Raw genomic sequence first — 54,512 nt, forward strand, 5'->3', positions numbered from 1 at the left:
ATTGATCCACAATAATATAATTCAAAGCAGATTTCAAGATTTGGCCAATTTCCCATTAACACAAAATGGAGAGTATCTCGATACAAAATAACACAATAAAAAATAAATCATGCGGCTCATTGACTTTTTTAATCTAGAGGCCAAAACAGAAGTTTGTGAAAAATATTTAAATATTTTTTATTGTATTCCCCCCATATTAAATTGTCTTCACTCTGTAGGGGGCGCGAACGTGCCAATTTTTGTATTTCCACATTGAGCTGGTTTAGGGCCGGGAGTTTAACAACTGAGTCACATTTGACGCAAAGCTGACTTTGTATATGCAAATACGATCATTTAAAATAAATAAATAAATAAATTAGGCTAAGATTCACGGCTCCGCCCTGCAAATGCCGTAAAAGTTATCAAAAATCCATGGATAATTTTTGATGTTCAACTTCTGTAGATGTTCAATAGCAACTTTGAGCTGTGTCGGTGAAACGCCCTAGGAGAAGTGCGTTAAAATAGGACATTTATTCCATATTGAATTAACTTCACTCTGTAGGGGGTGCCAACGTGCCAATGACTGTTTTTCCACATTGAGCTGGTTTAGGGCCGGGAGTTTAACAACTGATTCACATTTGTATGTATCGGAATTTGTATTGTGCAAATGGGAGCATTTTCCAAAAAATCATTCATTTTTGGCTCCGCCCTGCAAACACGGTATAATTTATCCATAATCCATCAATAACTTTCAGTGGCCCACCTAGATGATCTCCAGCCATTTTGAACCCCGTCAGTGAAACGCCCTTGGAGTTTCACTGAAACTCCTTGTTAAAATACAACGTAAGCGAAAATAGCAATTTTGCAATTTTATATTCAGGATTGAAGATTCTAAACTTCCTGTGTTTTTTTGCGTGGTCATAATATTTTTTTCTTGTCTTGTCATGGTCTACTTCTGTCAATTTTCATGATTCTACGATTAATTAATTTTTTTTTTGGCAATTCCTATCTCGTAATGCATTTTTGGTGCACTTGGGGGCGCTGTCGCGTTAAATTTTTGCATTTTTAATATCGAAAATAGATAGAAATTTGAAAAGCGCGCAATTGGATTTTGTTTGAATTTTTGTGACTCAACATAACGGTTCAGTGGGTGAAAAGTAGGTGAGGTTGTTCTGACACCGGGAAAGAAAGAATAATATTCCAGCACAATTACAATGTTTCCCCCTTTTTGAGTACTATGAACTATATACTGTACTTTCGGAAAGCGCGGGGGCATGCCTATGACATGACAAGAGTCCCTGGTCATTGACGAGCACTTGACTTTTGCATAGGCTCCGCCCCTTCCCTCATAGTGTGGCCACTATGAGAGCAAGAGGTCTCTCACCAGCTCGTGGCGTTCAGGCCAAACAAGTTAGAATCAAAGCAGCAGAAAAGTATCTATCTATCTAAAATTTGTGTGGAAAAGTTTGTCACATGGAGTGAGCGAAACCATCTACAGCTCAATGTGACAAAGACTAAGGAGCTGATTGTGGACCTGAGGAGAACCAAGAGGCCAGTCAGCCCTGTCTCAATCCAGGGGGTCAGTGTGGACATTGTGGAGGAGTACAAATACCTGGGAGTGGTGGTTGATAATAAACTGGACTGGGGGAAGAAATCTGACTCCCTCTACAGGAAGGGCCAAAGCCGCCTCTATTTTCTGAGGTCCTTCAACATCTGCAGGAAAATGCTGAGGATGTTTTACGAGTCAGTGGTGGTGAGTGTGATCCTCTACACTGTTGTTTGCTGGGGGAGCAGACTGAGGGTCGCAGACGCCAATAGACTCAGACTCATCCGCAGGGCCAATGACGTTGTGGGGATTAAACTGGAATCTCTGACAGTGGTGACAGAGAGGAGGAGCCTGTCCAAGGTGAAATTCATCTTGGTCAATGAGCCAATATGAAGAATTGTAATGTTCTGGAAAAGATTATGTAGTGATTGTGTGTAGAAATAAATATGATATTTTCACTCTCATTTAGCCAACAATTTTGAAAATATTTCCTTAACAATAAAATAAGACAATACATTTGTTCTTATATTTAATCATTATTAATGTTTAATTCCTTTGAGACATCGTGGCTACATTAAACTGAACTGATTGTATAATTTGAACCATCAAGGTTTTTTTTTCTTGAAATCATTTTTAAGTTTAGCATGATTATTTTTTTTAATTTTGTGCAAAACTTTCAAATAAACAGACTTTAAAACTTTAAAATCAGTTTTATTTGCATTGTTTGTTTCTACAATAGCATCACAGATTCTGTGATTTTTTTAATTGAGCCCTAGTAAATGTCTACTTACATGGGAAAAAAAAAAAAAAAAGATGTTTAATGTAAAAATAGTCAAGAGTCCCACAACTGACAAGAAGTGGTTAATGTGAAGAAGAGCTGGTCTTCGTCAGCAGACCTTAAACACTGACCTCTAGACAGACAATAATAATGACATTCACTGTTATGTATTCAGAAAAAAAAATACTATGAGTTCAGATACAAAAATATTAGGCATATTTTGAATAGACAAGTGACACTACTTTCTGTATGTACTTTAGAAAAAGTTTGTGTCTCAGCAGTGAGATATCTGTGTGATTGAACGAGCACTTGAACAGTTTTGAGGTTGATTTAAATTAATAACTCCAACTGTTGCTTTTGTCCATGCCTGTATTTGATTTTGGTAAAACAAAACAAAGACAACAAAAATTACCCTATGGGTAACCAGATACAGAACATTATCCACCTTTACATTTGCACTAAAATTAAATAACATCTGATTCTTAGAGTAACACATGATGCATTTTTACACATAAGATATCACACAAATAAATACAATAATTCTGGTACTATTGTCTGCACAGAATACATGCGTGACCAAGAAATTAAAACTAAATATAAGTTATTTACCCACATACTGTATATATTGCACATATTACACAGAAATTATTTTAAATATACATAATTTTCAATATCATTCAGCAGATGCTTTTATCCAAAGTAACATACAACATGAGCAGTTAGAGTTCAGGGACTTACTCAACATCCCACAGGGATGGCACAGGTTGGATTAGAACTGCTAATCCTCTGATTACAAGCCTGCTTCCTTTACCTTCACTGTTACGCCACCACCGCCTCACTTTGTCAAACCCAATGTTTTTTTAAAGAGTCGTACAATGTTCAGCCTCAGTTCTTGAACTTTCAATCCATAAATAATTGGGTCTAAAATAGGAGGAAAAATAAGTATACACAGTCCCAAAATTTGTCTGAGGGAAGCAGGTGCGTTCTGAAAGCGATGAGCAAGAAATGAAATATATATGAAGACTTGGAATGATAAAAAAGTAACTAAATGTGTGCCACAAGTTTGAATGGCTTTATGCCAGGCGTCCGCCTGATTGGTCTTGATACATGTGAACAATATCTGTGCATATGTGTAAATCACTACTAGACTTGAACCTCCCAGAGACAAAATTAATGTAAACAATCCATAGTAGTTGTTGACTGCAGTGTTGTCGCAGATTAATTTCATTATAGATGGATTATTACAGTATAAATCCACAATATTGTTCCTGCAAATCTTGAAACGTGCCAACAGCATAAAAACAGAAAACGTCACGGTAGAGCAATAAAACCAAATCCAAAAGATGAAATGTATTACTTTTTGTGGAGTCATGATGGCATTGTACCTCAGTGGAGCACATATAGCAATATATCGGTCGTATGCCATAGCTGACAGTGTAAAGATGTTAGCTCCAGCATAAAAGTGAATGAAAAAAGCTTGAGACATGCATGCGTTGTAGGGTATCAAGCGGTTCTGCGTCACAATGCTGATGAGAAACTGTGGAAAAAAAGCTATTAATGCTATTATGTCACCAATGGGCAGGTTGACCAGCAGGAGAAACATTGGTTTCTGTAAGTCTTTGCTAAAAGCAATAACTGCAATGATAAGCACATTACAAAAGATAGTGATGAGAAAGGTAAATAACCCAAAGATAAAGGCAGGAAAAACAAACATAGGTGGCAAATCCAATGCTGCAAGAGATACAAAATCAAGTGACGATTCATTTGCTTTCATTATTTTGCTGCTGTTCTTATGAAAATTATGCAAAAAGTACAAAGAAATCTTGTCAGCTGTTAAAACCAATGCAGGATCTTCACCTCAGAGAGAATTTCTCACAGAGCTTTCTGATTCAAATGTTCCTGTTGTCTCTCTCTCTCAGTTCCTCTGCTGTCCTTTCCTCAGCCACCCAGCAATGTGACGACCAGCTTTGGGCGTGAGCCTTTTTAAAAACAAAAAATGACCCATGAGACCCAGGGTGGGACAACTGACGAGGACAAATGACTTTCAAGTGTAGAAGTTTTCTTCAGAAAACTATCATTTGAGATATTTTTGTTGGTTTAATTCCGATAAATGTCAATTTATTGTAACATTTCAATCAATGTTTAAAATTAAATTACTGTACATTACACACACACACACGCGCGCTTAAGGGGGAGTCTGAGATATTATTCAGAATTTTCTCTCACATACACATTTGAAATGCTCCTGTAAAACGCTCTCACACAACTATTACATTATTTTTTATGCATATCGTGCTAATTACAAGTCATCTCACAAAATATAACATTGTTTGGAAAAAACCCAACAAAATTCCACATCACCAAGCTTCCCCGACAGAGGGGAGAAAAAAAACTGACATTTACTTGGAAGAAATCTCCAGCAGAACCAAGCTCAGAGGTGGCAGCCATCTGCGTCGACTGGTTTGGGTTATTAGATAGAAAGAGGAGAACAGAACAGAATAGATTTAACTCTCTGCCTTCTACTTGAAATTTCCCTTAGACCGGCCAACTGAGAGCAGAGTGTTCTGCCCGGAAGATAGGGCACTAACGTGTCACGGTCCGGTGTGGGTGTGGACCCAAATGCAAGGAGAGATGGAGGCAGGATAGAGGAGTAGCGTTCTTGGAAACAGTCCATGTTTATTCTTTAAAAGCAAATTCCAAAATCCAAACTAAAATCAAAAACAGGGGAGCAGGAAAAGGGCGCAAGACCAGACACAACTGTACATGAAGAGGGAGACAACGAACCTGACAACATCACACAACGAACCAGCAACCACACTGTGACCAAGCACTCAGTTAAATAGTGGAGGAGGCCTGATTAGGAATGGGCCACACCTGGGTGAAAACATGAGGGAGCTAATCAATCACCAACCAAGCACACAGACATCACTGGGGGGGGTGGAGCCACAAGCAGGAACACCTGAAACATAGACAAGAGTTAAACACAAGACTAGACTCAAAATAAACAGCCGGGACGGGCGGCAGGCGGCGGCCGGGTGCGGGGAGCCGGGACGGGCGGCAGGGCAGGCGGCGGCCGGGTGCGGGGAGCCGGGACGGGCGGCAGGGCAGGCGGCGGCCGGGTGCGGGGAGCCGGGACTGGCGGCGGCCGTGTGCGGGGAGCCGGGACTGGCGGCAGGGCAGGCGGCGGCCGGGTGCGGGGAGCCGGGACTGGCGGCTGGGCAGGCGGCGGCCAGGTGCGGGGAGCCTCTGGAGAGCTAGCCTGGGAGCTAGGAGACACAGGAACGCTAGCCTGGGAGCTAGGAGACACAGGAACGCTAGCCTGGGAGCTAGGGGACACAGGAACGCTAGCTTGGGAGCTAGGGGACACAGGAACGCTAGCTTGGGAGCTAGGGGACACAGGAACGCTAGCCTGGGAGCTAGGAGACACAGGAACGCTAGCCTGGGAGCTAGGAGACACAGGAACGCTAGCCTGGGAGCTAGGAGACACAGGAACGCTAGCCTGGGAGCTAGGAGACACAGGAACGCTAGCCTGGGAGCTAGGAGACACAGGAACGCTAGCCTGGGAGCTAGGAGACACAGGGACGCTTGCCTGGGAGCTAGGAGACACAGGGACGCTAGCCTGGGATCTAGGAGACAGGGACGCTAGCCTTAGAGCTAGGAGACACAGGGACGCTAGCCTGGAAGCTAGGGGACTGGCGGGGTTGGCGCTTTTTTCTCGACCGACCTCTACACCGTTGCAGGCTCCGGGGTCCTCCGGCAGCCAGTCGAGTCCCCGCGTACACCTCTCTGACAGGATCCTCCTCCAAAGAAATCCTGCCCGTCCAGGCCTCACGGCCTCCATATCGCTTCAGGCTCCGGGGTCCTCCGGCAGCCAGTCGAGTCCCCGAGCACACCTCTCCAACAGACTCCTCCTCCAAAGAAATCCTGCCCGCCCAGGCCTCACGTAAGAGGTTCTGGAAATAAAGCAGTCTTTCCACAAACTCTCTCTCCGCTGGGTCCACTGGTGGCTGGTTCGTTCTGTCACGGTCCGGTGTGGGTGTGGACCCAAATGCAAGGAGAGATGGAAGCAGGATAGAGGAGTAGCGTTCTTGGAACCAGTCCATGTTTATTCTTTAAAAGCAAATTCCAAAATCCAAACTAAAATCAAAAACAGGGGAGCAGGAACAGGGCGCAAGACCAGACACAACTGTACACGAAGAGGGAGACAACGAACCTGACAACATCACACAACGAACCAGCAACCACACTGTGACCAAGCACTTAGTTAAATAGTGGAGGAGGCCTGATTAGGAATGGACCACACCTGGGTGAAAACATGAGGGAGCTAATCAATCACCAACCAAGCACACAGACATCACTGGGGGGGTGGAGCCACAAGCAGGAACACCTGAAACATAGACAAGAGTTAAACACAAGACTAGACTCAAAATAAACAAAGACACAGAATAACTAAACTAACCAACAGAACATGACACTAACGTGTCATTAAGATATACAGGAGCTTTATCATGAAGAGCTTTGTATGCTAACAGGAGTGTTTTAAATTCTATTCTAGATTTACAGGAAGCCAATGAAGTGAAGCCAATATTGAAGAAATATGCTCTCTTGCTTGTACCTACTCTCTCGGATGAACTGAAGACTGAATGAGTTACTGTGACATCCTGAGAGTAAAGAGTTCCAGTAATCTAGTCTGGATGTAACAAATGCATGGTTTAGTTTTTTAGTGCCATCTTGGGCCAAGCTATTCCTGATTTTAGAGATATTACGGAGGTAGACAAAGGCTGTCCTTGAGATTTGCTTAATATGAGAGTTAAAGGATAAGTCGGTATCAAAGATAACGTCTACGTTTTTCACTGTGGTGCTGGGTGACAGAGTAATGCTGCCCGGAGGTACTGTTTGCTCTGATAATTTGTTTCTGAGGTGTTTTAGACCAATAAAATAACTTCTGTTTGGTCCTGGTGAAGAAGAAGAAAGTTACAGCTCATCTAGGACTTGATGTCTTTAAGACAGACCTGGAGTTTTAACAAGTGATGAGTTTCATCTGATTTCATTGCGAAGAAATACTGCGCATCATCCGCATCCACAAGGTCAGCATACCATGTCTTCTTCCTCTTTGATGCCATGGTCCAATGGGATGTCAGCTCGACTAATAATAACTAGAACTGCAAGCAGTTATGAAAGGGGGCCAAGCCTTCCCGCTCGACTCAACCCCCAGGTTTTGCAGAGCCCATGGAAGGATGACGGTCTTGTGGAGATCAGGAGAGTCTGGAGATTTGTATCTGCAAAGTTTGGTGCTGATAGAACTTAAACACTAGGAGGAGTTTGAAAAGGTAGGTTTTTGATGTGTAGTGACTTACAAAAAGAAATATGCCTTGGGAGTGGGCGTAGCCTATGTCAAAAGATGTGACTTCATTTAGGGAATACATGGATATAAAGTTTATGAAGATGTGATTTAAAATGTGAAAGTTACAGGCCAAAATGTGCCAAATTACATGCAAATCTGTTCAACTTTTGTTGCTTGACGTTTCTCTGTTTATAGCGCCCCCATTGGCCAATTTGCGCCAAATTTGGCACAGAGCCTCTGGTCGACCTCTGACACAACTGAATTGAGTTTGATGTTGATAGCTTCTATTTTGACAAAAATTTGCAACAGTATGTGTTTTTAAGCTGGCGAGAAAACTTTACTCATTAATAATTTGCGCATATTTTGACCAAAAAAATCTTTTTTCTGAACTTTTTATCAGGCAAGTCTGGAGATTATATGTGCAAAGTCTGCTGCAGATAGAGCGTAAACACTAGGAGGAGTTTGAAAAAGGGAAACATACCTTGGGAGTGGGCATGGCATCTGTCAGAAGATGCGACTCTATTTAGGGAACACGTAGATATAAAGTTTATGAAGATGATTTAAAATGTAAAAGTTACAGCCCAAAACGTGTTTGCACCCATTATAGCGCCACCTAGTGGCGCACTTTTTTGTATGGGTAGTCTGTGTGTTCTGCTATATCCACCCTGTAAATTTCACAGCCCTCAATATAAAATTCAGCTGAAATAATTGTTTATTTATGAGTTATGATGTAATAAGCCATGCCCACTTTAACCAATCGCAAAAAACTTTGAGATATGACCTCAGGAGGGACCCAAGATCATACCCACCAAATTTGGTAAAAATTGGTTTTGCCATTTAAGAGATATAAATATTCCATAATGCAGCGCCCCCAGTGACCAACATTATTCAAATTTGCCGCACACCCCCACAGTCACATGCCAACCACAGATCTCAGATTTGGTGGTGTTAGCATTTATTTTGACCGAGATATGTACCAGTTCCCGTTTTTATAGCTAGCTAAAAAGTTTTACTTGTTAATATTTTGCATGTTTTACAAAATTATTTTATCAACTTCAGATCAGGTCCAACTGAACACTCTGTGTGCCAAGTTTCATGCTGATTGGACAAACCCCCAAGTCGTTGCTGTTATTTCGGACATTTAAAGTGGCCATATTACACCATAGAACAATCTAGACTGGTAGCACTAGACTTTATATTTGATTTAATTTCTTCTCCTGGTCCAGGAAGGCAACTCTTCCAACCTCCTTCAAAGTACTATTTCTGTTAATGATGCAAGCTTGAGTATACTTTAGACCAGGAGTGCACAATACGTCGATCTTGATCGACGTATTGATCGATCACAATCTACCGATCAATCGCAATCTACTTGTCGATCGTGGAGGCATTTTGTGTCGATCATGCACATGGGCTGCAAGACCTCATAAATGAATGGGAATGGTACAATCACGTTTACCAGAAATGAAACCTAGGTCTGCTGGCTAGGTGTGCTGGGCCCCATGGACGCCGTGCCGGTGGTGTCCCGGGGGGTGGTCTTTGGGTTGGGCGTATATAGCAATAACTAAGGCCCATCGTGCGGGTGGCATTGATAAATAGTGATTTGAGAGGCTCGGCCAGTGCACCTGGGGGCTGGCTGGGGACGACTTGCAGCATCCCCTTGGTACCCTAGGCAGCTGGGGATGTGGTCATTGTCCTTGGGCGGGCTGCTGTCAGTGCTGCTTCTATTCCGGGTCCTTCTGGCTTGGGGTCCGGTCCCTGCTGGCCCTGGGCCCGCCAGCTTCTTGTTCGGAGTGGCTCTGGTCATTTGCTGGAGTCTCTAATGGGGGCTCTCTGGGCCCTCCCCTTGGGGGGTTGGGTACGGCGAGGAGGATGTTTGCGGGGGGCCTTGGGGTTGGGGTTTGGGATTTTTGGCAGGGTGCGCTGGGTCCTCTGGTCTTTGGTGCGTTCTCAGGTGTGTATTTGGGGGGGAGGTGGCTGCCTCTCAGTTTGGGATCTTGGGGGCGTTTGGGGGGCGAGCACTTGACTTTCGCATAGGCTCCGCCCCTTCCCTCATAGTGTGGCCACTATGAGAGCAAGAGGCCCTTCGCCAGCTCGTGGCGTTCAGGCCAAACAAGTTAGAATCAAAGCAGCAGAAAAGTATCTATCTATCTATCTATCTAAAATTTGTGTGGAAAAGTTTGTCACATGGAGTGAAACCTACAGCTCAATGTGACAAAGACTAAGGAGCTGATTGTAGACCTGAGGAGAACCAAGAGGCCAGTCAGCCCTGTCTCAATCCAGGGGGTCAGTGTGGACATTGTGGAGGAGTACAAATACCTGGGAGTGGTGGTTGATAATAAACTGGACTGGGGAAGAACTCTGACTCCCTCTACAGGAAGGGCCAAAGCCGCCTCTATTTTCGGAGGTCCTTCAACATCTGCAGGAAAATGCTGAGGATGTTTTACGAGTCAGTGGTGGCGAGTGCGATCCTCTACACTGTTGTTTGCTGGGGGAGCAGACTGAGGGTCGCAGACGCCAATAGACTCAGACTCATCCGCAGGGCCAATGACGTTGTGGGGATTAAACTGGACTCTCTGACAGTGGTGACAGAGAGGAGGAGCCTGTCCAAGGTGAAATTCATCTTGGTCAATGAGTCCCACCCACTCCATGATGTGCTGGTCAGTCACAGAAGCACCTTCAGCACCAGGCTGATCCAACCACGGTGCTGCACAGAATGCCACAGGAAACCACTCCTGCCTGTGGCAATCAAACTGTATAATTTATCTCTGTAACCTCACAACTCAATTTTGTACATATCTAAATCATATTTGTATATTTGTGTTTTTGTAAAAATCGGAATCATATTGGTATATATTTGTTTATTATTATTATTTTTTTATTATTACTAGTATCTATCCTACTTCATTTTCTACTACTGTAATGTGTGTTTCTGATCCTTATTTTTAACAGTCTTTTACTTAATTGCACACTTGTTGTTTATTCTTTTTTTGTCATTAATGTTTTTATTCTTTTATTTGAGATGTGTTCTGTGGCTGTAACAAAAGCAATTTCCCCCTGGGATTAATAAAAGAATTCTGATTCTGATTTTATCTGTCACTTAAAAATCTGAAATATCTCCCACTAGTGAGTGATGGTCAGCAGATATGAATAATTGTAAAGTCCTGGAAAAGATTATGTACACGTAGAAATAAATACGATATTTTCACTCTCATTTAGCCAACAATTTTAAAAATATATCCTTATAAATAATATAAGATGATGCATTTATGTTCTAATATCTAACTAATATTATTGTTTAATTTCATTGGGACATCGTGGCTACATTAAACTGTACATTGTTTAGGAACTGGTTGTGTAATCTGAACCATCCAGGTTTTCTGTTTTCTTGAAATCATTTTTAAGTTTAGCATGGTTTTTTTTTATTTTTATGCAAATGTGTTTCATAATTTTGAAAAATATGAAATTAAAATAAATATTGGTAATAGTAAATAAATAAATAAAAAAAAGCTTATACTAGTCTAAGTAAATATGTGGACCATCATTTTACAACGAGCAAGATCATAACTTATCTGTTAAATTTTCAACGGTCAGTAAATAATGTGATTGTCATTGAGGCAACAATTAACAATACATTTAGATCTTAATCCTTTATTTATGTTATCAAAAACTAAAAAGGTAATTGAATATTAGTTTTACATAACATGTTATCGTAAAACTGGAAAAAGTGGTAAATATTTTGTAATGCACATCAAATAAAGACAGACTTTAAAACTTTAAAATCAGTTTTATTTGCATTGTTTGTTTCTACAATAGCGTCACAGATTCTGTGATTTGTTTTTTATTGAGTCCGAGTAAATGTCTACTTAAAAAGATGTTTAATGTAAAAATAGTCAAGACAAGAAGTGGTTAATGTGAAGAAGAGGTGGTCTTTGTCAGCAGACCTTAAACACGGACCTCTAGACAGACAATAATGACATTCACTGTTATGTATTGAGAAAAAAAAAATACTGTGAGTTCAGATACATAAATATTAGGCATATTTTGATTAGAAAAGTGACACTACTTTCTGTATGTATTATAGAAAAAGTTTGTGTCTCAGCAGTGACATATCTGTGTGATTGAACGAGCACTTGAACAGTTTTGAGGTTGATTTAAATGAATAACTCCAACTGTTGCTTTTGTCCATGCCTGTATTTGATTTTGGTAAAAACAAAACAAAAACAACAAAAATTACCCTATGGGTAACCAGATACAGAACATTATCCACCTTTACATTTGCACTAAAATTAAATAACATCTGATCCTTAGAGTAACACATGATGTATTTTTACACATAAGATATCACACAAAGAAATACAACAATTCTGGTACTATTGTCTGCACAGAATACATGCGTGACCAATGATTGTCAGAAATTAAAACAAAATGTTAGTTATTTACCCACATACTGTATATATTGCACATATTACACAGAAATTATTTTAAATATAGATCATTTTCAATTTCATTCAGCAGATGCTTTTATCCAAAGTAACATACAACATGAGCAGTTAGAGTTAAGGGACTTACTCAACATCCCACAGGGATGGCACAGGTTGGATTAGAACTGCTAATCCTCTGATTACAAGCCTGCTTCCTTTACCTTCACTGTTACGCCACCACTGCCCCACTTTGTCAAACCCAATGTTTTTTTAAAGAGTCGTACAATGTTCAGCCTCAGTTCTTGAACTTTCAATCCATAAATAATTGGGTCTAAAATAGGAGGAAAAATAATTATACACAGTCCCAAAATTTGTCTGAGGGAAACAGGTGCGTTCTGAAAGCGATGAGCAAGAAGTGAAATAAATATGAAGACTTGGAATGATAAAAAAGTAACTAAATGTGTGCCACAAGTTTGAATGGCTTTATGCCAGGCGTCCGCCTGATTGGTCTTGATACATGTGAACAATATCTGTGCATATGAGTAAATCACTACTAGACTTGAACCTCCCAGAGACAACATTAATGTACACAATCCAAAGTAGTTGTTGACTGTAGTGTTGTCGCAGATTAATGTAATTATAGATGGATTATTACAGTATAAATCCACAATATTGTTCCTGCAAATCTTGAAACGTGCCAACAGCATAAAAACAGCAAACGTCACGGCAGAGCAATAAAACCAAATCCAAAAGATGAAATGTATTACTTTTTGTGGAGTCATGATGGCATTGTACCTCAGTGGAGCACATATAGCAATATATCGGTCGTATGCCATAGCTGACAGTGTATAGATGTTAGCTCCAGCATAATAGTGAAGGAAAAAAGCTTGAGTTAGGCATGCGTTATAGGTGATCAAGCGGTTCTGCGTCACAATGCTGATGAGAAACTGTGGAAAAAAAGCTATTAATGCTATTATGTCACCAATGGGCAGGTTGACCAGCAGGAGAAACATTGGTTTCTGTAAGTCTTTGCTAAAAGCAATAACTGCAATGATAAGCATATTACAAAAGATAGTGATGAGAAAGGTAAATAACCCAAAGATAAAGGCAGGATAAATGAGCATAGGTGGCAAATTCAATGCTGCAAGAGATACAAAATCAAGTGACGATTCATTTGCTTTCATTATTTTGCTGCTGTTCTTATGAAAATTAGGCAAAAAGTACAAAGAAATCTTGTCAGCTGTTGAAACCAATGCAGGATCTTCACCTCAGAGAGAATTTCTCACAGAGCTTTCTGATTCAAATGTTCCTGTTGTCTCTCTCTCTCAGTTCCTCTGCTGTCCTTTCCTCAGCCACCCAGCAATGTGACGACCAGCTTTGGGCGTGAGCCTTTTTAAAAACAAAAAATGACCCATGAGACCCAGGATGGGACTGACTGACGAGGACAAATGACTTTCAAGTGTAGAAGTTTTCTTCAGAAAACTATCATTTGAGATATTTTTGTTGGTTTAATTCCGATAAATGTCAATTTATTGTAACATTTCAATCAATGTTTAAAATTAAATTACTGTACATTACACACACGCACACGTGCGCTTAAGGGGGAGTCTGAGATATTATTCAGAATTTTCTCTCACATACACATTTGAAATGCTCCTGTAAAACGCTCTCACACAACTATTACATTATTTTTTATGCATATCGTGCTAATTACAAGTCATCTCACAAAATATAACATTGTTTGGAAAAAACCCAACAAAATTCCACATCACCAAGCTTCCCCGACAGAGGGGAGAAAAAAAACTGACATTTACTTGGAAGAAATCTCCAGCAGAACCAAGCTCAGAGGTGGCAGCCATCTGCGTCGACTGGTTTGGGTTATTTGATAGAAAGAGGAGAACAGAACAGGATAGATTTAACTCTCTGCCTTCTATTTTTCTTCTAGACATGCTTGGAATTTCCCATAGACCGGCCAACACAGAGCAGAGTGTTCTGCCCGGAAGATAGGGCACTAACGTGTCATTAAGATATACAGGAGCTTTATCATGAAGAGCTTTGTATGCTAACAGGAGTGTTTTAAATTCTATTCTAGATTTACAGGAAGCTAATGAAGGGAAGCCAATATTGGAGAAATATGCTCTCTTGCTTGTACCTACTCTCTCGGATGAACTGAAGACTGAATGAGTTACTGTGACATCCTGAGAGTAAAGAGTTCCAGTAATCTAGTCTGGCTGTAACAAATGCATGGTTTAGTTTTTTAGTGCCATCTTGGGCCAAGCTATTCCTGATTTTAGAGATATTACGGAGGTAGACAAAGGCTGTCCTTGAGATTTGCTTAATATGAGAGTTAAAGGATAAGTCGGTATCAAAGATAACGTCTACGTTTTTCACTGTGGTGCTGGGTGACAGAGTAATGCTGCCCGGAGGTACTGTTTGCTCTGATAATTTGTTTCTGAGGTGTTTTAGACCAATAAAATAACTTCTGTTTGGTCCTGGTGAAGAAGAAGAAAGTTACAGCTCATCTAGGACTTGATGTCTTTAAGACAGACCTGGAGTTTTAACAAGTGATGAGTTTCATCTGATTTCATTGCGAAGAAATACTGTGCATCATCCGCATCCACAAGGTCAGCATACCATGTCTTCTTCCTCTTTGATGCCATGGTCCAATGGGATGTCAGCTCGACTAATAATAACTAGAACTGCAAGCAGTTATGAAAGGGGGCCAAGCCTTCCCGCTCGACTCAACCCCCAGGTTTTGCAGAGCCCATGGAAGGATGACGGTCTTGTGGAGATCAGGAGAGTCTGGAGATTTGTATCTGCAAAGTTTGGTGCTGATAGAACTTAAACACTAGGAGGAGTTTGAAAAGGTAGGTTTTTGATGTGTAGTGACTTACAAAAAGAAATATGCCTTGGGAGTGGGCGTAGCCTATGTCAAAAGATGTGACTTCATTTAGGGAATACATGGATATAAAGTTTATGAAGATGTGATTTAAAATGTGAAAGTTACAGGCCAAAATGTGCCAAATTACATGCAAATCTGTTCAACTTTTGTTGCTTGACGTTTCTCTGTTTATAGCGCCCCCATTGGCCAATTTGTGCCAAATTTGGCACATAGCCTCTGGTCGACCTCTGACACAACTGAATTGAGTTTGATGTTGATAGCTTTTATTTTGACAAAAATTTGCAACAGTATGTGTTTTTAAGCTAGCAAGAAAACTTTACTCATTAATAATTTGTGCATATTTTGACCAAACAAATCTTTTTTCTGAACTTTTTATCAGGCAAGTCTGGAGATTATATGTGCAAAGTCTGCTGCAGATAGAGCGTAAACACTAGGAGGAGTTTGAAAAAGGGAAACATACCTTGGGAGTGGGCATGGCCTCTGTCAGAAGATGCGACTCTATTTAGGGAACACATAGATATAAAGTTTATGAAGATGATTTAAAATGTAAAAGTTACAGCCCAAAACGTGTTTGCCCCCATTGTAGCGCCACCAAGTGGCACACTTTTTGGTATGAGTGGTCTGTGTGCTCTTCTACAGTATATATACCCTGTAAATTTCACAGCCCTCCACATAAAACTTCAGCTGAAATAAATGTTTGTTTATTTATATGTTATGATGGAATAAGCCACGCCCACTTTGACCAATCACAAATAACTTTGGAGATGTGGCCTCATGAGTGACCCAAGGTCATACCCACCAAATTTGGTAAAAATCAGTCTTGCCATTTAAGAGATATACATTTCCCATATTTGCAGAGCCCCGAGTGGCGTAAATTATCAAAATTTTGCTCATACCCTTACAGTAACATGCCAACCAAGAATCTCAGATTTGGTGTTGTTAGCAATTATTATGACCGAGATATGCAACAGTTTGCGTTTTTATAGCTATCTAGAAAACTTTACTCGTTAATATTTTGCCCGAACAAAATTTTCTGCTGACCATTAGATTAGATCCAACTGAAAGCTCTACGTGACAAGTTTCACGCTGATTGAACAAAACCCAAAAGAGGAATTCAAAAAAGTAGGTTTTTGATGTGTAGTGACTTACAAAAAGCAATGTGCTGTGGGATTGGGCGTGGCCTATGTCAGAAGATGTGACTCCATGTTGGGAACACGAGGATATGAAGTTTATAAAGATGTGAATTAAAATGTGAAAGTTAGAGGCCAAAATGTGTTTGCAAATATAGCGCCACCTAGTGGCGTAATTTTTTTATGGGTTGTCTGTGTGTTCTGCTATATCTACCCTGTAAATTTCACAACCCTCAATATAAAATTCAGCTGAAATAATTGTTTATTTATGAGTTATGATGTAATAAGCCATGCCCACTTTAACCAATCGCAAAAAACTTTGAGATATGACCTCAGGAGGGACCCAAGATCATACCCACCAAATTTGGTAAAAATTGGTTTTGCCATTTAAGAGATATAAATATTCCATATTTGCAGCGCCCCCAGTGACCAACATTATTCAAATTTGCCGCACACCCCCACAGTCACATTCCAACCACAGATCTCAGATTTGGTGGTGTTAGCATTTATTTTGACCGAGATATGTACCAGTTCCCATTGTTATAGCTAGCTAAAAAGTTTTACTTGTTAATATTTTGCATGGTTTCCAAAATTATTTTATCAACTTTAGATCAGGTCCAACTGAACACTCTGTGTGCCAAGTTTCATGCTGATTGGACAAACCCCCAAGTTCCAATTTTTGGGATTCAGCTCTGACAAAGGTCCAGGCAGAAATGGGTGTGGCCTAGCCCAGGAGATTCAGTGCTATTCAGGGAGTGTGTGGATATGAAGTTTTTAAATGTGCGACAAACGGTGGAGGAGTTATGGGCCAAAACTTGTTGACCTTTTTTATAGCTCCACCTGCGGGACTGATCCCTGAGGAACACCGAGGTCAGAGAGGTAAGATCTAAAACACTTCAGGGCACTGCCTAACAGACCGACAGTATTGTGGAGGAGGTTGAGGACGATAGCATGGTCTATGGTGTCGAAGGCTGCTGACAGGTCGAGGAGAATCAAAAGTGATGGTAATCCTACATCAGCTGCCATCAGCAAGTCATTTGTTACTTTATTCCAGAGTTTATTCCATAGATGAGATGATCTATATAGGAAAGACTTTTGTAGTAAATTGGTTTTAGGCCAAGAAATGACCAAATCATGACTAGAAGCATGCCTTGTATAATGTGAGTGTGTTGGTTTACATATCTAACATTTTCAAACAATGAAGCTGGTTTACTGGTCAGGATTATTTCCTCTAAAAATACTAGTTGCTTTTATTGTATTTTGTCTTGGAGCATAGGACAAGACAAGATACAATGCATTTCTTTAACACGAGTAAAGTAAGGACACTTTAATACTAGGCAGGCAGCCTTGTTTTAGATGACTTAGTCTTGCTATATATGTTCGATTTGCAACAGACCATATAGGTGAACAATATTTGAGATGAGATTACACAAGGGATTGAACTACCAATTTTATAAATACTGGAGTAACAAAGTCTGGATCGTAGCACCACTGATTCTTACCAGCTTGTCACTTGAATGTCTGAGTTCCAGGATTAGCCTGAACTTGATAGTCCAAGTCACACAGATATAGCTGTTGGCCTTGGCATCCAGTTTTGTAGCTGTCGTTGCTGTTATTTCGGACATTTTAAGTGGCCATATTACACCATAGAACAATGTAGACTGGTAGCACTAGACTTTATATTTGATTTAATTTCTTCTCCTGGTCCAGGAAGGCAACTCTTCCAACCTCCTGCAAAGTACTATTTCTGTTAATGATGCAAGCTTGAGTATACTTTAGACCAGGGGTGCACAATACGTCGATCGTGATCTACCGATTGATCACAATCTACCGATCAATCGCAATCTACTTGTCGTGGAGGCATTTTGTGTCGATCATGCACATGGGCTGCAAGACCTCATAAATGAATGGGAATGGTACAATCACGTTTACCAGAAATGAAACCTAGGTCTGCTGGCTAGGTGTGCTGGGCCCCATGGACGCCGTGCCGGTGGTGTCCCGGGGGGTGGTCTTTGGGTTGGGCGTATTTTGCAATAACTAAGGCCCATCGTGCGGGTGGCATTGATAAATAGTGATTTGAGAGGCTCGGCCAGTGCGCCTGGGGGCTGGCTGGGGACGAGTTGCAGCGTCCCCTTGGTACCCTAGGCAGCTGGGGATGTGGTCATTGTCCTTGGGCGGGCTGCTGCCAGTGCTGCTTCTATTCCGGGTCCTTCTGGCTTGGGGTCCGGTCCCTGCTGGCCCTGGTCCCGCCAGCTGCATGTTCGGAGTGGCTCTGGTCATTTGCTGGAGTCTCTGATGGGGGCTCTCTGGGCCCTCCCCTTGGGGGGTTGGGTACGGCGGAAAGGATGTTTGCGGGGGGCCTTGGGGTCCTCTGCTCTTTGGTGCGTTCTCAGGTGTGTATTTGGGGGGCGGTGGCTGCCTCTCAGTTGGGGACCTTGAGGGCGTTTGGGGGGCTGCTCGACCTTGGGGAGGTGGCCTGGGGCTCCTTGGCCCCTGCTCTTTCTGCTAGCCTGGCTGCATCTTCGGGCCCGGGGCAGTGCTTGGGTTTGCAATAACGGTTCTTGCGCATACGTACATTAGTCTTGGATGCACTGGGCTTCACCTTATACACATTGATCCCAAATACCTGCTTTTGGTATAATCACTTTCCATTTTCTACCTTGAGTCTCTCCTTCCTGTTCCCTCCCCCCTTGCGTTGGTGCCTCGTGTCAAATTTGCTGGACTAGAAAGAGTGTAGGTGGGCTTGGATGAGGAAATTGATTCTTGCCTGAGGCATCTTCTACTGGGCACTCCACCCAACTAACCTTGGTATAATGCCCTCCCATTTTGTCACAAAACATTCAACAGCTTCAAATCAATAAAAACACTAAAGTCGGCAACAAAAAAAAAACATTTAAAATCATCAGTAAAAAATCTAAATTGCAGGGCGGGTCAATGACGCAGAACGAGCAGCGCCGCGCTGTCCATGTCATCAGTTCTAGCTTAATGGAAGGTTTTTACCCACGATTTGTAATTGATCCACAATAATATAATTCAAAGCAGAATTCAGACTCCAGAAAATTATGCCGCTTCCTTATTGGTCGTTTTCTGTGTAAATCCTGCATCCTGTGCAGGCTTCACAGCAAGAAGGTTGTGGTTTGAATCCCGGTCCAGCCTGGGCCTTTCTGTGAGGAGTTTGCATGTTTCTCCACGTGTCTGGGTGGGTTTCCCCCACCACACAATAACATGCACCATAGATAAATTCCTCCAGTGCTGGTCGTCCTGACCAAGCTGAGCATCAACATCAGCAGATGGGTCCTGACACTGCTCCTGACAGAGGCCCTAGTGGCATTGAAGGATGGGTCAATTGCAGAGGACAAATCCCCCTACGGAGACAATAAAGTACACTTTACACCTGTGGTGTTTCATACAAAGCCCTGAGGAAGATTCCGAGGAGTCAAAATGCGATGGCGTAATTAAAAGGCTTAACTTTCAAACCGAGTGCCTTGAAGAGCATCTGTTCTAAAACATACTATCTGTGAGAGCAAGAGCCACTATGAGAGCAAGAGGCCCCTCACCAGCTCGTGGCGTTCAGGCCAAACAAGTTAGAATCAAAGCATCAGAAAAGTATCTATCTATCTATCTAAAATTTGTGTGGAAAAGTTTGTCACATGGAGTGAGCGAAACCATCTACAGCTCAATGTGACAAAGACTAAGGAGCTGATTGTGGACCTGAGGAGAACCAAGAGGCCAGTCAGCCCTGTCTCAATCCAGGGGGTCAGTGTGGACATTGTGGAGGAGTACAAATACCTGGGAGTGGTGGTTGATAATAAACTGGACTGGGGGAAGAAATCTGACTCCCTCTACAGGAAGGGCCAAAGCCACCTCTATTTTCTGAGGTCCTTCAACATCTGCAGGAAAATGCTGAGGATGTTTTATGAGTCAGTGGTGGTGAGTGTGATCCTCTACACTGTTGTTTGCTGGGGAGCAGCCTGAGGGTCGCAGACGCCAATAGACTCAGACTCATCCGCAGGGCCAATGACGTTGTGGGGATTAAACTGGACTCTCTGACAGTGGTGACAGAGAGGAGGAGCCTGTCCAAGGTGAAATTCATCTTGGTCAATGAGCCAAAATGAAGAATTGTAATGTTCTGGAAAAGATTATGTAGTGATTGTGTGTAGAAATAAATATGATATTTTCACTCTCATTTAGCCAACAATTTTGAAAATATTTCCTTAACAATAAAATAAGACAATACATTTGTTCTTATATTTAATCATTATTAATGTTTAATTCCTTTGGGACATCGTGGCTAAACTGAACTGAACTGATTGTATAATTTGAACCATCAAGGTTTTTTTTTCTTGAAATCATTTTTAAGTTTAGCATGATTATTTTTTTTTAATTTTGTGCAAAACTTTCAAATAAACAGACTTTAAAACTTTAAAATCAGTTTTATTTGCATTGTTTGTTTCTACAATGGCATCACAGATTCTGTGATTTTTTTAACTGAGCCCTAGTAAATGTCTACTTAAATGGGAAAAAAAAAAAAAAAAAAAGATGTTAAATGTCAAGAGTCCCACAACTGACAAGAAGTGGTTAATGTGAAGAAGAGCTGGTTTTTGTCAGCAGACCTTAAACACTGACCTCTAGACAGACAATGATGACATTCACTGTTATGTATTTAGAAAAAAAAAATACTATGAGTTCAGATACATAAATATTAGGCATATTTTGATTAGAAAAGTGACACTACTTTCTGTATGTATTATAGAAAAAGTTTGTGTCTCAGCAGTGAGATATCTGTGTGTTTGAACGAGCACTTGAACAATTTTGAGGTTGATTTAAATGAATAACTCCAACTGTTGCTTTTGTCCATGCCTGTATTTGATTTTGGTAAAAACAAAACAAAAACAACAAAAATTACCCTATGGGTAACCAGATACAGAACATTATCCACCTTTACATTTGCACTAAAATTAAATAACATCTGATCCTTAGAGTAACACATGATGCATTTTTACACATAAGATATCACACAAATAAATGCAATAATTCTGGTACTATTGTCTGCACAGAATACATGCGTGACCAAGAAATTAAAACTAAATGTAAGTTATTTACCCACATACTGTATATATTGCACATATTACACAGAAATTATTTTAAATATATATCATTTTCAATTTCATTCAGCAGATGCTTTTATCCAAAGTAACATACAACATGAGAAGTTAGAGTTAAGGGACTTACTCAACATCCCACAGTGATGGCACAGGTTGGATTAGAACTGGTAATCCTCTGATTACAAGCCTGCTTCCTTTACCTTCACTGTTACGCCACCACCGCCTCACTTTGTCAAACCCAATGTTTTTTTAAAAAGTCGTACAATGTTCAGCCTCAGTTCTTGAACTTTCAATCCATAAATAATTGGGTCTAAAATAGGAGGGAAAATAAGTATACACAGTCCCAAAATTTGTCTGAGGGAAGCAGGTGCGTTCTGAAAGCGATGAGCAAGAAGTGAAATATATATGAAAACTTGCAATGATAAAAAAGTAACTAAATGTGTGCCACAAGTTTGAATGGCTTTATGCCAGGCGTCCGCCTGATTGGTCTTGATACATGTGAACAATATCTGTGTATATGTGTAAATCACTACTAGACTTGAACCTCCCATAATCAAAATTAATGTAAACAATCCATAGTAGTTGTTGACTGCAGTGTTGTTGCAGATTAATTTCATTATTGATGGATTATTACAGTATAAATCCACAATATTGTTCCTGCAAATCTTGAAACGTGCCAACAGCATAAAAACAGAAAACGTCACGGCAGAGCAATAAAACCAAATCCAAAAGATGAATTGTATTACTTTTTGTGGAGTCATGATGGCATTGTACCTCAGTGGAGCACATATAGCAATAAATCGGTCGTATGCCATAACAGATAGTGTAAAGATGTTAGCTCCAGCATAAAAGTGAAGGAAAAAAGCTTGAGTCAGGCATGCGTTGTAGGTGATCAAGCGGTTCTGCGTCACAATGCTGATGAGAAACTGTGGAAAAAAAGCTATTAATGCTATTATGTCACCAATGGGCAGGTTGACCAGCAGGAGAAACATTGGTTTCTGTAAGTCTTTGCTAAAAGCAATAACTGCAATGATAAGCACATTACAAAAGATAGTGATGAGAAAGGTAAATAACCCAAAGATAAAGGCAGGAAAAATGAACATAGGTGGCAAATCCAATGCTGCAAGAGATACAAAATCAAGTGACGATTCATTTGCTTTCATTATTTTGCTGCTGTTCTTATGAAAATTAGGCAAAAAGTACAAAGAAATCTTGTCAGCTGTTGAAACCAATGCAGGATCTTCACCTCGGAGAGAATTTCTCACAGAGCTTTCTGATTCAAATGTTCCTGTTGTCTCTCTCTCTCAGTTCCTCTGCTGTCCTTTCCTCAGCCACCCAGCAATGTGACGACCAGTTTTGGGAGTGAGCCTTTATAAAAACAAAAAATGACCCATGAGACCCAGGGTGGGACAACTGACTGGAACAAATGACTTTCAAGTGTAGAAGTTTTCTTCAGAAAACTATCATTTTTGTTGGTTTAATTCCGATAAATGTCAATTTATTGTAACATTTCAATCAATGTTTAAAATTGAATTACTGTACATTACACACACACACACACACACACACGCACACACGCACACGTGCGCTTAAGGGGGAGTCTGAGATATTATTCAGAATTTTCTCTCACATACACATTTGAAATGCTCCTGTAAAACGTTCTCACACAACTATTAAATTATTTTTTATGCATATCGTGCTAATTACAAGTCATCTCACAAAATATAACATTGTTTGGAAAAAACCCAACAAAATTCCACATCACCAAGCTTCCCCGACAGAGGGGAGAAAAAAAACTGACATTTACTTGGAAGAAATCTCCAGCAGAACCAAGCTCAGAGGTGGCAGCCATCTGCGTCGACTGGTTTGGGTTATTTGATAGAAAGAGGAGAACAGAACAGGATAGATTTAACTCTCTGCCTTCTATTTTTCTTCTAGACATGCTTGGAATTTCCCATAGACCGGCCAACACAGAGCAGAGTGTTCTGCCCGGAAGATAGGGCACTAACGTGTCATTAAGATATACAGGAGCTTTATCATGAAGAGCTTTGTATGCTAACAGGAGTGTTTTAAATTCTATTCTAGATTTACAGGAAGCCAATGAAGTAAAGCCAATATTGAAGAAATATGCTCTCTTGCTTGTACCTACTCTCTCGGATGAACTGAAGACTGAATGAGTTACTGTGACATCCTGAGAGTAAAGAGTTCCAGTAATCTAGTCTGGCTGTAACAAATGCATGGTTTAGTTTTTTAGTGCCATCTTGGGCCAAGCTATTCCTGATTTTAGAGATATTACGGAGGTAGACAAAGGCTGTCCTTGAGATTTGCTTAATATGAGAGTTAAAGGATAAGTCGGTATCAAAGATAACGTCTACGTTTTTCACTGTGGTGCTGGGTGACAGAGTAATGTTGCCCGGAGGTACTGTTTGCTCTGATAATTTGTTTCTGAGGTGTTTTAGACCAATAAAATAACTTCTGTTTGGTCCTGGTGAAGAAGAAGAAAGTTACAGCTCATCTAGGACTTGATGTCTTTAAGACAGACCTGGAGTTTTAACAAGTGATGAGTTTCATCTGATTTCATTGCGAAGAAATACTGTGCATCATCCGCATCCACAAGGTCAGCATACCATGTCTTCTTCCTCTTTGATGCCATGGTCCAATGGGATGTCAGCTCGACTAATAATAACTAGAACTGCAAGCAGTTATGAAAGGGGGCCAAGCCTTCCCGCTCGACTCAACCCCCAGGTTTTGCAGAGCCCATGGAAGGATGACGGTCTTGTGGAGATCAGGAGAGTCTGGAGATTTGTATCTGCAAAGTTTGGTGCTGATAGAACTTAAACACTAGGAGGAGTTTGAAAAGGTAGGTTTTTGATGTGTAGTGACTTACAAAAAGAAATATGCCTTGGGAGTGGGCATAGCCTATGTCAAAAGATGTGACTTCATTTAGGGAATACATGGATATAAAGTTTATGAAGATGTGATTTAAAATGTGAAAGTTACAGGCCAAAATGTGCCAAATTACATGCAAATCTGTTCAACTTTTGTTGCTTGACGTTTCTCTGTTTATAGCGCCCCCATTGGCCAATTTGTGCCAAATTTGGCACAGAGCCTCTGGTCGACCTCTGACACAACTGAATTGAGTTTGATGTTGATAGCTTTTATTTTGACAAAAATTTGCAACTGTATGTGTTTTTAAGCTAGCAAGAAAACTTTACTCATTAATAATTTGTGCATATTTTGACCAAACAAATCTTTTTTCTGAACTTTTTATCAGGCAAGTCTGGAGATTATATGTGCAAAGTCTGCTGCAGATAGAGCGTAAACACTAGGCGGAGTTTGAAAAAGGGAAACATACCTTGGGAGTGAGCATTGCCTCTGTCAGAAGATGCGACTCTATTTAGGGAACACGTAGATATAAAGTTTATGAAGATGATTTAAAATGTAAAAGTTACAGCCCAAAACGTGTTTGCCCCCATTGTAGCGCCACCAAGTGGCACACTTTTTGGTATGAGTGGTCTGTGTGCTCTTCTACAGTATATATACCCTGTAAATTTCACAGCCCTCCACATAAAACTTCAGCTGAAATAAATGTTTGTTTATTTATATGTTATGATGGAATAAGCCACGCCCACTTTGACCAATCACAAATAACTTTGGAGATGTGGCCTCATGAGTGACCCAAGGTCATACCCACCAAATTTGGTAAAAATCAGTCTTGCCATTTAAGAGATATACATTTCCCATATTTGCAGAGCCCCGAGTGGCGTAAATTATCAAAATTTTGCTCATACCCTTACAGTAACATGCCAACCAAGAATCTCAGATTTGGTGTTGTTAGCAATTATTATGACCGAGATATGCAACAGTTTGCGTTTTTATAGCTATCTAGAAAACTTTACTCGTTAATATTTTGCCCGAACAAAATTTTCTGCTGACCTTTAGATTAGATCCAACTGAAAGCTCTACGTGACAAGTTTCACGCTGATTGAACAAAACCCAAAAGAGGAATTCAAAAAAGTAGGTTTTTGATGTGTAGTGACTTACAAAAAGCAATGTGCTGTGGGATTGGGCGTGGCCTATGTCAGAAGATGTGACTCCATGTTGGGAGCACGAGGATATGAAGTTTATAAAGATGTGAATTAAAATGTGAAAGTTAGAGGCCAAAATGTGTTTGCAAATATAGCGCCACCTAGTGGCGCAATTTTTTGTATGGGTTGTCTGTGTGTTCTGCTATATCTACCCTGTAAATTTCACAACCCTCAATATAAAATTCAGCTGAAATAATTGTTTATTTATGAGTTATGATGTAATAAGCCATGCCCACTTTAACCAATCGCAAAAAACTTTGAGATATGACCTCAGGAGGGACCCAAGATCATACCCACCAAATTTGGTAAAAATTGGTTTTGCCATTTAAGAGATATAAATATTCCATATTTGCAGCGCCCCTAGTGACCAACATTATTCAAATTTGCCGCACACCCCCACAGTCACATTCCAACCACAGATCTCAGATTTGGTGGTGTTAGCATTTATTTTGACCGAGATATGTACCAGTTCCCATTTTTATAGCTAGCTAAAAAGTTTTACTTGTTAATATTTTGCATGGTTTCCAAAATTATTTTATCAACTTTAGATCAGGTCCAACTGAACACTCTGAGTGCCAAGTTTCATGCTGATTGGACAAACCCCCAAGTTCCAATTTTTGGGATTCAGCTCTGACAAAGGTCCAGGCAGAAATGGGCGTGGCCTAGCCCAGGAGATTCAGTGCTATTCAGGGAGTCTGTGGATATGAAGTTTTTAAATGTGCGACAAACGGTGGAGGAGTTATGGGCCAAAACTTGCTGACCTTGGTTATAGCTCCACCTGCGGGACTGATCCCTGAGGAACACCGAGGTCAGAGAGGTAAGATCTAAACCACTTCAGGGCACTGCCTAACAGACCGACAGTATTGTGGAGGAGGTCGAGGACGATAGCATGGTCTATGGTGTCGAAGGCTGCTGACAGGTCGAGGAGAATCAAAAGTGATGGTAATCCTACATCAGCTGCCATCAGCAAGTCATTTGTTACTTTATTCCAGAGTTTATTCCATAGATGAGATGATCTATATAGGAAAGACTTTTGTAGTAAATTGGTTTTAGGCCAAGAAATGACCAAATCATGCTTTGTATAATGTGAGTGTGTTGGTTTACATATCTAACATTTTCAAACAATGAAGCTGGTTTACTGGTCAGGATTATTTCCTCTAAAAATACTAGTTGCTTTTATTGTATTTTGTCTTGGAGCATAGGACAAGACAAGATACAATGCATTTCTTTAACACGAGTAAAGTAAGGACACTTTAATACTAGGCAGGCAGCCTTGTTTTAGATGACTTAGTCTTGCTATATATGTTCCATTTGCAACAGACCATATAGGTGAACAATATTTGAGATGAGATTACACAAGGGATTGAACTACCAATTTTATAAATACTGGAGTAACAAAGTCTGGATTGTAGCACCACTGATTCTTACCAGCTTGTCACTTGAATGTCTGAGTTCCAGGATTAGCCTGAACTTGATAGTCCAAGTCACACAGATATAGCTGTTGGCCTTGGCATCCAGTTTTATAGCTGTCGTTGCTGTTATTTCGGACATTTTAAGTGGCCATATTACACCATAGAACAATCTAGACTGGTAGCACTAGACTTCATATTTGATTTAATTTCTTCTCCTGGTCCAGGAAGGCAACTCTTCCAACCTCCTGCAAAGTACTATTTCTGTTAATGATGCAAGCGTGAGTATACTTTAGACCAGGGGTGCACAATACGTCGATCTTGATCTACCGATCGATCACGATCTACCGATCAATCGCAATCTACTTGTCGATCGTGGAGGCATTTTGTGTCGATCATGCACATGGGCTGCAAGACCTCATAAATGAATGGGAATGGTACAATCACGTTTACCAGAAATGAAACCTAGGTCTGCTGGCTAGGTGTGCTGGGCCCCATGGCCGCCGTGCCGGTGGTGTCCCGGGGGGTGGTCTTTGGGTTGGGCGTATTTAGCAATAACTAAGGCCCATCGTGCGGGTGGCATTGATAAATAGTGATTTGAGAGGCTCGGCCAGTGCGCCTGGGGGCTGGCTGGGGACGACTTGCAGCGTCCCCTTGGCACCCTAGGCAGCTGGGGATGTGGTCATTGTCCTTGGGCGGGCTGCTGTCAGTGCTGCTTCTATTCCGGGTCCTTCTGGCTTGGGGTCCGGTCCCTGCTGGCCCTGGGCCTGCCAGCTGCTTGTTCGGAGTGGCTCTGGTCATTTGCTGGAGTCTCTGATGGGGGCTCTCTGGGCCCTCCCCTTGGGGGGTTGGGTACGGCGGGGAGGATGTTTGCGGGGGGCCTTGGGGTTGGGGTTTGGGATTTTTGGCAGGGTGCGCTGGGTCCTCTGCTCTTTGGTGCGTTCTCACGTGTGTATTTGGGGGGTGGTGGCTGCCTCTCAGTTTGGGATCTTGGGGGCGTTTGGGGGGCTGCTCGACCTTGGGGGGGTGGCCTGGGGCTCCTTAGCCCCCTCTCTTTCTGCTAGCCTGGCTGCATCTTCGGGCCTGGGGCATTGCTTGGGTTTGCAATAACGGTTCTTGCGCATACGTACATTGGTCTTGGATGCACTGGGCTTCACCTTAGACACATTGATCCCAAATACCTGCTTTTGGTATAATCACTTTCCATTTTCTACCTTGAGTCTCTCCTTTCTGTTCCCTCCCCCCTTACCTAGGTGTAACACTGCCCTTTCTTTTTATATCCTCCTAAAATTACTCTTCCATAGGGAGGGCTGGTGATGGTCACAATTATGCAATAAAATAAATTAATGTATTTAATTGCAATAACAAAAACATGCATTGCTGTCTTAAAAAGATTGCATTTCTTGTAGTGTTGACAACATGTGCAAACCGGAAAAAAAAACAAAAAAACAAAAAAAGAAATGAAACCTAACAATTCAGCTTTTGACCTCAGTTTAAGATTAGGGCTTTCGCCTTTAATTGGCCATGTAATGTTTGTACATTAATGGAATTTGTCCTCTGCATTTAACCCATCCCTGAGGAGCAGTGGGCAGCCATTTTGCGACGCCTGGGGTGCAGTTCGGGGTTAAGGGACTTGCTCAACATCCCACAGTGGCCCAGGTGAGGCTTGAACCGGCAACCCTGCGATTACAAGCCCAGCGTCCTTAACCAATCCAATATCAATATTGGATCGGGACACCTCTATTATTGTTATTTTATCTTTCTTATCCAATTATTTACAATTATAACACCCCCCAACACAGTAGATTGTGAAGAGCTGTAGCTCGCAAGCCAAAAAAGTGTGTGCACCCCTACTTTAGACAGTTTATGTGCCTCAGCGGTGAGATGACTGTGTGATTGAACAAGCACTTTAACAGTAAAAAAGACATTGCCACTGTATCTCGTTTTTCAACTCATCATTTATTGCTGTGATAGTGAGTGAAAAAACATAATAATGTAAAAAAAAAAAAAATGTGTTCAATCAAATTAAAGCCAAAACCCTCAGAAACAAAAAACATCTGATGAATGTTGCCATTTAGTCAGTAAACAGCTGGTTTTACCTGTTTAAAACCTGTACAGCAGCATTGAGCATGACCTCATCCTTACTAAACGCTTACCAGTTTTGATTTTGGATTAAATTAATGAATCCAACTGTTGCTTTTGTTCATATTTGATTCTGGTACAAAATAAATAAAAAATTAATAATAATAATAATAATAATAATAATAATAATAATAATAATAATAATAATAATAATAGCCTATACCCTATAGGAAACCTGATACATCATCCACTTTTACATTTGCACTATCATACAAAAAATTCAGATTCTTAGAGTAACTCATGATGAAATTTCACACAACGTAAGATATAAGACAAATTCATGCAATATTTTCTGTAATACATGCGTGGCCAATGATTCTTGTCAGAAATTGAAACGAAATATAAGTTATACACACACACATACTGTATATAATGCACATATTACAGGGAGAGACATTTTGAATGTAGAAGAATGAGGCCAAAAGAGAAACCAGATCACTTTGTTGAACCTAATCTTTTTTTCAGGAATCGTACAATGTTCAGCCTCAGTTCTTGAACTTTCAATCCATAAATAATTGGGTCTAAAATAGGAGGGAATATAAGTACAGACACTCCCAAAATCTTTCTGAGAGAAGCAGGTGCGTTCTGAATGCGATGAGCAACAAGTGAAAACATTGTGAAAGTTTGTAATAATAAAAAAGTAACTAAATGTGTTCCACAAGTTTGAATGGCTTTATGCCAGGCGTCCACCTGATTGGTCTTGATACATGTGAACAATATCTGTGCATATGTGTAAATCACTACTATATTTGAACCCCCCAGACCCACAACTAATACAAACAATCCATAGTAGTTGTTGACTGTAGTGTTGTTGCAGATTAGTTTCATTATAGATGGATTATTACAGTATAAATCCACAATATTGTTCCTGCAAATCTTGAAACCTGCCAACAGCATAAAAAGGGAAAACATCATGGCAAAGCCAATAAACCAAATCCAAAATATGAATTGTATTACTTTTTGTGGAGTCATGATGGCATTGTACCTCAGTGGAGCACATATAGCAATAAATCGGTCGTATGCCATAGCTGACAGTGTAAAGATGTTTGTACAACCATAAAAGTGAACGAAAAAAGCTTGAGTTAGGCATGCGTTATAGGTGATCAAGCGGTTCTGCGTCACAATGCTGATGAGAAACTGTGGAAAAAAAGCTATTAATGCTATTATGTCACCAATGAGCAGGTTGACCAGCAGGACAAACATTGGTTTCTGTAAGTTTTTGCTAAAAGCAATAACTGCAATGATAAGCACATTACAAAAGATAGTCATGAGAAAGGTAAATAACCCAAAAATAAAGGCAGGATAAATGAGCATAGATGATAAATCCAATGCTGCCAAAGATACAAAATCCAGTGAGGATTTGTTCACTTTCATTATTTTGCTGTTCTTCTTTTGAAAATCAGGAAAGAGTTCATAGAAATCTCATCAGCTGCTGAAATAAATGCAGGATCTAGGGTTAGGGTTAGGGTTAGAGCTTTCTGATTCAAATGTTCCTGTTGTCTCTCTCTCTCAGTTCCTCTGCTGTCCTTTCCTCAGCCACCCAGCAATGTGACGACCAGTTTTGGGAGTGAGCCTTTATAAAAACAAAAAATCACCCATGAGACCCAGGGTGGGACAACTGACTGGAACAAATGACTTTCGTGAGTAGAAGTTTTGTTCAGAAAAATATTATTTGAGGTATTTTTGCTGGTTTAATTCAGATAAATGTCAATTTATTCCATTAATCCATGTTTAGAAATAAATAATATATAACACACTTAACACTCACATGAACAACTAAAAAATGATCCGCTCAAATACACTAGTGAAACACAGACACTGATAAAAATAATAATAATCCGTTGAATTTTATATAGCGCTTCATCACAGACACTCAAAGTGCATTACAGAATGAATGCATTATTCTTTCACTTTACACTTAGTGGTGGTAAGCTACTACTGTAGCCACAGCTGCCCTGGGGCTGCCCTGGAACGTAGGCAAGGCTGCTTTAGTGCGCCATCAGCCCCTCCAACCACCACCTTCATATAAGACAATGTGGATGAAGTGTCTTGCTCAAGGACACAATGACAGAATTTGCTATTAAATATACGTGTCCGCCATGTTTTTCATTGCCTGTGGGTGGAACAGGAACCCTGAGTGTCAAAAATAAACACCAAAGGGGTACCCCGTGTGTGGAACACTGACGCTAAGGGGTCCTGACCGATGGTCAATATGTGACGAGTTGAGAATGAGAGTGTGTTACTCTAACGTGTGATGCACTCGTGGCGCTCAGGCTTCTCAGCATTAGTGATAAGTCTCCATGAATCGATTCTGCAAGTGCTGCTGCACTCACTTCACTGGCTCCGCCATATGTTCTTTGATTGACAGACCAAAGTCATTCTGCTGAAAAAGGCCATTATGAAAGAAAAAAGACACTTGTGGAAATAGATTTTTAAGAATAATAAAACATATTTCATAATAATTTAATGACCATATTATATATTTGTCTGTTTTTTATCAAAATGGTATATATTTCAAAATGTTGTTTTTATTTATTTAATTATGACTCTTTTGGGCTTCCATAGTGTTGGCCATCTCACTACTCCAGTGCCAGATTATCTGTGTTCTTTCCTGACTAGTGAGCTTCTGTTCTTCCTATTGCTTTTTTTGACTCTGTCTGTTTTTGACCCTGTTTTTGTACACATGCATTTTGCCTCAGCCTGCTCTATGTGTCCCTCTGCCTGATTCTGACTGCCTGCCTGTGTCCTAAACCTGTGCTGGGTTAAACTCTCAAACTCTGATTATGGGTCTCACATTTCAGTCCTTTCCTGTCTGGCCCAGCTTTACAATAAGAAGCTTTTGTGTTAATAGAGACCTGAATAATAATTAGTGCATTCCTCTCTCTGCCTGCTGTAACATGCAGTGGTAGTCAAAGGAGGACACATTAATGTCAGAAATATTGTTTATTTTACAGCCATACAACTTAAAAAAACAGAAACAAAAATGTACATGTAACATGTATAATATTTTTTTTTCATGTTTCCTTCAGGAATCAATCACCTAAATGTTACTTTTTACAATTATCGCCACCAAACCCGGAAATACAGCTGATTTGTCAAAAATATTATCTTGTATAAAAAAAAAAATATGTATGATACCAGGTTTTAGCTTTTTTATAAAAACAAAAAAATGACCCATGAGACCCAGGGTGGGACAACTGACTGGGACGAACAACTTTCAAGTGTAGAAGTTTTTTTCAGAAAACATTATTTGATGTATTTTTGTTGGTTTAATACAGATAAATGTCAATTCATTGTAACATTTTAATCCATGTTTAAAATTAATTAATATATTACACACACACATATACGGGTATAGGACATTATTCAGAATTTTCTCTCACATACACATGTGAAATTCTCTTGTAAACACGAGTAAAATGCTCTCACACAACTATTCAATTATTATTTATTAATATCGCTCTAATTACAACAAGTCATCTCAAAGCTCTCACAAAATACAAAATTGTTTAGATTAAAACCAACAAAATTCCATATCACCAAGCTTCCGCCACAGTGAGGAGAAAAAAACTGACATTTAACTGGAAGAAATCTCCAGCAGAACCAGGCTCAGAGGTGGCAGCCATCTGCGTCGACTGGTTGGGGTTATTGGACAGAAAGAGGAGAACAGAACAGGATTGAGATGGAACATCAAAGTGTCCCAGACTTGTTGAGCCGCGAACCACAGATCAGAAACCGCAAACTCCAGCGCCAACACACACAAACAGAAAAAAGAGACAGAAGGACAATGAGAAAGCACAGACTTCAGAAAAACATGATATAGTGTTGAAGTATGTGCAGATGTGATTAGGGTTGGTGTTTACTATGCAATTTCATTTGTTGGTGTTCTTCAGTTTGTCAGTTGGTTGTATTTTTAGGTTTTAGGGCTTCATCTCTTGTGGTTACTTTTGCGTTTTTATACGATATACGCTTTTTTGAACAAGTAGGTTTTTAGTTTAGCCTTAAAGGTGGAGAGAGTAGCGGTCTCCCACACTGAGACTTGGACATGTTTCCAAAGGTGAGGAGCCTAGTAACCTAACTCTCTGCTGCTCTCCCAAGACGGTAGCAACCGATCACTGAAAATTACTAACACAACACTATCACTAAGGGTGCTTTCACACATATAGTCCGGTGGACTATATGTGTGTACGGTTCAGGTGGTGAATCTGACCTTGTGAACAGTATGAGGAAGAGGGACAAGTAAAATAAATGAATGATGTGGGAGTAATACAGAAGGGAGTGAGGAAATGTGTGTGATGTGTTTGTTTGTGTGCTGACAAAGCAGCTCTGAAGATAGATGGATATGTGTGTGTGCTGCCTGATAGAGCACTGGGTTGTGAGTGTGTTTGTGTGTGCGCGTGCCTGTTGCTACGATGACTGTGTGTGTGAGTTGCTCTGTTCCTCGGACAAAGGTCTTCTCTTTCTTTTTTTGCTGCCTCCGCCATTGATATAAGTTTGAGAAAAGTGAATTTTTAGACAACCGTGTGCAGCCACGCGGCTGGTCATAATCTAGCATTAGTTTGTATTGGGCTGTCGTAAAGCAGTACGTCTTGCCACCGTCAAGATGTAATTTCTTCTCCTGGTCCAGGAAGGCAACTCTTCCAACCTCCTGCAAAGTACTATTTCTGTTAATGATGCAAGCTTGAGTATACTTTAGACCAGGGGTGCACAATACGTCGATCTTGATCTACCGATCGATCACAATCTACCGATCAATCGCAATCTACTTGTCGATCATGCACATGGGCTGCAAGACCTCATAAATGAATGGGAATGGTACAATCACGTTTACCAGAAATGAAACCTAGGTCTCCTGGCTAGGTGTGCTGGGCCCCATGGACGCCGTGCGGGTGGTGTCCCGGGGGGTGGTCTTTGGGTTGGGCGTATTTAGCAATAACTAAGGCCCATCGTGCGGGTGGCATTGATAAATAGTGATTTGAGAGGCTCGGCTCTGGCTTGGGGTCCGGTCCCTGCTGGCCCTGGGCCCGCCAGCTGCTTGTTCGGAGTGGCTCTGGTCATTTGCTGGAGTCTCTGATGGGGGCTCTCTGGGCCCTCCCCTTGGGGGGTTGGGTACAGCGGGGAGGATGTTTGCGGGGGGCCTTGGGATTGGGGTTTGGGATTTTTGGCAGGGTGCGCTGGGTCCTCTGCTCTTTGGTGCGTTCTCAGGTGTGTATTTGGGGGGCGGTGGCTGCCTCTCAGTTTGGGATCTTGGGGGCGTTTGGGGGGCTTGAGTCTCTCCTTCCTGTTCCCTCCCCCCTTGCCTAGGTGTAACACTGCCCTTTCTTTTTATATCCTCCTAAAATTACTCTTCCATAGGGAGGGCTGGTGATGGTCACAATTATGCAATAAAATAAATTGCTGTCTTAAAAAGATTGCATTTCTTGTAGTGTTGACAACATGTGCAAACCGGAAAAAAACAAAAAAAAACAAAAAAAGAAATGAAACCTAACAATTCAGCTTTTGACCTCAGTTTAAGATTAGGGCTTTCGCCTTTAATTGGCCATGTAATGTTTGTACATTAATGGAATTTGTCCTCTGCATTTAACCCATCCCTGAGGAGCAGTGGGCAGCCATTGTGCGACGCCTGTTCGGGGTTAAGGGACTTGCTCAACATCCCACAGTGGCCCAGGTGAGGCTTGAACCGGCAACCCTGCGATTACAAGCCCAGCGTCCTTAACCACTAGGCCACCACTCCTTTGACGGGGTGCTAGCACACGAATCTGTTCATTTACACCCTCGCGACCCCCGAAATAACGATGACAGAGATTGACAACCCCCACTATCCCAGGTGGTGATTGAAAACATTAAAAAATGTGCACTGCACACTGGATTCATGCATTTAATACCTTAAACAAACATGGGTTTAACAGCAGCACAACAGAAGAACAACATGACTTTCATGAAGTTATTTACGGGTTATCAGAACAATTAGTCAAGGTAGGTTAATAGCCACAAACCAGGCACAGGCTGGTGTCTCTTTGCCAGCGAGTTGAGGGTAACACAAGATGGGGCTCAGAGTGGGGGGCCCGCGTATTCCCATGGATACCGGCGCATCTTCCACGAGGGCCCGCGGCAAATCTGTTGCTTGACAGGGCATGCCGAGTGCCTGAGGGGTCGCAGCAGCCCCGTGTCAGGGACTTAAGCCATTTGCAGGGGGAGAGGGTGGGACCCGGACCCCTCCGGAGGAAGCAGGTCGGCCCTCGAGTCCCCTCGGTGAGGAGAGGGGGACCGCCGAGCCACCAAGGTTGTGTGTTTGCAGCGGTACTTCTCCAGTCTCCTCTGTTGCCCTCTCTACTGGCCTTTCTGGTTTGTCTTTGGTCCGTATTCCTATTGACCAACGCTTTATTTTCAAAATATTGTCTCAAGCTAATTACTGTGTGTTTGTGAGCTAATACCGCCTCACACACCCGTGTGTGTCTGTGGTGCAGGTAAGTGATGTGCAAATGTGAGTGTCGTAAATCTGTTATCGCCTCCTGAGGAGCATTCTTGTGACCCCAAATTGGTGGTTCGCGACCCTCCAGGGGGTCGGGACCCCTGAAATGGTAACCACTGTTTCAAAGAACAAAGTCAGCTACAAATACTGAAACACTCTGTGTACTACTAAATGTGCTTTTTTTGTGGGTCTTTGATGATGTGAGCACCTGTGTTTGGTGCTTTGCATTTTCAAAAAAAATTTCGTATTTGTAATATTTAAATAGATTTTAATCAAACTCAGTTATTAAGTGTTACTGTTTCAATATTTTTTAAATGCAAGTTAACAGTTTTAAATGCAAGTTAAAGGCTCTTTTTCTGCGTATAGGTTAAGAGGGAGATTTTTTATGTTTTTTCTGCTAATTTTAAATGTTTTCACTGCTGATTTAATGTCTTTATTTTATTTCATCTGTTGCATCATTTCTGATGCACTTTTTAATTTTGTAAAGCACATTGAATTGCCTTGTGTATGAAATGTGCTATACAAACACATTAGCCTTGCTTTAATATTATACAAATATTGAATATCATTTATTAATTGTGATAGTAATATTAACATAATAATACTATATGTAATAGTGTAAATATTAGAGATGTCCCGAAACAACTTTCTCACTTCCGTTATGATACCGATATTGCAGCCTCGCATATCGGCCGATACCAATATTGATCCGATACAATATCAGCACGAATCACACATACTTTAATACTTATTTTGAAGTGTGGAATGTTGGATAAGGCTTGATCAAGTGATGTTACTCAAACAGAGAACAAAAGTCAGCAACAGTAGGTTACTTTGTTGGAGTGTAAACCACAATCACCTATAGATAGAAGTACTGGAGCGGAATTTTTATTCGGAGAGTGAATATCGGTGATTTTAGATGTCTGACAAAATCCGATATTCATTTTCTTGCAGATATTGAACCGTTTTCCAATATCAATATTGGATTGGGACACTTCTATTAATATTATTTTATCTTTCTTATCCAATTATTTACAATTATAACACCCCCCAACACAGTAGATTGTGAAGAGCTGTAGCTCGCAAGCCAAAAAAGTGTGTGCACCCCTACTTTAGACAGTTTATGTGCCTCAGCGGTGAGATGACTGTGTGATTGAACAAGCACTTTAACAGTAAAAAAGACATTGCCACTGTATCTCGTTTTTCAACTCATCATTTATTGCTGTGATAGAGAGTGAAAAAACATAATAATGTAAAAAAAAAAAATGTGTTCGATCAAATTAAAGCCAAAACCCTCAGAAACAAAAAACATCTGATGAATGTTGCCATTTAGTCAGTAAACAGCTGGTTTTACCTGTTTAAAACCTGTACAGCAGCATTGAGCATGACCTCATCCTTACTAAACGCTTACCAGTTTTGATTTAGGATTAAATTAATTAATCCAAGTGTTGCTTTTGTTCATATTTGATTCTGGTACAAAAAAAAAAAAATAATAATAATAATAATAATAATAATAATAATAATAATAATAATAATAATAATAATAATAATAATAATAATAATAGCCTATACCCTATAGGAAACCTGATACATCATCCACTTTTACATTTGCACTATCATACAAAAAATTCAGATTCTTAGAGTAACTCATGATGAAATTTCACACAACGTAAGATAAAAGACAAATTCATGCAGTATTTTCTGTAATACATGCGTGGCCAATTATTCTTGTCAGAAATTGAAATGAAATATAAGTTATACACACACACATACTGTATATAATGCACATATTACAGAGAGAGACATTTTGAATGTAGAAGAATGAGGCCAAAAGAGAAACCAGATCACTTTGTTGAACCTAATCTTTTTTTCAGGAATCGTACAATGTTCAGCCTCAGTTCTTGAACTTTCAATCCATAAATAATTGGGTCTAAAATAGGAGGGAATATAAGTACAGACACTCCCAAAATCTTTCTGAGAGAAGCAGGTGCGTTCTGAATGCGATGAGCAACAAGTGAAAACATTGTGAAAGTTTGTAATAATAAAAAAGTAACTAAATGTGTTCCACAAGTTTGAATGGCTTTATGCCAGGCGTCCACCTGATTGGTCTTGATACATGTGAACAATATCTGTGCATATGTGTAAATCACTACTATATTTGAACCCCCCAGACCCACAACTAATACAAACAATCCATAGTAGTTGTTGACTGTAGTGTTGTTGCAGATCAGTTTCATTATAGATGGATTATTACAGTATAAATCCACAATATTGTTCCTGCAAATCTTGAAACCTGCCAACAGCATAAAAAGGGAAAACATCATGGCAAAGCCAATAAACCAAATCCAAAATATGAATTGTATTACTTTTTGTGGAGTCATAATGGCATTGTACCTCAGTGGAGCACATATAGCAATAAATCGGTCGTATGCCATAGCTGACAGTGTAAAGATGTTTGTACAACCATAAAAGTGAACGAAAAAAGCTTGAGTTAGGCATGCGTTATAGGTGATCAAGCGGTTCTGCGTCACAATGCTGATGAGAAACTGTGGAAAAAAAGCTATTAATGCTATTATGTCACCAATGAGCAGGTTGACCAGCAGGACAAACATTGGTTTCTGTAAGTTTTTGCTAAAAGCAATAACGGCAATGATAAGCACATTACAAAAGATAGTCATGAGAAAGGTAAATAACCCAAAAATAAAGGCAGGATAAATGAGCATAGATGATAAATCCAATGCTGCCAAAGATACAAAATCCAGTGAGGATTTGTTCACTTTCATTATTTTGCTGTTCTTCTTTTGAAAATTAGGAAAGAGTTCATAGAAATCTCATCAGCTGCTGAAATAAATGCAGGATCTAGGGTTAGGGTTAGAGCTTTCTGATTCAAATGTTCCTGTTGTCTCTCTCTCTCAGTTCCTCTGCTGTCCTTTCCTCAGCCACCCAGCAATGTGACGACCAGTTTTGGGAGTGAGCCTTTATAAAAACAAAAAATCACCCATGAGACCCAGGGTGGGACAACTGACTGGAACGAATGACTTTCGTGAGTAGAAGTTTTGTTCAGAAAAATATTATTTGAGGTATTTTTGCTGGTTTAATTCAGATAAATGTCAATTTATTCCATTAATCCATGTTTAGAAATAAATAATATATAACACACTTAACACTCACATGAACAACTAAAAAATGATCTGCTCAAATACACTAGTGAAACACAGACACTGATAAAAATAATAATAATCCGTTGAATTTTATATAGCGCTTCATCACAGACACTCAAAGTGCATTACAGAATGAATGCATTATTCTTTCACTTTACACTTAGTGGTGGTAAGCTACTGCTGTAGCCACAGCTGCCCTGGGGCTGCCCTGGAACGTAGGCAAGGCTGCTTTAGTGCGCCATCAGCCCCTCCAACCACCACCTTCATATAAGACAATGTGGATGAAGTGTCTTGCTCAAGGACACAATGACAGAATTTGCTATTAAATATACGTGTCCGCCATGTTTTTCATTGCCTGTGGGTGGAACAGGAACCCTGAGTGTCAAAAATAAACACCAAAGGGGTACCCCGTGTGTGGAACACTGACGCTAAGGGGTCCTGACCGATGGTCAATATGTGACGAGTTGAGAATGAGAGTGTGTTACTCTAACGTGTGATGCACTCGTGGCGCTCAGGCTTCTCAGCATTAGTGATAAGTCTCCATGAATCGATTCTGCAAGTGCTGCTGCACTCACTTCACTGGCTCCGCCATATGTTCTTTGATTGACAGACCAAAGTCATTCTGCTGAAAAAGGCCATTATGAAAGAAAAAAGACACTTGTGGAAATAGATTTTTAAGAATAATAAAACATATTTCATAATAATTTAATGACCATATTATATATTTGTCTGTTTTTTATCAAAATGGTATATATTTCAAAATGTTGTTTTTATTTATTTAATTATGACTCTTTTGGGCTTCCATAGTGTTGGCCATCTCACTACTCCAGTGCCAGATTATCTGTGTTCTTTCCTGACTAGTGAGCTTCTGTTCTTCCTATTGCTTTTTTGACTGTTTTTGACCCTGTTTTTGTACACATGGATTTTGCCTCAGCCTGCTCCATGTGTCCCTCTGCCTGATTCTGACTGACTGCCTGTGTCCTAAACCTGTGCTGGGTTAAACTCTCAAACTCTGATTATGGGTCTCACATTTCAGTCCTTTCCTGTCTGGCCCAGCTTTACAATAAGAAGCTTTTGTGTTAATAGAGACCTGAATAATAATTAGTGCATTCCTCTCTCTGCCTGCTGTAACATGCAGTGGTAGTCAAAGGAGGACACATTAATGTCAGAAATATTGTTTATTTTACAGCCATACAACTTAAAAAAACAAAAACAAAAATGTACATGTAACATGTATAATATTTTTTTTCATGTTTCCTTCAGGAATCAATCACCTAAATGTTACTTTTTACAATTATCGCCACCAAACCTGGAAATACAGCTGATTTGTCAAAAATATTATCTTGTATAAAAGAAAATAAATATGTATGATACCAGGTTTTAGCTTCCACCTATTGTCCCTGGACAGGTAGATAGTCCAATAAAATGAGAAAAGAATAATAGAACAGAAATATTAAGGAAGCCCTTTAGACAAAAATATATACAAGCTTTATTATCCCTGCCTCACAAAAACTTAAACAAATCCCCCATTATTTATCAGTCTGAAATGTACTTGCCCTTTGAAAATAAAAATCATGGTTTGAAGAAACACCAAAAAGGCGTGAGCCTTTATAAAAACAAAAAAATGACCCATGAGACCCAGGGTGGGACAACTGACTGGGACGAACAACTTTCAAGTGTAGAAAACATTATTTGATGTATTTTTGTTGGTTTAATACAGATAAATGTCAATTCATTGTAACATTTTAATCCATGTTTAAAATTAATTAATATATTACACACACACATATACGGGTATAGGACATTATTCAGAATTTTCTCTCACATACACGTGAAATTGTCTTGTAAACACGAGTAAAATGCTCTCACACAACTATTCAATTATTATTTATTAATATCGCTCTAATTACAACAAGTCATCTCAAAGCTCTCACAAAATACAAAATTGTTTAGATTAAAACCAACAAAATTCCACATCACCAAGCTTCCGCCACAGTGAGGAGAAAAAAACTGACATTTAACTGGAAGAAATCTCCAGCAGAACCAGGCTCAGAGGTGGCAGCCATCTGCGTCGACTGGTTGGGGTTATTGGACAGAAAGAGGAGAACAGAACCGGATTGAGATGGAACATCAAAGTGTCCCAGACTTGTTGAGCCGCGAACCACAGATCAGAAACTGCAAACTCCAGTGCCAACACACACAAACAGAAAAAAGAGACAGAAGGACAATGAGAAAGCACAGACTTCAGAAAAACATGATATAGTGTTGAAGTATGTGCAGATGTGATTAGGGTTGGTGTTTACTATGCAATTTCATTTGTTGGTGTTCTTCAGTTTGTCAGTTGGTAGTATTTTTAGGTTTTAGGGCTTCATCTCTTGTGGTTACTTTTGCGTTTTTATACGATATACGCTTTTTTGAACAAGTAGGTTTTTAGTTTAGCCTTAAAGGTGGAGAGAGTAGCGGTCTCCCATACTGAGACTTCAGAATCAGAATCAGAATCAGAATCAGAAATGTTTTATTTGCCATGTACAGTTTTGAGGACAGTACAAGGAATTTGACTTGGTGGTTGGTGCACAAAACAAGCAACAAAAAGAAATAAAAGAAATAAAAACAACACAACAAAGAACAACCCAGCAACAATAATAATAATAATAATGATAAATATAAAGGATGAGGGATAAATAAAGGATAGATAGAGAATAAAGGATAAATAGGATAAATATAAATATATATATACAGTGCAGCAGGTATCAAGCTGGTGGAGGTGGTGATCGGGTGGGGTGGGGGGGGTGGGGGGGTTCAGTGGGTGACTTGGGGTGTGTTCATGTGGATGGTGGCAGAGGGAAAGAAGCTGTTTTTGTGTCTGGAGGTTCTGGTCCTGATGGACCGAAACCTCCTACCAGAAGGGAGAGATTGAAACAGTTTATGACCGGGGTGGGAGGGGTCGGCCACAATCTTTCCTGCACGCCTCAAAATCCTGGAGGCGTACAGGTCCTGGAGGGAGGGCAGATTGCAGCCGATGACCTTCTCTGCAGAGTGGATGATACGCTGCAGTCTGGCCTTGTCCTTGGCCGTAGCTGCAGCGTACCAGATGGTGATGGAGGAGCAGAGGATGGACTGGATGATGGAGCTGTAGAAGTTCACCATCATCTTTGTTGGCAGACTGAACTTCTTCAGCTGCCGCAGAAAGTACATCCTCTGATGTTCAGCTCCCACTTGAGGTCCTGAGTGATGATGGTCCCCAGGAAGCAGAAGTACTCTACAGAGCTCACTGTAGAGTCTCCCAGGGTGAGGGGGGTGAGGGGGGCTGGGTTCTTCCTGAAGTCTGCTATCATCTCCACTGTCTTTAAAGCATTGAGCTCCAGGTTGTTCTGGCTGCACCAGGACACCAGCCGGTCTGTCTCCCACCTGTAGTCGGACTCGTCTCCATCAGCGATGAGACCGATGATGGTCGTGTCGTCTGCAAACTTCAGGAGTTTGACCGACTGGTGAGAGGAGGTGCAGCTGTTGGTGTACAGGGAGAAGAGCAGAGGAGAAAGAACACAGCCCTGAGGAGATCCAGTGCTGATGGTCCGGGGAGCAGAGATGGTTTTTCCCAGCTTCACGTGCTGCTTCCTGTCAGACAGGAAGTCTGTGATCCACCTGCAGGTGGAGTCTGGCACGTTCAGCTGGGAAAGCTTGTCCTGAAGGAGAGCTGGGATTATTGTATTAAAAGCAGAGCTGAAGTCCACAAACAGGATCCTGGCGTAGGAGCCTGGGGAGTCCAGGTGCTGGAGGATGAAGTGGAGAGCCAGGTTTACAGCATCGTCTACTGACCTGTTGGATCTATAGGCAAACTGCAGGGGGTCCAGGTGGGGGTCGGTGATGTCCTTGATGTGGGAGAGCATGAGGCGTTCAAAGGACTTCATGACCACAGATGTCAGAGCGATGGGTCTGTAGTCATTAAGTCCTGTGATCCTCAGCTTTTTAGGGACAGGAACGATGGTGGAGGCCTTAAAACAGGCTGGTACGGTGCATGTCTCCAGTGAGGTGTTAAAAATGTCTGTGAACACTGGAGACAGCTGATCAGCACAGTGCTTTAAGGTGGAAGGAGAGACATAGTCCGGTCCACAAGCCTTACGGGGGTTTTGTCTCCTGAAAAGTCTATTCACATCTCTCTCTTTGATGGAGAAAGGTGTCTCTGTAGGAGGGGGGGAGGAGGGGGGGAAGATAGGGGAGAGAGCCTCTGTAGGCAGCTGGGGTGAAACTGTAGCTTTGATGTGGGGGGTGAAGGTGTTGGAGTGAGGCTGGTCAGAGGTGTGAGGAGGGTTGGAGTCAGGTCTGTCCCATTGTCTGTCAAATCTACAATAGAACTCATTCAGACTGTTGGCCAGGCAGAAGGTCGTTAGCAGCAGCAGGGGCTCTGGGCTTGTAGTTTGTAATTTGCCTGAGCCCTCTCCAGACAGAAGCCGAGTCATTTGCAGAGAACTGATATTGTAGCTTCTCTGAGTACAAACGTTTGGCTTTTCTCACCTCCTTTTCAAACGTGTACTTCGACTCTCTGTACCTGGCTCTGTCTCCACTCCTGAAAGCGACCTCTTTGTCTGCCCTCAGCCCTCTGAGCTTAGCTGTGAACCAGGGTTTGTCATTGTTATAACTCACCCTGGTCTTTGATGGAATGCAGCTGTCCTCACAGAAGCTGATGTAGGACGTCACAGCGTCTGTAAACTCATCCAGAGAACTGTTCGCAGACCTGAAAACATCCCAGTCAGTCCAGTCCAAACACTCCTGGAGTTTCTCCACTGCTTCACTGGTCCATTGTTTAGATTCCTTCACCACAGGTTTACAGAGCTTCAGCCTCTGTCTGTATGAAGGAATCAGATGGACCATCAAATGGTCCGATTGACCCAGTGCAGCACGGGAAACGGCGTGATAAGCACTGCTTAGTGTGGTGTAACAGTGATCCAGTGTCTTCTCCTCTCTGGTCGGACATTTAATTAATTGTCTATATTTGGGGAGCTGGTGTGAGAGGTCCCCTTTATTAAAGTCACCAAGCACAATGATAAAAGAGTCCGGGTAGGTCCGCTCCATGCACAGGATCTGGTCGGCGAGTGTGCGCTGTGCCTCGCGCACATCAGCTGATGGTGGGATGTACACGCCAACCAGGATGAATGAAGCGAACTCACGGGGAGAATAGAAGGGTTTGCTGTTGATAATAAAGGATTCCAGGTGAGGAGAGCAGTGCTGGAGGATCACTGTCACGTCGTTACACCAGTTACTGTTCACATAAAAGCAGATTCCTCCACCTTTCTTCTTCCCGGTGAGCTCCGCGTCTCGGTCCGCTCTGTGAAGTTGGAAGCCGGCCAGCTGCAGCGCAGAGTCCGGTACCGCTCCACACAGCCACGTTTCCGTGAAGCACAGAACAGAAGATGAGGAGAAGTCTCTGTTTCTACCCAACAGCAGCTGGAGTTCGTCCACTTTGTTACACAGTGAGCGCACGTTAGAGAGGAATATCCCCGGTAACGGTGTGCGCCGGCCGCGCTGGCGGAGGCGCACAAGCGCACCAGCTCTTTTTCCTCTCCTCCGGCGCTTCACTGCGTGAGCAAAGGTGAGCGCACCTTTGAGTAAAATGTCCAGTAAATCCACAGAGGAAGCGATGAAAGTGGGAAATAAATCTCTCGGGGTTGTTGCCCTGACATTCAAGAGCTCTTCTCTTGAATAAGAGAAGCCAGTTGCGGATTTTACAACAAAAACAAGACAAAAAAGTGCGCACCAACACACCACAGCAGCCATCCGCGGCGCCATCTTGCATTAGACTTGGAGATGTTTCCAAAGGTGAGGAGCCTAGTAACCTAACTCTCTGCTGCTCTCCCAAGACGGTAGCAACCGATCACTGAAAATTACGAACACAACACTATCACTAAGGGTGCTTTCACACATATAGTCCGGTGGACTATATGTGTGTACGGTTCAGGTGGTGAATCTGACCTTGTGAACAGTATGAGGAAGAGGGACAAGTAAAATAAATGAATGATGTGGGAGTAATACGGAAGGGAGTGAGGAAATGTGTGTGATGTGTTTGTTTGTGTGCTGACAAAGCAGCTCTGAAGATAGATGGATATGTGTGTGTGCTGCCTGATAGAGCACTGGGTTGTGAGTGTGTTTGTGTGTGCGCGTGCCTGTTGCTACGATGACTGTGTGTGTGAGTTGCTCTGTTCCTCGGACAAAGGTCTTCTCTTTCTTTTTTTGCTGCCTCCTCCATTGATATAAGTTTGAGAAAAGTGAATTTGTAGACAACCGTGTGCAGCCACGCGGCTGGTCATAATCTAGCATTAGTTTGTATTGGGCTGTCGTAAAGCAGTACGTCTTGCCACCGGCAAGATGTAATTTCTTCTCCTGGTCCAGGAAGGCAACTCTTCCAACCTCCTGCAAAGTACTATTTCTGTTAATGATGCAAGCTTGAGTATACTTTAGACCAGGGGTGCACAATACGTCGATCTTGATCTACCGATCGATCACAATCTACCGATCAATCGCAATCTACTTGTCGATCATGCACATGGGCTGCAAGACCTCATAAATGAATGGGAATGGTACAATCACGTTTACCAGAAATGAAACCTAGGTCTCCTGGCTAGGTGTGCTGGGCCCCATGGACGCCGTGCGGGTGGTGTCCCGGGGGGTGGTCTTTGGGTTGGGCGTATTTAGCAATAACTAAGGCCCATCGTGCAGGTGGCATTGATAAATAGTGATTTGAGAGGCTCGGCTCTGGCTTGGGGTCCGGTCCCTGCTGGCCCTGGACCCGCCAGCTGCTTGTTCGGAGTGGCTCTGGTCATTTGCTGGAGTCTCTGATGGGGGCTCTCTGGGCCCTCCCCTTGGGGGGTTGGGTACAGCGGGGAGGATGTTTGCGGGGGGCCTTGGGGTTGGGGTTTGGGATTTTTGGCAGGGTGCGCTGGGTCCTCTGCTCTTTGGTGCGTTCTCAGGTGTGTATTTGGGGGGCGGTGGCTGCCTCTCAGTTTGGGATCTTGGGGGCGTTTGGGGGGCTTGAGTCTCTCCTTCCTGTTCCCTCCCCCCTTGCCTAGGTGTAACACTGCCCTTTCTTTTTATATCCTCCTAAAATTACTCTTCCATAGGGAGGGCTGGTGATGGTCACAATTATGCAATAAAATAAATTGCTGTCTTAAAAAGATTGCATTTCTTGTAGTGTTGACAACATGTGCAAACCGGAAAAAAACAAAAAAAAACAAAAAAAGAAATGAAACCTAACAATTCAGTTTTTGACCTCAGTTTAAGATTAGGGCTTTCGCCTTTAATTGGCCATGTAATGTTTGTACATTAATGGAATTTGTCCTCTGCATTTAACCCATCCCTGAGGAGCAGTGGGCAGCCATTTTGCGACACCTGTTCGGGGTTAAGGGACTTGCTCAACATCCCACAGTGGCCCAGGTGAGGCTTGAACCGGCAACCCTGCGATTACAAGCCCAGCGTCCTTAACCACTAGGCCACCACTCCTTTGACAGGGTGCTAGCACACGAATCTGTTCATTTACACCCTTGCGACCCCCGAAATAACGATGACAGAGATTGACAACCCCTACTATCCCAGGTGGTGATTGAAAACATTAAAAAATGTGCACTGCACACTGGACTCATGCACTTAATACCTCAAACAGCAGCACAACAGAAGAACAACATGACTTTCATGAAGTTATTTACGGGTTATCAGAACAATTAGTCAAGGTAGGTTAATAGCCACAAACCAGGCACAGGCTGGTGTCTCTTTGCCAGCGAGTTGAGGGTAACACAAGATGGGGCTCAGAGTGGGGGGCCCGCGTATTCCCATGGATACCGGCGCATCTTCCACGAGGGCCCGCGGCAAATCTGTTGCTTGACAGGGCATGCCGAGTGCCTGAGGGGTCGCAGCAGCCCCGTGTCAGGGACTGAAGCCGTTTGCAGGGGGAGAGGGTGGGACCCGGACCCCTCCGGAGGAAGCAGGTCGGCCCTCGAGTCCCCTCGGTGAGGAGAGGGGGACCGCCGAGCCACCAAGGTTGTGTGTTTGCAGCGGTACTTCTCCAGTCTCCTCTGTTGCCCTCTCTACTGGCCTTTCTGGTTTGTCTTTGGTCCGTATTCCTATTGACCAACGCTTTATTTTCAAAATATTGTCTCAAGCTAATTACAGTGTGTTTGTGAGCTAATACTGCCTCACACACCCGTGTGTGTCTGTGGTGCAGGTAAGTGATGTGCAAATGTGAGTGTCGTAAATCTGTTATCGCCTCCTGAGGAGCATTCTTGTGACCCCAAATTGGTGGTTCGCGACCCTCCAGGGGGTCGGGACCCCTGAAATGGTAACCACTGTTTCAAAGAACAAAGTCAGCTACAAATACTGAAACACTCTGTGTACTACTAAATGTGCTTTTTTTGTGGGTCTTTGATGATGTGAGCACCTGTGTTTGGTGCTTTGCATTTTCAAAAAAAATTTCGTATTTGTAATATTTAAATAGATTTTAATCAAACTCAGTTATTAAGTGTTACTGTTTCAATATTTTTTAAATGCAAGTTAACAGTTTTAAATGCAAGTTAAAGGCTCTTTTTCTGCGTATAGGTTAAGAGGGAGATTTTTTATGTTTTTTCTGCTAATTTTAAATGTTTTCACTGCTGATTTAATGTCTGTATTTTATTTCATCTGTTGCATCATTTCTGATGCACTTTTTAATCTTGTAAAGCACATTGAATTGCCTTGTGTATGAAATGTGCTATACAAACACATTAGCCTTGCTTTAATATTATACAAATATTGAATATCATTTATTAATTGTGATAGTAATATTAACATAATAATACTATATGTAATAGTGTAAATATTAGAGATGTCCCGAAACAACTTTCTCACTTCCGTTATGATACCGATATTGCAGCCTCGCATATCGGCCGATACCAATATTGATCCGATACAATATCAGCACGAATCACACATACTTTAATACTTATTTTGAAGTGTGGAATGTTGGATAAGGCTTGATCAAGTGATGTTACTCAAACAGAGAACAAAAGTCAGCAACAGTAGGTTACTTTGTTGGAGTGTAAACCACAATCACCTATAGATAGAAGTACTGGAGCGGAATTTTTATTCGGAGAGTGAATATCGGTGATTTTAGATGTCTGACAAAATCCGATATTCATTTTCTTGCTGATATTGAACCGTTTTCCAATATCAATATTGGATCGGGACACTTCTATTAATATTACTTTATCTTTCTTATCCAATTATTTACAATTATAACACCCCCCAACACAGTAGATTGTGAAGAGCTGTAGCTCGCAAGCCAAAAAAGTGTGTGCACCCCTACTTTAGACAGTTTATGTGCCTCAGCGGTGAGATGACTGTGTGATTGAACAAGCACTTTAACAGTAAAAAAGACATTGCCACTGTATCTCGTTTTTCAACTCATCATTTATTGCTGTGATAGTGAGTGAAAATAATAATGTAAAAAAAAAAAATGTGTTCAATCAAATTAAAGCCAAAACCCTCAGAAACAAAAAACATCTGATGAATGTTGCCATTTAGTCAGTACACAGCTGGTTTTACCTGTTTAAAACCTGTACAGCAGCATTGAGCATGACCTCATCCTTACTAAACGCTTACCAGTTTTGATTTTGGATTAAATTAATGAATCCAACTGTTGCTTTTGTTCATTTTTGATTCTGGTACAAAAAAATAAAATAATAATAATAATAATAATAATAATAATAATAATAATAATAATAATAATAATAATAATAATAATAGCCTATACCCTATAGGAAACCTGATACATCATCCACTTTTACATTTGCACTATCATACAAAAAATTCAGATTCTTAGAGTAACTCATGATGAAATTTCACACAACGTAAGATATAAGACAAATTCATGCAATATTTTCTGTAATACATGCGTGGCCAATGATTCTTGTCAGAAATTGAAACGAAATATAAGTTATACACACACACATACTGTATATAATGCACATATTACAGAGAAACAAATGGTTTTGCATATCGAAGAATGAGGCCAAAAGAGAAACCAGATCACTTTGTTGAACCTAATCTTTTTTTCAGGAATCGTACAATGTTCAGCCTCAGTTCTTGAACTTTCAATCCATAAATAATTGGGTCTAAAATAGGAGGGAATATAAGTACAGACACTCCCAAAATCTTTCTGAGAGAAGCAGGTGCGTTCTGAATGCGATGAGCAACAAGTGAAAACATTGTGAAAGTTTGTAATAATAAAAAAGTAACTAAATGTGTTCCACAAGTTTGAATGGCTTTATGCCAGGCGTCCACCTGATTGGTCTTGATACATGTGAACAATATCTGTGCATATGTGTAAATCACTACTATATTTGAACCCCCCAGACCCACAACTAATGTAAACAATCCATAGTAGTTGTTGACTGTAGTGTTGTTGCAGATTAGTTTCATTATAGATGGATTATTACAGTATAAATCCACAATATTGTTCCTGCAAATCTTGAAACCTGCCAACATCACAAAAAGGGAAAACATCATGGCAAAGCCAATAAACCAAATCCAAAAGATGAAATGTATTACTTTTTGTGGAGTCATGATGGCATTGTACCTCAGTGGAGCACATATAGCAATAAATCGGTCGTATGCCATAGCTGACAGTGTAAAGATGTTTGTACAACCATAAAAGTGAACGAAAAAAGCTTGAGTCAGGCATGCGTTATAGGTGATCAAGCGGTTCTGCGTCACAATGCTGATGAGAAACTGTGGAAAAAAAGCTATTAATGCTATTATGTCACCAATGAGCAGGTTGACCATCAGGACAAACATTGGTTTCTGTAAGTTTTTGCTAAAAGCAATAACTGCAATGATAAGCACATTACAAAAGATAGTGATGAGAAAGGTAAATAACCCAAAGATAAAGGCAGGATAAATGAGCATAGTTGATAAATCCAATGCTGCCAAAGATACAAAATCCAGTGAGGATTCGTTCGCTTTCATTATTTTGCTGTTCTTCTTTTGAAAATTAGGAAAGAGTTCATAGAAATCTCATCAGCAGCTGAAATAAATGCAGGATCTTCACCTCAGAGAGAATTTCTCACAGAGCTTTCTGATTCAAATGTTCCTGTTGTCTCTCTCTCTCAGTTCCTCTGCTGTCCTTTCCTCAGCCACCCAGCAATGTGACGACCAGTTTTGGGAGTGAGCCTTTATAAAAACAAAAAATGACCCATGAGACCCAGGGTGGGACTGACTGACTGGAACGAATGACTTTCGTGAGTAGAAGTTTTGTTCAGAAAAATATTATTTGAGGTATTTTTGCTGGTTTAATTCAGATAAATGTCAATTTATTCTATTAATCCATGTTTAGAATTAAATAATATATAACACACTTAACACTCACATGAACAACTAAAAAATGATCTGCTCAAATACACTAGTGAAACACAGACACTGATAAAAATAATAATAATGCGTTGAATTTTATATAGCGCTTCATCACAGACACTCAAAGTGCATTACAGAATGAATGCATTATTCTTTCACTTTACACTTAGTGGTGGTAAGCTACTACTGTAGCCACAGCTGCCCTGGGGCTGCCCTGGAGTGGAGGCAAGGCTGCCTTAGTGCGCCATCAGCCCCTCCAACCACCACCTTCATATAAGACAATGTGGATGAAGTGTCTTGCCCAAGGACACAATGACAGAATTTGCTATTAAAATATACGTGTCCGCCATGTTTTTCATTGCCTGTGGGTGGAACACGAACCCTCAGTGTCAAAAATTAACACCAAAGGGGTACCCCGTGTGTGGAACACTGACGCTAAGGGGTCCTGACCGATGGTCAATATGTGACGAGTTGAGAATGAGTGTGTGTTACTCTAACGTGTGATGCACTCGTGGCGCTCAGGCTTCTCAGCATTAGTGATAAGTCTCCACGAATCGATACTGCAAGTGCTGCTGCTCATGTCTGTGTAAAGGATCAGCCAATCACTTCACTGGCTCCGCCATATGTTCTTTGATTGACAGACCAAAGTCATTCTGCTGAAAAAGGCCATTATGAAATAAAAAGGCCATTATGAAAGAAAAAAGACCATTGTGGAAATAGATTTTTAAGAATAATAAAACATATTTCATAATAATATTACCTTATTTAACAATTTAATGACCATATTATATATTTGTCTGTTTTTTTATCAAAATGGTATGTATTTCAATATGTTGTTTTTATTTATTTAATTATGACTCTTTTGGGCTTCCATAGTGTTCCATAGCCATCTCACTACTCCAGTGCCAGATTATCTGTGTTCTTTCCTGACTAGTGAGCTTCTGTCCTTCCTATTGCTTTTTTGACTGTTTTTGACCCTGTTTTTGTACACATGGATTTTGCCTCAGCCTGCTCCATGTGTCCCTCTGCCTGATTCTGACTGACTGCCTGTGTCCTAAACCTGTGCTGGGTTAAACTCTCAAACTCTGATTATGGGTCTCACATTTCAGTCCTTTCCTGTCTGGCCCAGCTTTACAATAACAAGCTTTTGTGTTAATAGAGACCTGAATAATAATTAGTGCATTCCTCTCTCTGCCTGCTGTAACATGCAGTGGTAGTCAGAGGAGGACACATTAATGTCAGAAATATTGTTTATTTTACAGCCATACAACTTAAAAAAACAAAAACAAAAATGTACATGTAACATGTATAATATTTTTTTTCATGTTTCCTTCAGGAATCAATCACCTAAATGTTACTTTTTACAATTATCGCCACCAAACCTGGAAATACAGCTGATTTGTCAAAAATATTATCTTGTATAAAAGAAAAAAAATATGTATCATACCAGGTTTTAGCTTCCACCTATTGTCCCTGGACAGGTAGATAGTCCAATAAAATGAGAAAAGAATAATAGAACAGAAATGTTAAGGAAGCCCTTTAGACAAAAATATATACAAGCTTTATTATCCCTGCCTCACAAAAACTTAAACAAATCCCCCATTATTTATCAGTCTGAAATGTACCTGCCCTTTGAAAATAAAAATCATGGTTTGAAGAAACACCAAAAAGGCGTGAGCCTTTATAAAAACAAAAAAATGACCCATGAGACCCAGGGTGGGACAACTGACTGGGACGAACAACTTTCAAGTGTAGAAGTTTTTTTCAGAAAACATTATTGATGTATTTTTGTTGGTTTAATACAGAAAAATGTGAATTCATTGTAACATTTTAATCCATGATTAAAATTAATTAATATATTACACACACACATATACGGGTATAGGACATTATTCAGAATTTTCTCTCACATACACATGTGAAATTCTCTTGTAAACACGAGTAAAATGCTCTCACACAACTATTCAATTATTATTTATTAATATCGCTCTAATTACAACAAGTCATCTCAAAGCTCTCACAAAATATAAAATTGTTTAGATTAAACCCAACAAAATTCCACATCACCAAGCTTCCGCCACAGTGAGGAGAAAAAAACTGACATTTAACTGGAAGAAATCTCCAGCAGAACCAGGCTCAGAGGTGGCAGCCATCTGCGTCGACTGGTTGGGGTTATTGGACAGAAAGAGGAGAACAGAACAGGATTGAGATGGAACATCAAAGTGTCCCAGACTTGTTGAGCCGCGAACCACAGATCAGAAACTGCAAACTCCAGCGCCAACACACACAAACAGAAAAAAGAGACAGAAGGACAATGAGAAAGCACAGACTTCAGAAAAACATGATATAGTGTTGAAGTATGTGCAGATGTGATTAGGGTTGGTGTTTACTATGCAATTTCATTTGTTGGTGTTCTTCAGTTTGTCAGTTGGTAGTATTTTTAGGTTTTAGGGCTTCATCTCTTGTGGTTACGTTTGCGTTTTTATACGATATACGCTTTTTTGAACAAGTAGGTTTTTAGTTTAGCCTTAAAGGTGGAGAGAGTAGCGGTCTCCCATACTGAGACTTGGACATGTTTCCAAAGGTGAGGAGCCTAGTAACCTAACTCTCTGCTGCTCTCCCAAGACGGTAGCAACCGATCACTGAAAATTACGAACACAACACTATCACTAAGGGTGCTTTCACACATATAGTCCGGTGGACTATATGTGTGTACGGTTCAGGCGGTGAATCTGACCTTGTGAACAGTATGAGGAAGAGGGACAAGTAAAATAAATGAATGATGTGGGAGTAATACGGAAGGGAGTGAGGAAATGTGTGTGATGTGTTTCTTTGTGTGCTGACAAAGCAGCTCTGAAGATGGATGGATATGTGTGTGTGCTGCCTGATAGAGCACTGGGTTGTGAGTGTGTTTGTGTGTGCGCGTGCCTGTTGCTACGACGACTGTGTGTGTGAGTTGCTCTGTTCCTCGGACAAAGGTCTTCTCTTTCTTTTTTTGCTGCCTCCGCCATTGATATAAGTTTGAGAAAAGTGAATTTGTAGACAACCGTGTGCAGCCACGGGGCTGGTCATAATCTAGCATTAGTTTGTATTGGGCTGTCGTAAAGCAGTACGTTTTGCCACCGGGCCGGAGGCAGGGAAAGTTGCAAGTGCTGTTTTCTGGCCAGAGACAGCAGAGGTAGATGAAAGACCCCCAATCAATCCATTAACACTAGTATTACCCTCACAGGGACTACGAGAAGGATTTATTGAGGTGAAAAAGTTACTTAGGTCTGCTTTAAGACAGGCCTGGAGTTTTAACAAGCGATGACTTTTATCTGATTTCATTGCGAAAAAATGTTGTGCATCATCCGCATCCACAAGGTCAGCATACTGTGTCTTCTTCCTCTCATATGCCTCTTGGATGCCATTGTCCAATGGGATGTCAGCTCGACTGATAGAATCTGCTTCTTTAATTTCAACATCAGGACCATGTCAGGTCTCAATGTGGTTATGTAAGGCCCTATAAAATCTGTTTTATTTTTTCCAAATTCCGTTTTATTACAGGAAGGGGACAGCGGTGCTACTAATAAGTGGGCCCCGGAAACATTTCCCCATTAAAAAAATGTTCTTTGCCCCACGGTGATGGTGTTTCATGCCGTTTTTGTCCACTTTCGTTTAACCGTTTTCATTGGTCGATTCCGTGATTCTGTCCGTGATTCCGTTACCGCGGATTTTATAGGGCCTTAGTTGTCAGCGGGAAAACATTGCTGCTTGTCGAAATCTGCTCTTACTGACCAGTCTTTGCCTGGGGTCAGGACTAATTTTCTGTCCTGTTGTGGGCAGCTCTGGACAAATGGACAAATCGCCTCTGCTGGGAAATGGGCTTCTCATTTGCCATGAGCCTCATGGTCTTTGTGTGTTCAGCCAGCTTCCTCGGCACCTGATTGTGCCTCCATCTATATTGACCATGTGCCAAGGCCGTCTGGCAGCCACACAGGATGTGATGGAGATTTCTCGGGGTTCTGTTGCACAAGCTGTTCCGTTCCATTGTGTCAAGTTTGCTAGACTAGAAAGGGTGTAGGTGGCATGGGTTAAGAAATTGATTCTTGCCTGAGGCATCGTCTACAGGTCACTCCACCCCACTAACCTTGGTTTATGCCCTCTCATTTTGTCAACTGGCCTTGCTGGCAGTCCATTCTTGCCACCTCTGTTACCACCAGGTCCCATATCATGCATTTTCACTCATCTCCATTTGTTCTAAGAACCCCAAAAAAGTATTTGAGGTTTATTTTCCCAAACTCGCCTGTTTTCCAGAGTTTGAGCCCTCTGAAAAGTGACTTTCTGACCAATGAGCTGTTTGTTGCCTGTTTATGCATATTCATGAGTGGGCATCTATACACTTAGTTGCCTGCGAGGCTCTTGCATGACTGCTCTGAGGCAGATCAGTGATCACCAAAGCAATTTTCTTTTGCTATCCACACACTTTTGTTATTGTTAAAAACTGTTATTGTTAAAAACTGCACATTACGGTAAAACACATGGATATTTAAGCGACTATTGTGTGAGTCCGTCTCCACGCTGTGTGTGTTCATCCAGCAGCAGCAGCAGTCAGCAGCATCAAACACTCACCAGAGCTGCTAATTCACTTTCTCCTCCCCCTCCTCTTTATTAAATACAGGAATA

At 41.1% G+C, this 54,512-nt stretch overlaps 6 protein-coding genes across 6 annotated transcripts; all 6 read right to left on the reverse strand.

Moving 5' to 3' along the window:
* Positions 1 to 3,138: 3,138 nt before the first annotated feature.
* LOC114474490 (putative gustatory receptor clone PTE03) lies at positions 3,139 to 4,077 on the reverse strand. The gene has a single exon (XM_028464854.1). It carries the CDS (start codon positions 4,075 to 4,077, stop codon positions 3,139 to 3,141), a length of 939 nt encoding a protein of 312 aa, XP_028320655.1.
* Positions 4,078 to 12,268: 8,191 nt separating this feature from the next.
* On the reverse strand, positions 12,269 to 13,252 carry LOC114474577 (olfactory receptor 52H1-like). Its single transcript, XM_028464984.1, has one exon. It carries the CDS (start codon positions 13,250 to 13,252, stop codon positions 12,269 to 12,271), a length of 984 nt encoding a protein of 327 aa, XP_028320785.1.
* Positions 13,253 to 21,429: 8,177 nt separating this feature from the next.
* Positions 21,430 to 22,368, reverse strand: LOC114474491 (putative gustatory receptor clone PTE03). Its single transcript, XM_028464855.1, has one exon. It carries the CDS (start codon positions 22,366 to 22,368, stop codon positions 21,430 to 21,432), a length of 939 nt encoding a protein of 312 aa, XP_028320656.1.
* A 6,911-nt stretch (positions 22,369 to 29,279) lies between these two features.
* Positions 29,280 to 30,218, reverse strand: LOC114474769 (olfactory receptor 6C70-like). Its single transcript, XM_028465280.1, has one exon. It carries the CDS (start codon positions 30,216 to 30,218, stop codon positions 29,280 to 29,282), a length of 939 nt encoding a protein of 312 aa, XP_028321081.1.
* A 6,942-nt stretch (positions 30,219 to 37,160) lies between these two features.
* LOC114475046 (olfactory receptor 6C70-like) lies at positions 37,161 to 38,099 on the reverse strand. Its single transcript, XM_028465745.1, has one exon. The coding sequence runs from the start codon at positions 38,097 to 38,099 to the stop codon at positions 37,161 to 37,163; it is 939 nt and encodes a 312-aa protein (XP_028321546.1).
* Positions 38,100 to 48,524: 10,425 nt separating this feature from the next.
* LOC114474943 (putative gustatory receptor clone PTE03) lies at positions 48,525 to 49,463 on the reverse strand. The gene has a single exon (XM_028465565.1). It carries the CDS (start codon positions 49,461 to 49,463, stop codon positions 48,525 to 48,527), a length of 939 nt encoding a protein of 312 aa, XP_028321366.1.
* Between the last annotated feature and the right edge of the window lie 5,049 nt (positions 49,464 to 54,512).

The sequence above is a fragment of the Gouania willdenowi genome, chromosome 13 (assembly GCF_900634775.1).
Source record: "Gouania willdenowi chromosome 13, fGouWil2.1, whole genome shotgun sequence".
NCBI lineage: Eukaryota > Metazoa > Chordata > Actinopteri > Blenniiformes > Gobiesocidae > Gouania > Gouania willdenowi.

Coding starts and splice junctions, on each gene's coding strand:
- LOC114474490 (XM_028464854.1), bottom strand. CDS start 4,077: ATGAAAGCAAATGAATCGTCACTTGATTTTGTATCTCTTGCAGCATTG.
- LOC114474577 (XM_028464984.1), bottom strand. CDS start 13,252: ATGAAAGCAAATGAATCGTCACTTGATTTTGTATCTCTTGCAGCATTG.
- LOC114474491 (XM_028464855.1), bottom strand. CDS start 22,368: ATGAAAGCAAATGAATCGTCACTTGATTTTGTATCTCTTGCAGCATTG.
- LOC114474769 (XM_028465280.1), bottom strand. CDS start 30,218: ATGAAAGTGAACAAATCCTCACTGGATTTTGTATCTTTGGCAGCATTG.
- LOC114475046 (XM_028465745.1), bottom strand. CDS start 38,099: ATGAAAGTGAACAAATCCTCACTGGATTTTGTATCTTTGGCAGCATTG.
- LOC114474943 (XM_028465565.1), bottom strand. CDS start 49,463: ATGAAAGCGAACGAATCCTCACTGGATTTTGTATCTTTGGCAGCATTG.